The sequence below is a fragment of the Tenrec ecaudatus genome, chromosome 7, assembly GCF_050624435.1.
Source record: "Tenrec ecaudatus isolate mTenEca1 chromosome 7, mTenEca1.hap1, whole genome shotgun sequence".
Classification (NCBI taxonomy): domain Eukaryota; kingdom Metazoa; phylum Chordata; class Mammalia; order Afrosoricida; family Tenrecidae; genus Tenrec; species Tenrec ecaudatus.
In genome coordinates, this window is record NC_134536.1 from 32,073,034 (window position 1) to 32,144,703 (window position 71,670).

The 71,670-nt window shown below is 47.1% G+C and overlaps 1 protein-coding gene and 3 pseudogenes across 1 annotated transcript; 3 read left to right on the top strand and 1 right to left on the bottom strand.

Moving 5' to 3' along the window:
* The first annotated feature begins 2,652 nt into the window (after positions 1-2,652).
* Positions 2,653-28,977, top strand: IL20RA (interleukin 20 receptor subunit alpha). The gene is made up of 6 exons (XM_075553902.1): positions 2,653-2,810; positions 16,844-17,022; positions 17,700-17,875; positions 19,320-19,464; positions 23,888-24,027; positions 26,763-28,977. Exons 1-6 carry the CDS (start codon positions 2,734-2,736, stop codon positions 27,564-27,566), a joined length of 1,521 nt encoding a protein of 506 aa, XP_075410017.1. The 5' UTR covers positions 2,653-2,733; the 3' UTR covers positions 27,567-28,977.
* On the top strand, positions 12,564-13,341 carry LOC142453076 (outer kinetochore KNL1 complex subunit ZWINT pseudogene; annotated as a pseudogene).
* Positions 28,978-45,176: 16,199 nt separating the features above from the next.
* On the top strand, positions 45,177-45,885 carry LOC142452685 (NADH dehydrogenase [ubiquinone] flavoprotein 2, mitochondrial pseudogene; annotated as a pseudogene).
* Positions 45,886-51,272: 5,387 nt separating this feature from the next.
* Positions 51,273-51,642, bottom strand: LOC142453177 (gamma-aminobutyric acid receptor-associated protein pseudogene; annotated as a pseudogene).
* Between the last annotated feature and the right edge of the window lie 20,028 nt (positions 51,643-71,670).

Genomic DNA, 71,670 nt, shown 5'->3' on the forward strand with positions numbered 1-71,670 from the left:
CTTTACTGTTGGATAGAGACCTCATTGACTTGCCTTTCTTCATACAGCTGCTTCCCACAAGGCTTCCCACAGAGCAAATACATCAAGAAAGAGGCAGCAAGATGACAGCCACAGGACTGTAATACCATCACCTTTGTCGCATGCTGTTGGTCACAGACCAACAAGGTACAGTGCGGGAGGAGACTATATAAGACTGAATACCAGGAGAGTGGGGATTGTTGGGGGCCATCTTGTAGACTGGCTACGATAATTGTGGCGATCCACATGATTTGCCTTCAGTATAGACTTCAGAGAGTTGTATACACATGTCACATAATTTACAATGAAATATTTGGCAGGGAAATAGAATGGCACCATGAGAAAATATTTTGTTTTCATATGATAAATGTTGCATTATTAATTATCTTTATATTGCCAGAGTTTGGTAAAGTTTTCAGAATTTGCACAGCATTTCGGAAGGACCATTTAAGTCGTTACAATGCATTCACCAGTGTGTCTGTGGGCTCCCTGAACACTAACGATTGGCAACACATTGTGGAGAAGAGTTGAGTTAAGAAGACCAAGGTTGCTCTTATTTCCGCGTGACAGTCACAACAACAAAGTGGAATCAGCTGTCAGTTTCCTTTAGTCATAGTCACTTCTTAAAACCTCGGGGGTCTGTTATAGACATCTTGAGAGTTGTTTTTAGTGTTTCCTTCCACTGAAAGTCAAGTGGAGACAGAGGTAGAAGAAAAAGGTCTCTAGAGTAATCCTGCCAGGATATGCCTGGGAACTATTACATAAGGTAACCCGCATTTCATGTTGCTACAGATCAGATTGTTCCAGTTCCTTGGCGCTCGTTCTGTGGAGTCACGTGTTGGTAATGCCCTTTCTTCAGAGTGTCACGAGCCATCTATTCAAGTTAGTTCCTAACAAGGTGCCAACTACTCACTCCTCACAGGTTGGTGTGTCATCTACAAGTGTAGAAACACATTTTAGATCTGTAAAGATCCTTGGAATTTTTTTCCCCTTTATGTTAAGGTGGTCCTCAACTCGGGAAGGGTTGGAAACGTACCTGGTGGCTCTTTTTTCTTCCCCGTGGTCTCTGTTTTGCTTCTAAAGATGTGATTAAGATATAGATGGTAGTAAGGCCGCAGAACAGTCTTGAATTACTGTTCATTCTTCACGGAATAGAGCCTCCAGAAAAAAGCCAATAGCATAAGCACTACAAACAGTAAGACTAGAAATCAGAGAAAGACATTGGTCCCACTGGGTTCTCCTGAGAGCCTCCCTGCCCCCACCACGCACGTACCCATGCCATGATAGGTGAGTAGGGCTTCTCTTTGGGTATGCAGTATCTTCTTCAAAATAACACGGAGGTCTTAAAAGGAAAAGAGTCATGGACAATAGGAGGAGTCACTACAAATCCATCACACACCTGGAGGCACGCTCACTCCACTGCTTGGGTTTGTGTTACTCGGTCACACATTAAAAGTTGCCTTGGGTCTAGAGTCAGGGTTTTATTTACAGAGTTTCATTCGGAATCATTCTGGCTGTCTTTCATTTGAGTTGTGCAATTAGAACACATTGCAAAGCCAGTCTTAGCCAAGGACGACTCCAAGCATAAAGCTAATTTCTTTCTCTGACATTCATCCCCGATAATTCACCCAAGAATCCCTGGACTTCAGCCAAGATGATTTAGCTAACCTTTGTTTCCTAAGCTTGATTTGCAGGAATTTCCAAGTAGATTATGCATATTTAGGATAGGATAAAACCCTCATAAAATCTAATTGCTTATGACTCAGTACTTTTAAAAAATCTTCTTTATATGTCAAGCGAATATTGTGGTTCTCACATGTTACCACTGAATGCCTTCATTCTTGGTGTCTTCTTGCAGACCAAATCCTCCTTTTTTTTTTTTTTTTTTGGTCTTTTCTAAATTTTTTATAGTTTTCTCCAATTCTTTATTGTGTCCTTACAGAAAATTTCTGTAATTAATCCACTGGGGCACAGTTTTTCTTACTGTGCAATAATGTGAATGTTTGCTTCTTCCATCTTATTTTAAGTATTTTCCCACGTGTTCCTTTATAATCACTGCTGCATGTACTTTAAGGTAACCTATATCAACCTCCACAACAGTTCTTTCAGAATGATTTTTTTTTAAATCTTGTTTTTATGTCTAACAAAGGGATAATGTCCATTATCTGTTGTTCTATAACAAACTGTCCTAAAACCTACTGGAGTGAACTTTGTTTTTATAATTCTGGGGTTGCTGAGGGTGCTACAGAATGGTTCCTTTGTTGGTCTTACTCAGACTCTCTCCTATAGCTGCAGTCAAAGGCATAGGAGCCGGCATGTCCACAATGACTTCATCCTGGTCCCTCGGTTGGAAGGCTGAGCCCATCCTGGGCACTGGGGCAGCTCAGTCTCTCCTCCACACAGTCTGATTCACATTGCCTTTCAAGCGCAATGGCTCAGCTTCTTACATGCAGCTCTGTATTTCCAAAAGTGGAAGTTACCAGTGCTTTTTCAGGCTAAGTCCCAGGATGAAGTGAGCCCTAGATAATATACAAGGTGTGGACACCAGGAAGGCTTGATTCACTGGGACCCACTGCTGGAGACTAGCGACCACAGGGACAACGGTTCCCTTTACCTCCTCCACTGACATGTCCCATCCTCTCTGCTCCCTTTTCAGTTACCTGTGTCTCGGGCGGTTTACCTAAACCTACAAATATCACCTTCTCATCCATAAACATGAAGAATGTCCTACATTGGGATCCACCAGAAGGCCTAACAGGAGTTGAAGTTCTTTACACCGTGCAGTACTTCATGTAAGTTGCTTCTTTTCCTGTTGGCCATTTGATACACATAAGACTCAGACATCTACAATTGACACAAAAATAAGCCATCCATGGTATGAAATCAGTGTTTGAGGTTTCCTAATGGAAAGTTTTAAATTTTAGACTAAATTAGGAAAGGCATTTCTTTGTGGCAAAAGAAGCCCTTGGCCCTCAGGCAAGGAGAACTTATTTAACGAACAGAAAGCACTAGACTCATTGTGCTGTGGATGAGCAAACAAGAGAATTCATCATCTAGGAAACTTCTAAGCTTAGTAGAACTGCAGTCATTCTTGGGCTTAGTGAAATGATGCAGAATTCTAAGAAGCTAGATGCTCCTTTTAAAAACAGCAGAGGACTCACTCACTGTCTCACTCACTCACTCTCTCACTCACTCACTCTGTCACTCACTCTCTCATTCACTCACTCTCTCACTTTCACTCACTCTGTCACTCACTCATTCTCTCATTCACTCACTCACTCACTCTCTCATTCACTCTCTCATTCATTCTCTCATTCTCTCATTCACTCACTCACTCATTCACTCACTCACTTACTTTCTCACTCTCTCACTGTCTCACTCACTCGCTCACTCACTCTGTCACTCACTCTCTCATTCACTCACTCACTCACTCTCTCACTGTCTCACTCACTCTCTCACTCTCACTCACTCTGTCACTCACTCATTCTCTCATTCACTCACTCACTCACTCTCTCATTCATTCTCTCATTCACTCACTCACTCATTCACTCACTCACTTACTTTCTCACTCTCTCACTGTCTCACTCACTCTCTCACTCACTCACTCACTCTCTCACTCACTCTCTCAAAAAAATAAAAAGTAAAAACAGCAGAGAACGGGCATTTCTTCTTGTCACCTTCTTCTCAAAACTCATTGCAAGCAAACAAGGATGCAAAGCATCTAGGCAATGTCCGTCTTCAAAGATGCAAAGGAAGTGGCCACAACCTTCGATCTCAACCTGTGAAGCATGCATGTCAAATGGTCTTAAGGAAAATGACAACGGGAATAACACAAATGTACACCTGCTCAAACTTTGACAGTAGAAAGAAAACAACAGTGAGAATAGGGAAACTGAGGAAGAATTGATGCCTTTGAATTGTGATGCTGGAGAAGGACATGGAAAGTACCGCGGAGCATCAGAATACTAAACAGATCTGCCTTGGAGAAGTACAGTTCTTTAAAATGGAGGGTAGAAAGATTTCATCCCACCTCCTGGAGACAGCTTATCAAGAGAGATCAGTTCCTGGAGAAGGACATCATGTAAAGCAGAGGGTCGATGGGAAAGAGGAAGACTCTGGAAGAGAGGAAGGCTCTGGAGGAGATGGCTTGACAAAGTGGCTGCAACCATGGACTCCAACATAGCATCTCTTGTGAAGATGACACAGGGCTGGGCGCTGTTTCCTCCTCTTGTCCATGAGGCTCCTGTAAGTCAGGCGATTCAACAGCCCCTCGCGAGAACAGGAGCAAGTACCCATTTCACAAACCAGGGAAGATGCACCCAGTAATACGAGGATCTGGTAATGTAAGGATTATACGCCACTAGGAATTGAAGGACTCTTCCCCTGGAGCACCACAGTGTCAGACAAGGAGGAGCTGAAAGAAAAATCAGGATGAAGTGACGACTTGATTGTAGATGCCTACAGAGATGCCAGAGAGAAGCCTAGCGTGAGATGTACGCAGGGGGGAAGGAGGTAGTCCCGGCTAGACAGCTCATGGGTGCCCTGGTGGATGTGTTATGAGCCATACCAGCCTCCTGCACTCCAAGAAAACCCAAAGGCAGGCAAACTTCCAGGCCAACTGAATGAGACTTTCGATAGGAGGGTATTTACAAAAACACAAACAACAACTGTCGAGAGCAAAAGCTCATTACCTGATCCCTACCCTATAGCCTTTCCAGGGGTAATATATTAACAAGAACCAATGGTACCAAAGGAGCAAGTTCAAGCTGCACTGAAACATTAGCCAAAAACATGGCTCCAGAGATTGACAGACTATCAATGGAATGTTTCAACCGGCCAAGAGAGTACAGGAAGCCGTCACTCAACTCTGTCAGGAAACTTGTAAGACAGCTACTTGGAAACTGACTGGAAGAGGTTCACATTTCTACTCATTCCAAAGATCGTGAGTCAACAGAACGCTCAATCATGAAACAACATCACTGGTACCACATGCAAGTACAATTTTGCTAAAGATCATCCAACACCACTTGCAGCAGTACATTGAGCAGGAGCTGCCAGAGATTCAGGTCAGATTCAGAAGAGGACGTGGAACAAGGCATACTGTTGCTGATGTCAGATGGATCTTGGCTGACAACAGTGAATACTAGAAACATGTTTACTCGTGCTATATTGACATGTGACATTCCACTGTGTGGATCATAATAAACTACAGGCAGCCTTGGGAAGTATGAGAATCCCAGAACACTACATTGTGTTCATTTGGAACTTGTACGTGGATCGTGAGGCAGTTTTGTGAACAGAACAAGGCCATCCTGCACAGTTCAGGGTCAGGAAAGGTATGTGCCAGGGTTATATCCTCTAACCATACTTAGTCAATCTTTATGCTGAGCGAATCATCCGAGAAGCTGGATTATATGATGAAAAAGAAAAGATTCGATTGGAGGAAGGCTTATTAACAACCTGTGACGTGCAGATGACACAACCTTGCTTGCTGAGAGTGAGGAGGACTTGAAGCCCTTGCTGAGGATCAAGGAGTTCAGCCTTCAATAAGGATTACAGGCAATTAAAAAAAATAATAATCTTCACAAGTGGGACCAGTAGGTAACATCACAAAATGGAGATAAGGTAGAAGTGATCAAGGATTATGGCTTGCTGAGATCCACATCAGTGTTCATTAAAGCAGCAGTCAAGAGACCAAAGGATGTATTGATTGCGGAGAGTAAATCTGCCCCATCAGACCTCTTTAAAGGAAGGTGGGTGGAAAGGGGGAACCAGTTACAAGGATCTACATATAACCCCCTCCCTGGATGACAGACAACAGAAAAGTGTGTGAAGGGAAACGTCGGACAGTGTAAGACATGACAAAATAATGATAATTTATAAATTATCAAGGGTTCATGAGAGGGGAGTGGGGAGGGAGGAAAAAAAATGAGCTGATACCAAGGGCTCAAGTAGCAAACAAATATTTTGAGAATGATGACGGCAACAAATGTACAAATGTGCTTGACACAATGGATGGATGGATGGATGGAATGTGACAAGAGTTGGATGAGCTCCCAATAAAATGATTTTTAAAAAGTATTGAAAAGCAAAGAGGTTACTTTGAGACGAAGGTATTTCTGACCCAAACTGTTGTATATGTAATTTCAAATGCTTCATACGCGTGTGGAAGGTGAACATTGAATAAACAGGACTGAAGAAGGATCAATGCATTTCAATCACGGTGCTGGCGAAGAGGACTGAAAGTGCCATGGGCTGCCAACAGAGCAAACACGTCAGTCTTGGGAGAAGTACAGCCAGAATGCTCTGTAGTTTATTATTATTTTAAGTAACATATTTTAAACACTTTTATTGAATTCAATCAATTTGAAAGAAAGAATTGTTACTCTCCAAAATCCATAAGGTTATTCTCAAGGAAAATATAACTTTTTTATTAGTTGGGTTTTTAAAAAAATTATTAAAAGATCACGTTACTGGGGGCTCTTATAACAATACATACATCAATTGTTTCAAGCTTATTCGTACATATGTTGCCATCATTATTTTCTAAACATTTATTTTCTATTGAGCCCTTGGTATCAGCTCTTCTTTTTTCCCTCCCTAAACCCCAACCCTCATGATCCCTTGATAAATTGTACATTATTATTGTTTTTATATCTTACAGCAACCGCTGTCTCCCTTCCCCCGTGGCTTCTGTTGTTCATTCCCCTGAGGGCAGGAGGGGATGTGGTTATGTGTCGATCATTGCAAATGGTTTCCCCTTCTTCCCCTCCTCCCCACACCTTCCCCCTAGCCTCATGGTATCACTACTCCCATTCCCATTCCTGGATTCTGTATGTCGTGAGCTATTATCTCTTATTTGTACCTGTGCACATGCTCCTGTCTAGCCTGCAGTGAAAGGCGGGACTGTGGTCATGATAGTGAGGGGTCAGGAAACCTCAAGGAACCAGAGGCATATTGTGTGTTTCATCAGAGTTATGCTGTGCCCTGGTTGACTCATCCCTTCCTTGTGATCCTTCTGTGAGGGCACTGCCCATTGTCCACAGATGGGTTTTGCGTCTCTGCTCTGACCCCTCCCCCCACATTCTCAACAATATGCTTTTGTTTGTTTGTTTGTTTGGAGTCTTCTGATGCATGTTACCTAATCATGTCGACACCTCATGATTGCACAGGCTCTTGTGTTTCTTAAATGTGGGCTTGTTACTTCTCTGCTAGATGGCTGCTTGTTTAACCTCAAGCCTTTAAGACCCCAGACACTAAGTCTTTTGATAGCCAGCCACCATCAGCTTTCTTCACCACATTTGCTTGTGCACCCATTTTGATTGTGCCAGGAGAGTGAGCATCACAGACTGCCAGTTTGTTAGAATAAAGGGTTCTTGTATTGAGAGAGGGTATGGGCAAAGGCACAACGTCTGTCCACTCCCTCAGTCTATTGCTATATAAATACATGTACATAAGTCAATACCTCTATTTTTATGAATTAATATATTTACATATATACACACCCATGCTTATACCTCAAACTTTAGCTGTGCTTCCTGGGTCTTTCCTCTGTTTTCTTTTACCTTTCTCCTGCCTCACCAGCATGCTCACCCTTCTTCTGCTTCTTAGTAATTCCTCTCAAAATTTGTTGGAGCAAATTGCTATTGTGCCAACACCCCCAGGATCTCTATGTCTTCCTCATTGTTGATTTGAATTCCCTAGTTGTTCCCCTGTCCATGGTGTTGTTTGCTCACCACTCCCTTCCCCTGCCCCCTCCTCTCAACTCCCTCCAGAACCGTCAGTCCCGCTGCTTTACATATCACTCCATATTTCAATCACGTCAAGTAGAATGGTACAATTCATTGCTACCACAGTCAGTTTCCCTTTAGAAGCAAGTGGACTAGAGAAATAGATCCAATGACACCCAGATATGTAGAAGAAAGAGCTTCACAAAGACATTTTGTTCATTTTCATTTATGCTTTTCTGTGATGCTCACCCGCTCTCTCGGCACGATCACTGAAGACAAAATGGGTGCATAGAAAATGTGGTGAAGAAAGCTGATGGTGCCCGGCTATCAGAAGATACAACATCGGGGTCTTAAGGGCTTGAGGTTAAACAAATGGCCATCTAGCTGAGAAGCAACAAGCCCACATGGAAGAAGCACACTGGCCTGTGCAATCATGAGGTGTCGACAGGATTAGGTAACATGCATCAGAAGACCCAAAGCAAGCAAAAAAAACAAAAGCATATTGTTGAGAACGTGGAGGGAGGGGGGTCAGAGCAAGGAAGGGGCAAGTCAACCAGGGCCAGGATAACTCTGATGAAACACACAATATTCCTCTGATTCCTTGAGGTGTCCTCACCCCTCACTATCATGACCCCAGCCCTGCCTTTCACTGTGGGCTAGAACAGAGCACGTGCACTGGTACAGATAAGAGCTCCCAACACACGGAATCCAGGTTAAGTAAACCCCTCAGCAACAGAAATGGGAGTACTGATACCAGAAGGCTAGAGGGAAAGTGGGAAGAGGAAGGGGGAACCAATCACATTCTCACGTACCACACACCCCCGGGAGAGGAACAACAGAAACTGGGGGGGAAGGCGGGTAGCAGTCAGTGTAAGCTATGAAAATAATAATAATTTATCATTTATCAAGGGGTCATGAGGGTGGCATGGGGTGAAGGAGGGGGAAAAAGAGGAGGTGATACCAAGGGCTCAAATAGAAAGTAAATGTTTAGAAAATAATGATGGCAACATATGAACAAATATGCTCAATACAGTTAATGTATGGATTGATTGTTGTAAGAGCCCCCAATAAAATGGTCTTTAAATAAAAAAAGAAAGAGTTTTATATGAAGAAGTAATTATATATCAAGAAAACATCCCAACCTGACTCAAGTCCATAAGTCTGATGCTAGTCCATAAGTCCCTCTTCTGAGGCTCATGCAGCCACATGCAAAGATGCAGGATACACAAAGCCCACAGGCCGGTGGGTGCAGAACTGTGTGGATCCAAGGCCGGTGGAAACATGACCGGTCTCCGGCTGTTCTCAGGGTGGCCATCAAGCAGGAAGACGAGGAAGGAGAGAGAGACACAGTGGGCTTTAGGGTCCTAGCTTAGAAAAAGGACGCATGCCCAAGAACACAGCACCCAACTGTGACCTCATCATCTGACCGTCACAGCAAGGATGTTGAGACTTCCTCTCATGTGCACTTTGGACATGTTGTCAGGAGAGACTCTTCCCCGGAAAAAGACATCATGTTTCGTAAAGGAGCAGAGCAGTGAAAACGGAATGCCTTCAACGAGACAACTTGACATAGTGGCTGCATCCATGGGCTGAACATAAGCCCCGTTGTGAGGCTGGCACAGCGACGGGCAGTGCTGCATTCTTTGTACACAGGGTCACGTTGAGTCACAACAATGCCTGTGGCCATTTGCCTAATAATCAACAGACAACCGGCCCTATTCGAAGAGGAACCACCCAAAAGCTAACACAGGCGCTACCCATAGTGACTGAAAAGGGAAGGTTAAAGTGAGCACCAGTAAAAGTGGATCACAACCAACTCTGGTTAACTTTGCGAAGGCTGGGAATTCCAGAACACTTTATTATGCCCGTGTGGAATTTGTCCATGGGTAAAGAGGCGGTTGTGAGAACGGCTCGAGGGAATGCTGCCTGGTTGAAAATCAGGAAAGGCGTGCATCACGGTGGCATACTCTCACCATCCCTACTTATCCAATTCAATTCAGGAGACGTGATTCTCAAGTAGGTAGGGTATCGATGACAAACAAGAGCCAGCTGACAAAGAGATGGAGCTGACCATTAATTAGCGATTTCCAAGTTGTAGCAAGATGATAAAATACATTGTTGTTATTAGGTCTGATACTGGTCCAAATTAATTCCTTTCCTAACAACTCTATTAGCAACAGAACAAAACACAGCCTAGACCTGTATCTGCATCTGCATCACAGTCTTGCCTAGGTTTATGCTTGTTGTGTCAACACTGCCACGATCCCTTTTCCACAGTCCCTCTGCTTTATCAAGCATGACGGCCCTGTCCAGAGATTGGTCTTTCCTGTGAAGAACATTGTAATTCAAGGGTCAAATTCCATCTTCATTTCTTTCATTTAAAAGCCAAACGCGTAGGTTTCCTAATTCCAAATCCTTTCCCATTGCGTCATTTATGCTTTGTCTTCCCAGCCTGCCTTTTCAGATCTTCTGTTGAGCTCTTTTATGCATCATTTCTTCCTTCGGTTTAGCTACTTTAGGTTCAAGGCCAAGGATGCTTTTTTTGACATCCATTTTGCTCTTTTCTTTCTTTCTTGTCTTTTAAATAATGTTTTGGTTTATTTCCGTGTGGTATCCTGTCATGTCCCAGCTCATCTGGTCTTTTGTCCTTAGTGTTCTCTGTGTCACATCTGTTTTTGACATAGTTTCTAAATTCAGGTGGGAGATACTCAAGGTCCAATTTTGGCTCTCACAGACTTGCTTTAATTCTCTTCAGCTTCAACCTGAACTCACATGTAGGTAGCTGATCACCTATTCTGCTGTTGTCCCTGGCCTGATTCTAAGTCATGATGTTGAGCTGCTTAATTGTCTATTTCCACAGATGTAGTCAGTTTTATTCCTGTGGATTAGATCATGCAAGGTCTGTGTGTGTAGTCTCCATGTATGTTGTTGAAAAATGGTGTTTGAATGAATAAGTCATTGACCTTAACAAAAATCCAAGCAGTATCCAGCTTTATATCAGTGAGGCCATGCTTTTCCTGCTTTCCAGTTATTATCCTTTTTTTAAAAATTTCCATCGTTGGCATTCCAGTCACTAATACAGTGGTTTTCAATCTTCCTAACACCGCGACCCTTTAATACAGTTCCTCGTGTTGTGATGACCCACAAGCATAACATTATTTTCATTGCTACTTCATCACTGTAATTTTGCTACTGTTGTGAATCAGGTGACCCCTGTGAAAGAGTCGTTCAACTCCCACAGGGGTCTCAACCCACAGGTCTCGAACCACTGTACTAGCAGTTATCTAGGTATCTCGATTGATTATTTGGTTAATGTCAGATTGCAGAAGTTGTTAGAAATCTTCAATTTCTTTACCTTTGGCCTTAGTGATGTGTACAAACATTTTAATAGTAATCGTGTTTACCACTCTGTTTTGTTGGATATTATCCTATTACTGACAGAGTTGTTCTTCAGGGTAGATCTTGAAATATTCCTGATAAGGAATTCAATGCCATTCCTCTTCAATTTTGTCATCCTGATAGAGTAGACCATAAGATTGTCGGGTTCAAAATGGCCACTATGAGTCCATTGAAGCTCATTTATGCTTAGGATATCAATCTTTATATGTTGCATTTCATTGTTGATGACTTCCAGTATTCCTAGAATTATACATCGATGTTCTAATTATTAATTGTCACTTGTAGCTTTTTCTTCTCATTTTGAGTCATGCACCATCAACAAATGAAGGTCCCTACAGCTTTTTCCATCCACATCATTAAGGTTGTGTTAGACTGGTTGACTAGAGAAACAAAATCCCGGGATATATATATATATAATATCAATGAGCAATTACCTATGAAACAAACACCCCAGCCCAGACCAGATCAAGTCCATAAGTCTGATCTCGTCCATAAGTCCAATGCTAGTCTATAAATCCCTCCTCAGACTCACAGAGCCACATGCAATGAAGCAGAGCACATCATCAGCCAGTGGGTGCAAAGTTTTGTAGATCCAGTGGCAGTGGATGCATCATCTCCAGGGCTCCCTCAGGTCTCAGCGTGGCTCCTCAACAGGAAGTTGAAAGCAGAGAGTGTGGCCACCTCCAGGAAGAAAAAGGAAGAAGCCCCATTCGGAAAGCCATTTGTCTCCTTTGCCCTCCAATCAAGTGCGACCTGATTGACAGGCCAAACTCCACCCACATGTTCCTATGGGAGCCATGTTGGCACAGAGAACCTGTCACAAAGGTCGTCTAGACTTTGAGGGGAAGTTCTTTCCCAGTTGTAGTTTAAGCACTTTTCAACCAAAGGGACTCCTCTTCCAGCATTCTCCCTGACAGTGTGGTGCTGCTACTCGTAAGCCTCCCACCGGCCAAACTTTTCAAATGGAAGTTGCCAGGCCTTTCTTCTGGGTTGTCTTGGTTTGGAAACTCAGTTGACCCAACTGGTATTTGAAATACTGGTGGCGCAGCTTCCGGCTTCACAGCAACATGCAGGCCATCACGATACAAGAAACGGACAGGAGTGATGGGTTGCGCTGACCATCTAACGGCAGAACAAAGGCACAGAGTCATCAGTGATAAAACCTGTTGTTCTAGAGCTCTATGTGTACATTGTTTAACTTAAATAATTGTCTAAAAAAATTAGAAAGGCAAGTGTGTTCATTTTCATATGGGAGGCCTTTCCATAGGATCCAAAATAGGAAATGTATCGTTGTTTGTATCACTGAACTCTCAATAGTTTGCAGAAACCATTTTCCTAATTGAAAAGATCAGTTAAGAATCAGTACCTCTCAGGTTGCCTTAAAGGGACGTGTGTGTGAGCCAGAACCCGGGAAGAATGGAGGCGGCAGCGGCTGAAATGGAGACAGAGGTCTTAAAGGCCTTGGCCAAATTGAGTATCGTCCTGGAGCCTGCAGGCTTGCAGGAAGAGGCAGAGCTGCCGGCTCAGAAGTTGGCTGAGTTTGTGATGGACTCTCAGAAGAAGGACAAGCATCTGTGTAGCCAGCTGCAGGTAGTGGACTTCCTGCAGTTTCATGGTGAATGAGGACACTGCGCAGGGTCTAGCTTCAGAAGATAAGAGCCCCAAAATGGCAACAGAAGCCAGGGAGCAGTGGAAAGAGCTGAGGGCCACCTGTCCCAAGTGGTCTGAGGCAGGCCCTGCCTCTGATGGAGGAGGCCCGGCTGAAGCAGGTCCAGCTGCAGGAGGCCCTTGAGCGGCTCCAGGCCAAGAAGCAAGTGACCACAGAGAAGCAAAGGGCAGCCCAGCAGCAGTGGCCACGCGGCAGGAGCAGCATGCGCAGCATGTGGCAGAAATAAGAGATGGGCAGAAAGAAACTCAGCAGGAGGTTGGACGGCTGTATCAGGACCTCGGAAGCTTGATGGGTCCGGCTGAGCAGGACCGGGTCAAGCTGCACAGACTCCAGGTCTTCCTCCAGCTACTGTACAGCCTACAGAATAAGATGCTGCTCCCCGAGGCAGAGGCAGACCGGCAGCCACCTCAGAAGTTGTCTGTCCACCATATTTCTGAAGACAAACCTCAGGAACGGACTTGGCCCAAGGATCAAAACCACGGGGTCAGCCTGGGAGGGAATGGGGTGACCCTCTCAGGGGAATGACAGATAAGACAGGTGGCTAGGAGGCAAATTGGAAGCTAAACCGCACAATCTTTGAACTTGATGACAGCATTAACTTCTGAGTGTGACCCGGATAGGTCTTTACTATATCGATTAAAAATGCTGGATCTCTCTCAAAAAAAAAAACAAACAAAAAAACAGTACCTCTTGTGGTGACAAAACATCTGAACTTCAGAATCTTCTTTCATTTCAGTTTTAAAATTTAAACTTTTTTCCACTTCAACTTTTTTAAGATGAACGTTCAAACCAAGTTGAACATGTGTATTAAAGCCACGTATGTTTGCTCTGTCTACTCAGCACCTCATGCCCCTCCTGCTTGCGAAGCGGGATAGCCCGCTACCAGACTCCCGTTGGCCAGATGTTTGGGAGAGGTAATTCTTTTCCTCTCGTGACTGCACTTCAATGAACATTTTGATTATTTAAGTGGGAAACAAAGCCTCTGTTTATAAAAAGGTTAAAGTCCTTTAAAAATTTTTTTAACCCCCCCCCCCCACACACACACAGAAAGAATTCTAACTACTAAACCCCATGAACGCCTTCAGCTGCCATTCACAATGGCCTTTACCTAGAGCCACGGTGTCAGTGTCGTGTTCCTGGAGTTTCTCAGGAGAGATGTCACTGCGAGGGACATGGCTCAGCCGCAGTCCTCCCCGCCTCTTCCATGCCAGAGAGCAAAACATTTGCTCTGCCCTTCAGTGGCTCAGAGACGTAAAGTGATTAGGCCTAGCCTGCATTGCATAATGTAGATTGTGCAACTCCTTTTTTAAAGCCTACTTTAAAAGACGCTTACCTGGTAGGCACTCGTGCATGTCTGTGCATGTGAACATTGTGTGGGCACCCAGGGCAGTGGATTTCACTGCTGAGAGCACCCAGTTCAAGTGTGTGCTCGACAGCCCTGAGTTCAGAGCCAGACTCAACCAAGCTGCACAACCCGGAGAAGGTTACAGATTATATTTCCAAACCTTTGAGTGAAGTGCACTTTCAAGTAGAAGATAATCACGTTTACAATTGTGTAAATTATAACTGCAAATACACTGAGTGCTCAAAATGACAGTACAGTACTGAGACCACACGCTTTGGCATCAGGGAAACTTGGTTCAAATCCCAGATAAGCTCTTTAATAAGCATGTGAACCTGAACCTCTTTATCCCTTAGTTTCCACATCTGGAAAATGGACTGAAAATCCATTTCAAAAGGCACCTACCTTTTAGAGTTGTTGCGATCATTGAGTAAGATCAAGCTAATCGGTCCTAAGACCTATCCCAGCACACCCTAAGCGCCTGGTAAATGTTTCCTGTTCCTAGAAAACATCCAGCTCCTCTGATCTCAAGGTTGCACACACGGTTCCTCACCTAGCACACTGGTCCATTGATCCAATGGTTTCCACGTGTTGCTGTGTTTTTATCACTCTTCTTTCTGGTGGATGGGAAGCCACCAACAGTTGTGCCCCAGATGGCTGCTCATGAGCTATCGAGACCCTGCTCACCATGCCCCAGCATAGGATGTCGAACTGTGATGCCAGTTGACCTTGGGATCTCCCAAGACTACAGTCCTGATTCGGCCCCGCAACTTGTTCCTTCAAGGTGTTTGGTCATGCCTAAAAACCATTCAGAACTTTGCCCCCTGCGTGCGCAACCGCCTTCATGGACATGTTAGCAGCAAAAGTGAATTCACATAGACAGACAGCCTCTGTCGATTCTCTGTATCTGTGTACTCGGCATGCTCCCACTCTCACGCCTATGCCTGTTCAGCCTGCTTGTCCATCCAGGCATCGACTGGATTGAGGGCTGTGTATATAACAGCAATCACGGTCACGGTCCTTAACATCTTCATTTTCTTGAGCTCTGAACCAGTTCCATTGCCATCAAGTTGATTCCAACTCATGGCCACCCCAGGTGGGTCACAGTAGAACTGTGTTTCATTGGATTTTCAATGGCTGATTCTTCAGAAATAGATCACCAGATTACCCAGACCCTTCTGAGGTCCCTCTGTTGGTAGCCGAGTGCATTAATCATTTTTGTTCCATCCAGGGGTTCCCCAGTCTCTCACATACACTCAAGTTCTAGTCTTTCTTACGTTTGTCCCGACCTTAGGAGTTCTACAGCTACTACGCTCATAGTATATCTTCCATCTGGACCTCCACAATATCCTCCCCAAGACTCACTCCTCAGCCTGCCACTCCTCACATGTCTCGCGAACATTCTCCACACCGTCACCAGAGTTAGCTTTCTAAAACATGCCTCTGATCTTGTCCCCTCGACACCCTTGCATTTGCTTCCAACTTCCTAACACGGTTCTCCTTTGGCCTCCACAGACCCTTTCAGACTCCTCTACTGCCAGTGGGCAGTGGGGGTTGGTGATGGTGATAAGATGGACAGTGACTGTAAGAGCACCCACCTCCTTGAGCTCCTTGTGAGGACAATGACTGAATATAAAGCATCTGACAATAGCCCCTACAGCACAGGACTTAACTCAATTCCCTTCTTGCAGTTTGGACTTAACTCAATTCCCTTCTTGCTCTAATTATTTGTAAACGCCGCTGGAGATTTTTTTTTACATAACTCTTTGGCCTAGGAGGAGCCTAGGCTAAAAACCATGGAGAAGATCCTCTAACTCATTACACTTTATAACAAACTGCAATGAACAGAAAGATTTGCTCTAGTCTAGAAGAGTAGACCAGTACTCATCAGTTAAGTATCCATTAAAATAAATGCATCTGATAACCACATTCAAATAAAGTTCTCAAATTCTCAGCTGCATAAACTCTATACTGTAACTTGGCACTGCCCCTACTTCACTGCCTGCCATTTAGCCCCTCTCTGCTGCAAAGTTAACCCTCTCTCCTTCGGACTTACCTCTCCCTGTGTGGCATGGGTGTTGTGTCTTGAACACAGGGAAGGGATAATAGATATAACCACCCTAGTCAGTAACACCATCACCATCACTCTTGAAAATGTAGACTTGGGTGCATGCATCAACCTAGTGAACTTTCCCCCGGAACTTGTGACGCCTAGGAGAGCTTACAATTTATGTGATTGCCAAAGCAATCGCTCCCCCCAAGACGAAAAAAAAAAATCAAGATGAGCTTTTCTTAAAAGTACCCATCAAAGTGACCTTTAACATTCATGATGGACTAAAAACGTATATAACTGCCAGAAGAATTAATCACCTAAAATGCAATATCTTTACTCTGAGACAATAAAGTAGATGTTTCCAATGTGCTGCCGCATAATAACTCACAGAAGAGGAAGGTGCTTACAGAAACTGACTCATGTTCCTGACAGCTAATGAACAAAATTGCCAGCGGCAAAAAGAGACATTTCTTTGTTTCCCTTTAATCTCAATGACAGGCACTTTTGTTTTGCAAAACAGAAGTTCTTAAGCTCCATTCAGTTTTACATAATGACTGGCTTTTCTTACATTTCTTTAATGGGTAAGGTATAAGGGGCACCTGTTTGTTAATTCATAATTTCTGCCTTCACAGATACGGCCAGAAGAAATGGCTAGATCAACCCGAGTGCAGGACGACCAACAGGACGCACTGTGACCTCTCGGCTGAAACCTCCGACCAGGACCACCAATATTATGCCAGGGTTAAGGCCAGTAGCAAAGCAAATTGTTCCAAATGGACGGAAACTGGACGCTTCTACCCATACTTGGAAAGTAAGTCAAACAATTGAGGGTTTTCCATGGGCCGCCCGCCCCTTTGTGGTCAAAGCTGGCTGGTTCCTCTTCTCGATCATTTCATCACATCCCCAAGGCCTTTACCACCAAAAGACCAAACCACTGCCATCCAGTCCATCCTACTCAGCAATTCTATAGGACAGGAGAGCACTGCCCCTTTGGGTTTCCAAACCTTTGAATCTCTAGGGGAGCAGACAGTCTCTTCTTTCTCCCACAGAGCGACTGCTGGGTTTGAACCTCTGACCTGCTGGTTAGCAGTTTCATGTATAACCCATTATGCCACCAGGGCTCGTTAGCGGCTCTTGATTTGTGGATGCTTGGCTTTTATACCTGTAAAGTCCTAGCCCTGTTTGTGACCGCCAGCTTTTCAAGCCCACGGAGTGTTATCACGGCCATCGCTGGGTATCCGTGTGATGAGACACTAAGCAATCTAAGGCTTGGCTTTGTATCCTAATGCTCCGCATGTCAGAGTGGGTGCAGTGATGGTTTCAAGATCTGGCATAGCCTGTGTCCACCTCCGGCATCTCACCTGAAGGGGAGGGTCCGGGGACTTGGACCTCGGTGGGATGACATCATCATTGACTCACAAGATTACCTAAGGCTGATTTTCACACTTGAACATGAAATGACTGCGTGTGTCCTCCCTGCCCCATCAGCGCAGATTGGCCCACCGGCTGTTGCCCTGACTGCTGGTGAGAAGTCCATTTCCGTGGTTCTGACAGCTTCCGAGAAGTGGAGGAGAACTCCGGAGGAAGGTGCCGTGTCCATGCAGCAGGTGTACCCGGCGCTGGTGTACAACGTGTCCGTGTACAGCCCCCAATCCCACAGAATGGTAAGCCTGGAGCCGGCCGGGGCAGCCCGTCTTCGTCATATGTGTCACCCTCTGTAACCCACACTGGGCAAGCAGCTCCTGGGCTGTGATGCTTAGCATGTGAACCTGGGAAGATGTGTCACTCAAAAGGGGCGTCCGACGAGCTCCAGGTGACACTCCTGTGCAGAGGATGAGAAAGACTACCTCGGAAGTTCTCTACGGAAGCTCTGGGAGCGCAGTGCAGTGCGGCTGCTGGAGCGGAGCCGACTGCCCGCTTCCTTTCACGAGGCTCCACCTTGCCAATGACCTGGCAGTTCGAAAAAGGGAGGACCGAGTTCAAGCAGCAGGGTCACCGATATGCTGCTGCCTAGCACTGCCCAAGCAGAATCCCGTCAGAGAAGGAAGACTCAAATATCGCTCACCAACACAAGTGACAGGAGCTGCGGAGGTGTAGTGCTCACGAGTTGGTCTCCGACCCTCGTGGTTGGCAGTTAGAAACCTCCAGCAGCTCGGAGGGCAAGACACCAGGCTTTCTACTCCTGTGAATGGTTATAGTCTGGACCCCCCACAGGGAAGTCGCTGTGAGTCAGCACTGACTCCGTGGCAGTGAGTTTGGGGTTTTTCGCTTTGTTTTGTTTTTACAGACTGGGGATAGGAGCCCTAGTGATGTAGTGGGGACTCATCGGGCTGCTAGCCGCAAGGTCAGCAGTTCAAAACCACCAGCAGCTTCACGGGAAAAAGGAGGCTTTCTACTCCCATAGAGAGTTACACTCTTGGAAACCCACAGAGGCAGTTCTGCCCTGTCCTATAGGGTTGCTATGAGTCAGCATCGACTCAGTGGCAGTGAGAAACAAGTGGTAAGGAGTCTTAGTAGTATAGCAGGTGAAGCATTGGGGTACTCACCTCCAAGGCGGCTATTTAAACCCGTTAGCCATTCTGAGGGAGAGAGATGGGTCTGTCTGTTCCTGTACAGGTGTACAGTCTCAGAAACCCAGAGGGCTGGTTCTACTCTGTCCTACAGAGTGGCTACGAGTCAGCATGGACCCAGTGGCAAGAAAGCAAGTGAGTGACAGAGAGCAAGAGGGAGGGAGAGAGAGAGAAAAAGAGAGAGAGAGAGAGAGAGAGAGAGAGAGAGAGAGAGAGAGAGAGAGAGAGAGAGAGAGAGAGAGAGAGACTGAGAGAAAACAAGTGCTATCGTGGTGGTAAGAGATTTTGTAAGACCCAGAAAAGCTAGTCAGTCCTCTCACATTCCAGCTCTCCCTGGTTCATGTGTTTAGAATCGCTCCCATTCCATTCCCAGGCACACAACGGAGCTAAAGAAAAAGTGTATTTTAAAGCTGTTCCTGAAAAGAGACTTGCGGGTTTCATAAGTGACCTAACCATGCTAGACACTTTGGCTTCTTGGGGATGATCCCTAAAGTCTGAGGTGCTAACGGCTGTTTGTCATCCCCCCCCTCTCCCCTAGTGGTGGCAGTGTGTGGCCAATCGCTCACTGGTGGTCCCCTGGCTGGAGCCGGACACCCTGTACTGCGTGCAGGTGGAGGCCCTGGTCCCGGGCCCCCCGCGTCTCCCTCTGCCCTCTGAGAAGCAGTGTGTCAGTACTTTGAAAGGTGAGTCTTCACAACCTCCGCTGGTCTGAGCAGGAAAGTCTGCCGAAAGGAAGTAGGAGAGTCTAGACCGGGTCTTGGCAGATCCATATCTGACAGAAGCAGGTCTGCACAAAGGCCCAAGCAGCCGCCACCAGGAATGGTTTGTGCATCTGGGACTCTGCCAGCGAGCCTGGGGAATGTTAGACCCAAACAAAACACAGTTGCCAAGTCGTCGAGCCCGACTCCAGTCGACCACATAAGCTGCAGTTTTCCTGGCTGTGACCTTTGGAAGCAGATTTGCCAAGCCTTTCTTGGAAGGCACCTCCAGACACAAAACCCGAGACTGGAAAGACAGAGATGGATGTCCATGAATGGCTTTTCACCCCATCCTTCCCTGTGATCCATCGACAGTCAGGTGCTCCACCCATTGCATCACCCAGGGACACCTTAGGAAATGTTAGGGTGTGTCCTCACCTCCTCTCTCCATCTCTGTTGCTGCCTCTCTCTCTCTCTCTCTCTCTCTCTCTCTCTCTCTCTCTCTCTCTCTCTCTCTCTCACACACACACACACACACACACACACACAGAAAGAGAGAGGAAACCCTCAGACCATGGGAAATCATAGTTAAGAACTTCTAAACATTATCTTTTTTCCCCCTTTTGTAAAATGATCATCACTCCAGTCAGCAGAAATCCATGGGTCTTTAAGAACATCGGACGATTAGATTGCTAAAATCCAAGAGTATCCTAAAAGCACGTAAGAGCAGACTCTCCCACCTGCTCTGGAATGCAAACTGCAGCTGCTGCGCTGGACTCCGATCACACGGACTGGATATGCGAGGCCTGGGACCCGCTGGGCCTGAACTGTTCCCCTGTACTCACAGTTGCTTCTCTCCCTTTTCATCTGTCTCCTCGCCTAGCCTGGCCTTGGCTGCAGGGGGCAAAGTGGCTGGAGATGCTCCTGTACCTGTTAGGACGCTGAGGGGGCTGGGCATGGCCTGGGCTTACTTACGTCTTTCCTGGCCTAGGTGACAGGAACTCAGACACAAAACTTGAGACTGGAAAGACAGAGATGGATTTCAATGAATGGCTTTTCACCCCTTGTCCTTCCATTCTTGCTTCCGAACATGCTGGTTTAGAGGTGAATGGTCACACCCATTATCCCCAGTCTCCAGTTTACATCAAAGGATGGTGGAATAGGTATGGGCTTGCCTACCTCCCCCCTCCTCCGCCCCGCACCACTCCCACATTGTAAGATGAAGCTGAGAGGAGCCCCAGTGGCATGGTGCTTACACACTGGGCTGTGGTCTGCAAGGTCTGATGTTTGAAACCACCAGCATCCTCCAAGGGAGGGAGGCAGAGCTTTCTACTCCTATAAACAGTTTCAGTCGTGGAAACTCACAAAGGCAGTTCTGCCTTGACTGCATTGAGTCAGTACTAACTCAATGGCAGTGAGGTTTTTGGTTTGTTTGTTTTTGTCTTATCCTGAAGAATAGCAAGGGAATATTGTGATCACGTATGTAAAGTGAAGTCTTTCTACCTCTGCGGAGGGTTTTGTTGTTTGTTATACTTTGCCATGGCCATTTTATTCTTACTGAGGACTCAGGAATGCCTGGGTTCCAAGGAAACTGAACATTTCAGTGTCAAATAAATACACATTGAATTAAAGTAGCAGGTAACAGAATTAGATTCACAAAGATTTGGGGTATTATGCTTATCAGTCATGAAAATAAATAATATATTTAAAGAAAACAGGGTTTTGCAAAAAAAAGTAGCAAATAAATGAACAAAGACAGAATGGGAAAGAGACTGTATAATCTATAAAATCATATGGCTTCAGGTAGATATGAAATAGACCCTTGAGATAAAATACTTAAAGTGAAAAGTCCATAAAATAAAAAGTTTAGACGATGCTAAAGGAAAAATTAGAAACATGAAATACAGTACTGAAATAAAAACAAATTTCTCTTTTCCGTACTAAATGTCGGTTAGATTGCAAGTGTAAGAGTCAGCTCGACTAGAGTAAGGCAGACGAGACATAAATCCATCGGAGTTCTAAGGAAAAGGAAAGAGAAAGAGAATGAAGCCGTGTGGAAGCAAAGGATGTCTGAAAATCACACGTTTTCTAGAAAAACAGAACTCCTTAGGTCAGGGAAGCCCAATGAATCTTAACACTACTTTTAGAATGTAGACTGGCCTATTTTTCAATTCAAATGGCTCTCTTCCAAATTTCCTGACAAGTGACTGCTTCTCGTGCTTCATCAGCTTGTCGAATCATTTCAATCGCTATCTGAACAATTCCTGCAGCCTTGGTTTTGGCCAAAGCTTTCAATGCAGCTTGAACTTCTTCCTTCAGCACCATTGGTCTTGCTCATATGCGGTCTCCTGAAGCGGTGGATTGTTGACGAGTTCTTGGGGTACAGTGACTGTGCTCTGCAGAGGTTTCTGACGTGGTTACAAAATAAATACCACAAATGATGTGTTCAAACAGATGTATTCGCTCACCATGTAGGAGGCTGGAAGTCTGGACTGCAGGCCCCAGTTCTTAGAGAAGCCTTTCTGTCTTGGTTGGCTCTGCAATCAGACCTGGTCCTTCAGCTTCTGCTCCTTGGTGCTCTTCCTGTGGCATGGTGCCTGGCCTCCCCTGTGCATCGCTGTCTACGTCTGTTTTGTTCAGATCTCAACGGGAATCCATCTAAAAGTCTCCCTACACTGATATGGCGATCAAAGAAAGCCCATTCTCAAGTGGGATTAAAACCACAGCTACACCCACTGCCATCGAGTTGATTCCAACTCACAGTGATCCTAGAGGAGAGAGAGAACTGCTCCATGGGGCTCCCAAGACTGTCAGCCTTCGTGGGAGCAGGCAGACTCCTCCTCCTCCAGTGAAGAAGCTGGTGGGTTTGAACAATCAACCTTGTGGTTAGCAGCCCAATGCTTAACCCACTGTTCTACCGGGCTCCTTCACCAGAGGGGTTAGGATTTATAATACAGCTTTACAGGGAGGTACAGTATAGCCCATGACAGTCATGATTCTGTCGTCTCCTTAAATAACAAGCAAGCAAAAGGCAGAGCAAAGCACAGTGAAAACGCCACTTCTGTTCCTGGGAAAGGGCTCAGGATAATGTCCACTTGGCCCGGGGCCAAACGATAGGCAGGGATTTCCCCCGGACATCATTTCCACATTCGGCAAAACGAAAAACCAAGCCCATCCAAACGCCCTGCCCCAAAGAGCCTATTTTAACGAAGGTTTCCGAAGCAGGGATCGGGCAGAAGCAAACTGCCCATCTTTTTCCCACGGAGCAGCTGGTGGGTTCAGACAGCTCACCCTGTGGTTCACAGCCAAACCCTATGCCAGTGGGCCACCAGGGGGCCTGGGCAGAACGAAAGCACCGTTTAAATTCAATACTTCCCGGGAAGCAGGTGCAGCTGGCTCTCTCATACAAGACACTGAGAGGAGGGCCTGCATTTGTATATAATCAGTACTGCTCCTTTTCGGACTATTCTTTAAAAGATACCTCTGCTTTCCATAGTCCCCCATGTCTTAAAATAGAAGTAGCGTGCATTAGCTTACTGCAGCACACACGTGCTCGTGTGCATTAGATGCCCTCAGCCACTGCTGTCGCAGCTCTTTGTTAACTGCAACAAGCTCAGTCTTGGGCCCAGGAAATGCATTCAGAGGACTGGATGGAGTTGCAGCCCCTGTAGGGACAGGGGGTGTCTGGGCACCATACCATGGCATCCTGGGACTGATTCTTTAGGAATTCTTTAAGGTAAAAGAGCCTGAAGTTGGAGTGTAGCCCTAGACCTTGTCCCTCGGCTATTGCTGAATGTCCTCACCTTCCAGGACACTTCTCTCTCCAGTCTTTAAGTTCTCTGCCTATTCACAGGGCTACTCACAGACCTTGCCTAGGATCGCAGGGGAGAGGCGGTTTCATCCTGCTTGGAGTCTGGGAGGCAGTTACTGGGAGGCGCTCAGCCGCTTGCCTGGCAACCTCCGGCTCCACCAACAAACCAGTGTGGGAATGGCTTTTACTCACACTGGACATCCTCTAAAAATGCTCCCCAGCAGTCATGTCATCCAGTGTCTTAGGAGGATCGAACCCCATGAGTGGCATGGAGTCGTGGGGCACCTTCCTGCAGACTCCACAAGAGGGCTTGTCTTGTCCGCCAGTCTGTAAGTTCGATGACTCTCATGTTGGGGTAGCTGCTGGCTTGGACTATGACTGTACCCTTTGCTGTAGATGTTGGAGGGGAGTCCAGATGATTCCTGAAAGTGATCTACTTTCAGAAAAGACTCCTGAGACCCCTTAGAACGTGTCACCCAGCTCTTGGGCTCACAGCCGAGAACCCTGAGTTGCCGGGTATCTCTTGTCTTCGGCAGTGTTTTCCCTCCACTCCAAATCACAGCCTCTCCTCACTTCTTGTGTTTCATTTCTTCGCAGATCAGACACAGCAGTTGAAGACTAAAATCATCTTCTGCTATGTTTTGCCCATATCTGTCACCGTGTTTCTTTTTTCTGTGATGTTCTATGCCATGTACAGATATGTCCACGTTGGCAACGAGAAACGACCAGAAAATCTGGTGAGTGCTGGGTGGGAGAGCAGTCACGGTTGAAACAGGGTATCTTCAGCAGGACCTAGGAAACGAGTCTAAGACAGAAGCCGTTCCGTCTGCAGGCAAAGCTGATGAATTACAAAGAAAAACAGCAGCAATGGATTAGCTCGCTGACAGAAACAAAGATCATGATGCCTTAGCTCTGATCGAGATTTTATATGAAATGTGCCTGCATGTTTCTAGGTCCTGAGGCCACTGAGATAATGCCAGGCCCCTGCCCTTCTGTAGGCGTCAGTTCATATGTAACTGCGCACTATGTGAAGGGCTAAGACAGAGGCGTGAACTGGGAAATCTGGGGGTGCACAGGAGAACCCCGAGACCCCACAGGAGGCATAGGAGAAGTTCCCATGCCAAGGCTTCGTGACAAAAGGTGAGTGAGATAGAGCACTCAGCTGCTGGCGGAAGAAACGGGGACAGAGGTGGGTGGGTGAAATAGCATGGCTTCCAGGAGAAACCACACAATTGACTCAACTGTGAGGTCCCTGAGTCGGAGCGGAGATATGAGACGGGAGCAGAGCAGGGCTGGGCCGGGACCTTATTTTAAAGAACTTGGGCTTTATTCGGTTGGCTTGGTAGCAATTGCTGCAGGATTTTTAAGTTGGGAGTCTCATAGCCAGTACTGTGTGTTAAATCTAAGTCAATAGCCGGGCTGGGATAGTCTTAGGGGGTATCAGCCCAGACACCAGGGGAGAGAAATGGGGCATTCTGCTCCTGTACAGAGGGACACTGTCAGACACTCAGGGGGCAGTTCTGCCCCATCTGTTAGGGTCACTGGGAGGCAGCATCGACTCAATGGCCGAAGGATCTTTTCGGTCTAGATGCAATAACAGTAGTCAGGAGACTCTGGCACCTGGCTTGGGGGGAGATGAGAGTCTGAAAGCAGACAGTCGCGGATTCGGCTGGAGAAAAAGACAAGGAAAGAAACCACATCATTCACAAAGCTGCAAGAAAGAAGCAAGGATTAAACCAGGGCTTCCTGCGCATCTCCTGCAGGGTTTGGAAGGACTGAGCATACTTTAAGGAGCCCTAGTGGTGGGGTGGGTTGTAAGCTGGGCTGCTAACCATAGAGTTAGCAGTTCAAAACAACCAGCCGCTCCACAAGAGAAAGATGAGGCTTTCTACTAGGGCAGGTCTACTCTGTCCCTTCAGGTCACCATGAGTCAGTACTTACTTGATGACAGTGCGTTTGAAGTTTGGTTCAGGCATACTGTAATAATACAAATTAGAGTTTGCCTCACAGAAGGTCACAGGGAGAGACAGGCCAGTCAGGGTGCAGTACAGCACCGATGAAATACACAACTTCCCTCTAGTTCTTCAATGCTTCCCCCGATCCCCACTATCATGATCCCAATTCTACCTTACAGATCTGGCTAGACCAGAGGATGTACACTGGTACAGATAGGAGCTGGAAACACAGGGAATCCAGGACAGATAAACCGCTCAGGACCAATAATGAGAGTAGCGATACCAGGAAGGGAAAGAGAAGGAGAGGGGAGAAAGGGAGAACTGATCACAATGATTGACATACAACCCCCTCCAAGGGTGACAGACAACTTAAAAGTGGGTGAAGGGAGACAGCAGTCAGTGTAAGACATGAAAAAAATAACAATTTATAAATTATCAAGGGTTCATGAGGGAAGGAGGAGGTGGGGCCGGGTGGAATGAGCTGATACCAAGGGCTCAAGTAGAAAGAAAATGATGATGGCAACATATGTACAAATGTGCTTAACACAATGGATGGATGGATGGATTGTGATAAGAGCTGTAAGAGCCCCCAATAAAATGGGTTTAAAAAAAAACAGGGTTTGGGGAATGATTGAAGTATATGTTGACACCGAAACAACATATACCTCTGTACCTCCCAGTTCAGTTGGGGGCTGCATCTCAGCCCCGGTGTTAGCTTCCTCAGGGCACAGAGAGCAGGTTCACGGGAGAATTTCCCAAGGGAGTCTTTCTGCAACTCAAAATTTTGTAGATGAATGAGGCGATGCGGAAGGTCATATTTTGTAATGCTTAATGGAACAACATTTCAGAGTAGGCTGGGAGGACTGAACATAACTCCTAATGGACACGCTCTAGCTTAATAGGCACCTTCTACACGTCCCCCCAAGATTTTAGTCTCAAACCAGCTCCCCAACAGGCTCTAGAGTTCCCTGTCTAAGCAGGCAGATGAATTTCCCTTTTTAGCCTAATTACAGAGCATTTAGAGTGATGCTGTTGGGGGGGGGGGGCGGGTAATGCCGTCCCTGCTGCTGCACTTACCGCCCATTTGCATCACACTTTCATAGGCATCGCTTCCACGTCCTCAGGAAACACTGCTCAGAGAGGGCTGGGTGCCCAGGTAACCCAGCTTACGGGCAGGTACAGGGCAAACCAGAAATAACTAAGTGATTTCACAAACCATCTCATTCCGTCTTGGCCACGTCTCCCGTGGCACGGAGCCTGCTTTCTTCAGACTAAAAGCAAAGTTTAACTCCCCCCAAACTTCCGATCCCATCTTCAGTGTTTCGGTCAGTTTGATCCCATATCATGGATCTCGAAAGAGTAGCTGTAGCCACTGCCTTCAATGTCTCTCTATTTTTTGTGTGTGGAATATTTTTTCATAGTTTCTTTTTTTATCATTTTATTAGGGGCTCATACAACTCTTATCACCAATGTCTCTAAAGTCAAAAGGTGAACACCCTTCTCTGCTCTCTTGACAGATTGTCATCTATGGAAATGAGTTCGAGAAGAGATTCTTCGCACCTGCCGAAAAAATAGTGATGAACTTGATCAGTGTCAGTGTGCTGGACGGGGCTCCGGGAAACCAGAAGGATCTCCATTTAACGGAAACAAGCAGAGGCTTGTCCGACCTTCTGGACACTGAGGCCAGAGCAGCCCAGGAGGAGCAGGAGCAGGAGCAGGAGGAGGTGAAACATCTAGGGTATGCTTCACACTTGATGGAAACGCTCTATGGCTCGGAGGAGAACACGGATGCTTCTTCCCTCTCCCAGCCAGCGGCGCTCCGCAGAGCCAGAGCCACGGCCGTAGGAACAGTTGTGGAATATGAATATAATGTGCGAATGGCTGACGTTTCTCTGGCGCCCGAAGACCAAGAGCTTAAGATGCAGGAGGACATGCGCATGGAAGGCATCTTCTTGGAACAGCAGGCCCATTTGGCAGACATGGACCCGCAGCCATGGTTCTGTTCATGTGCTCCCCAGCTCGGAGACGTGGATCCTCGGACAAGCGAGCTCACGGAGGCCCAGGAGGGGGCAGAGGAGGAGCCTGCAAGGACAGTGGTCGACTGGGACCCTCAGACTGGCAGGTTGTGTCTATCTTCCTTCTGTGACTTGGAACCTGACTCTGAGGGAGATGAGAGTCCGGGGGGCGGGGAGCTCCGTGCTGAGGGCCTTTTGTCCAGGTTCTGTAAGGAGCAGGCTGCGGACAAGCTACTGGAAGATCACGAAACGTACCTCGCGCAGTTTTTGGAGGATTGGGAATTATTTGTACAAATGGGAGACTGACGCCAACGTGTCGCTTTGCCAGAGCCTGAGTGGACTCAGATGAGTGCTGGAATAAGAAAGACCATGGTGGGAAGGCCCCTCACTCACATCTCCAGGCCTCGGAGAGGATTACTCAGTTCTGCCTCCTACGTGAGGTTGGTTCAGGCATGCGTCCCTCTCACCGTGATGGGAGCCGACTCATTGCTTTAGACAGAGTAAGCAGTCGATGCAATAAATGCTGGTCCCACTGGATGCAGAATTTGCCTAGGATGGGTTTTCTGTCACCCCCTTGTTCTTTCCTAACAAGCCCCTTTCGACGGCTATTTTCTGGGTGATTACCATGTTTATAGAGGAAAGATCTGGCGATCTCTTTCTGAAAAAATCAGCCATGGAAAACCCTGTGAAGCTGGCTGATACACGCAAACACAGGCAGTCACCATGAGCCGGAACGGACACCGGCATTGGTTTGGTTGATTGTTTTTTGACCGTGAATCTGCCACTGATGCCCCGTGGGCCAACTTGGGTTAGCAGACGCGATGTGCTCACATACACTCCAGCTCCTTGAGTGCCTTCCTATAGCCATTCCATCTTTGATTCGCCATTGGCTTAAAAATTAAATTTTGCCGTCACCATGCCTCTACATCTCTGAGATGGAGCTCTATCGAATCGCTGGTACTCGGCCACTTTTGAGCTTCAAGCACAGCAGCTTCGTGTTTCCCGTGCACACTTGTTTGAACTCTGAGTCCACTGACGGTCCTGCAGGAGGACAGGGGGCCGTTGTGGTCTCTCGTGGATATTTTTGGTGGAGGCAGACAACTCTGACAGGTGAGCTGGACTGCGGCTGGAGTCGTGGGCTTTTGAGATTGTCCATGAAGCCTACCAGCTTCTGTTCTAATGGTTTGATGTCAGGAATAATCATATTAATCCATGTTCTGTCCGCAGTCTTTGGAGTAATTAGTCTGCCTGGTTTCAAGGAGCAAATTTATAACCCAAATCCAACCTCACTGTCATCAAATGGAAGCCCACTCCTATTGCTAACACGAAGGGTAAAAGAGGCTCAGAGGTAGAAAGGAATGAGTTATTAAGGGCAAAAAGAAAATTAAATGATTGACGATAGTTCGTTCATGTATTTCAATCACCAGCTCTTTATTGTACATCTACTATACCTTCAGTGTCCTTATCTGAGAACTAAGCATAGCAACCCTACATACTTTGCTGCCTGTGAGTGATACTGTTATCATCATTGTGAGCTGTTTTATCTGACATCATGATGATCTCCTGAGGGCTCTTTGAGCATGGAAAAAACATATAAAAATAAAACCCTTACAGCGATACCTAGCACCTGGCGTGCGCCAAGTCAGTGCTTATCATCTCCATTAACTGTCCGGTCATGTGCTTGGAAATCAAAAGCCAAACTCGCTGCCATTGAGTTGATTCTAGCCTGATGGGGCAGAGTCAGAGTGCGGCTGTGGGGTGTTGAGGCTGGGAGCCTGTTTTGTTTTTAAATAGCTTGATGAGCACCTGCTTCGCTTAGCATACAATTTAACCGTTCCGTCACATTAGGATCTGTGTAGTCGTCACCACAATCAATTGCAGAGCGTTTTTTTTCTTGTGCTTGTCGTTGTGAGCTCCCCGTTTCCCCCCAACTCCCCTACCATGCTGCTAGGCAATAAGCAATCTGGTTACTGTCTTTTTGATCTACCTGTCCTGAATTTCATATACAGAAAACCATACAAAACACAAACAGAAATAAAACAACAACGACTGGCCAAAACGTAGAAAAACCTCAAAAAGAAAGAATAAACTATTTCAAACAGAAACAACTTTTAAATGAGTCAAAATCCTTGTGAGAGTAGGAAGCCTCATCTCTCTGCCATAGAAAGAGACCTCTGACCTGTGGTTAAGCAGACCCAAGAGAAACCACGAGAGCACCGAGCCTCCTGAGTCATCTGCTCAGCACGGGAGGTGTTCAGATCCATGACTCTTCACTGGCAGACATGGCCAACTGTTTTTCTAACCAGAAATTACAATAGTACTTTGCTTCCTCCCCGATGCCTTCAGATCAAAATCCTTCGTTCGGATCACGTCTCCTGGTTTTATGAAAAGGGATCAAATCCGCGTCTCTCGTCATGCCTGGGATACTTGTCTGATTTGGTAGCTTCAGGACTTTGACATGTCTGTCAACAGAAACACACATGCATTCTGACGTGAGTGCGCTCAGACCGCAGGTGCATTCTGGGGGAGGAAAGTTACATCTTCGAGGAGGAATTCATCTGTGCGGTGGGGGCCCTCGTGCATTTCAGCAATCTTTGGCCAAAGCCTCACCAACCAAAGGATTCCATCCCTCCGCCCCTCGGGCTCCTGAGAAGCTGGCGAGCTAGGGGGCTGGAGTCTTTGACACGTACTGTATCTCCCGCCACTGGCTAGTCCTCAACTCCGAGCTCTCCCGGTGAGAACAAAGGCGGTGGATAAAGTGACCTGCCAGCTTGGCGAGGCTGGGCCTCTCAGTGGTTTGCGAGCTGCTGGTCCATGATGCAATCAGCTTCAGGTGGTCGGTGAATCAGCTGGTAGAGGAGTGTCCTTGAGCATGTGCTAGGCCTCCAGTATACGCGGGGTGCTCTGGCAGACTGGCTCTCCTGAGGCTGCACCCCTCTTATCACCTGGCCTGGTTCCTGGGGCGCTAGCCTATGGGGGGGGTCTCTTGCTTAACACCTGACTTACAGGCTTAGGACATGCCAGCGTCCACAATTTTGTGAGTCATTCTCTGAAAGTAAACCTGTCTCCAGATATAGATACACAGCTCACTGATTTTGATCCTCTCGTCCAGAGAGCTCCGCCTAAGACACATCTGCGAGGGGCTCGATCTCCCCATAAGCCCTAAGCAACCGTGTGAATGAAAACGTCACCCCTATAAAGGGAGTGAGCCTACTGCTGCATCTTGTTTATGAGGAGGGAGTCAGTGAAGTGGGGCATCTGGCTGCTAAGCCTGCAGTGCTGAAAAGCGCTGCTGCCCCCAGGTTGAGCTCCGCTCCAAAGAAGTCAGTGTCCAGAAAAGCCCTCTGTAAACCCAGGGGGCGGCCTGGTAAATCTAATGAGGAACTAAACAGAAGGCCGGGTTACTGTGGCTGGGCACACATGGGTTATCATTCAGATCTGTTCTGGCCCACCTGTCCCCGTGCCCCGTCCTGCTAGATAGGTTTTTGCTGAGTTCTCTGGGTAGAACTGTTTGTTCCCCTTTCCTATCTTGATTCCGCACATTATATAAATTTTCTCTCTATTGTTTCTTCAAAAGCACGTGTCTTTAATATTCTTAAAAAATAGTGTTATGACTAGTCCATGAGACGAAGTCTCACCATCCCGTCCTTGCGTCCAAGGAGCAGTTTGGTTGTACCTTTTCCAAGACAGGTTTGTCGGTTCTTTTGGTACTCCGTGGTACCTGGAGAAGGACATCACGCTTGGTAAAGCAGAGGGGCCACTAAAAAGAGGAAGGCCCTCGGCGAGATGGATTGGACCGGCATAGTGGCTGCAACTGACCGTTCAAACATGAAAACAATGGTGAGGTTGGTGCTGAGCCAGGCAGCGAGCGTTCCGCCCTGCTGTGCCGTGGGACGCTGTGAGTGTTCCGTCCTGCTACTCAGTGGCACCTACCAACAGCAAACATGTGGCTGGTGGCTTCTTTATTTCTCTATTACAGAAGCTCTGTGTAAGGTAGATGCTTGCTAGATGGGAAAACTTTAATCATAGACTAAGCGTAAGTGAAAAAAAATTGAATTGCTTACCATCACCCCACAGAAGTCTCTTAAGAGGTCAGTGTTTGGCTACTAATCAAAAAGGTCAGCAGTTCAAATCCAGCCAGAGGCACCTCGGAAGAAAGGCCTGGCAAGCTGCTAGAAAGTCAGTCATCAGTGACGCTACAAAGCACAGTTCTACTCTGGCACATGGGGCGTCTCCATGGCAACTGATTTAGTGTACATACATGCTTAATTAAGAAAATGGAACCACAAGTCCTTCCGTTTTTCTGTGACTCTCATAGGTCACAATGCATGCAGGACAGGTGTACAGGGTTTACCTGTGCGTGTTGTTCTCAAAGCTGTTCTTTATGCACACTGTTGACCCAGGCCAGACAGCCAGACAGCAAAGAGCAGATGCACATTGATTCTTTGGATCTCTATGGGAAGGACATGAGCTTATCATGTTGGCTTGGAGGATGATTCCGTTCGGGACTGCCTGAGCTCTGATAGGAAATAACACCTGGTCACAACTTCTGAAGTGGAAGCACTTTCCTCCTGCTCACAGGTGACAGAGAGTTAATAAGCAAGAAGACCACCTTCAACACAGGCCGTCCCACTGACAAAAATCAAATCATGTTAAATGAATCCCTTCTCTCTCAGCTGGGAGCCCTGGTGGTGGTGTGATTCCGTGTTGAGCCGCATTCTACACGGTCAGCAGTTTGAAACCACCAGCAGCTACTCAAAAGAAAGACTGGGCTTTCTACTCCAGTAAGCAGTTACAGTCTCAGAAACCCACAGGTTGGTGAGGGGTCGTTAAAAGTCAGTATTGACTCAATGGCAGTGAATTGGGTTTGCTTTTTCTCTCTGAGTCCGCTAAGAGCTGATTTCTGGTGGTGTCGTGGGTTAAGAGTTGGACTGCTCACCCCAAGGTCAGCGGTTCAAAACCACCGGCTGCTCCACGGGAGAAAGATGAGGCTTTCTACTCCCATAAAGAGTTCCAGTCTCAAAACCCACAGGGGCGGTTCTACCCTGTTCTACAGGGTCACTGTGAGTCAGCTTCGGCGCACTGACGTGTGTGGAGGAAGGCTTTTGAATGCTCTGCCTTTACAGGCCCGCTAACGGCTCCTTTCTGCGGTGAGCTAGCTGGGTTACGGAGGCCTCGTGACTGACCATGAGCAAACAGAAGGTGTTTGCTTTTCCTCAGTCCCGTGCTTCCTGCCGGCAGGTTGCCACCAGCTTGGAAAAGGGGAGGTTTGTGAAATGACCTGTTTAGGCTGATCATTCTTGTTAGCAGCCCAGGTGAACTAAATAAAACAAGCTCTCCAACCTGTGGTGCGGGTTCTGAGCGTTGTAGCAAGGTCTTGAACCAGCCAGGCTCGCGGAGCATGCAGGGACTCACGGTGTTTATCCAGTGTTTGAATTCCTAGGAGCTGCCCTATGCAAAGGGCGTTCGTGTGAAAGAGGACACTAGACTTGGGCCTATTGCTTCAGAGATTAGAATTGGGACACGTCCTTGGGAGTTGCTAAAAGGCAGAGGCCCATTCCAAGAAGGGAGGGCTTTCTGAAATCAGGTGGCAACTCTGAGTCCTAACCATGGGACGTATGGATTCCCTGGCCCCAGAAGAAGTCAAGCAGTGCCTGGTTTCTGTCAAAAGGAGTTCTCCCTGAGCATACAGATGCCCCTTCTTTCCCTCTTCCACACCAAAACGCCTAAGAGGAAGACATATGTGGAGTCCTCTTTACTTCCTCTTTGATTTTTTTCCCCCCTTTTTCTTTCTGACCAGTTACTAGCTTACTGTTCATCCTGTTTCCACACATGGCTGTCAACTTGTCCTTTCTGTACAGGCAAGAGAGTCTTTCTTTGCATGTGACGCATAAGATCTTTGAAGTTTGCCCCTGGCGGCTGGGCGTGAGAATGGTGCTCAGAGCTCTCGCTGTACAGCAAAGCACAGTTTGAGGTTAGAAACCTCATTTGCTTTGGGTTTGGGTTTTTTGCTGCCATAATAATTAAACAATCCCCCACCCCTCTTTATTTCCTAAAAGGAATGCCAGGCTTTATAGGAAACTGCCTACTTCACAGTTAGGATCAGAAACAACCTTGTTTCTAAAGATTTCTTTCAGACTCCCTAGACCAGGACTAGACAGGTGTCAGAGCCATGCAGTAAATGACAGGCTCAGAGCAGCTTGTGTTTTGGCAACAGCGCTTATATCACCTGCAATCCAAATGAATACTATCGATTCTCATCACAGTTTCCCAGAATACCCCCGAAGCAGTCGCACTGAAATGAAGCTTTCTTTGCCGGAAGCATCAGCATCTGTAGCTAAATTTAACTTCCACAATATCACATTGCTTATTGCATTTAAGGCCTTGGGTTTGCTTAAAGTTGGAGATCATATAATTGTGCTTCCCCCGGGGGTTGAGAGGGCAGGGGGTGATCTTCCAGTTCCTAGCATCTTGCAGAGTACAACCCAACTCCAATTTATGAAGAAGGAATGCTTGCAGATACACAGGCAAAGGGACGGGCACTTTAACCGCACACAGTGCTTAACTGGGGGAGGCATAAGAAAGACCTTAATATTATTTGCCTATCACTTGACCTCTAGAATGGAAATTTCATGAAAGCCGGGGTCCCTGACCCCCTGCCCCCACCACACTGATGCACTGATATATTCCCAGCACCTTTAGTCTGTGAGATTGACAGGCTCCAAGACCCACAGGAGCAGTGCCACTCTGTCTGCAGGGATGCTCTGAGTCCGAATCAGCTCAGTAACAGTTTGGCTTGATTTTCATCCGAATCAATGAATCAATGAATTAGTACCCAGAAACCAACCCACACAAATATAGGCAAGTGATCTTTAGCAAATGCATAAAGGCATTTCCGTGGTGGAAAGGATAGTTCACTCAACAAGTGGGGTTGGGATAATCGGATGTCCCCCTGTATGTTATCAGATGTCATGTTATCAGGAGAGACCAGTCCCTGGAAAAGGACATCATACTTGGCAAAGTAGAGGGGCAGGGGCGAAGAAGTCCCTGGACAAGAGCGATTGACTCCATGGCTACGAGAATGGGCTCAAAGGGTGCAGGCCTGGGCTGTGTTTCATTCTGTTGTGCAAAGGTCGTTATGGGTCGGAACCAACCTGATGGCACCTAACAAAAAAAAACACCCGTGCAAAATAACGAATCTGCACAGGGTTCAGTCCACCAATCACACACACACACACACACACACACACACACACACACACACACACAGGGTTCAGTCCACCAATCTCACACACACACAGGGTTCAGTCCACCAATCTCACACACACACACACACACACACACACAGACTCCAAATGGATTATGGACCCAAAGGTAAAATACACAACGATGCCACTTAGAGAAGAAAATGTAGGTAACCTTAGATTTGCTAATGCAGTGTTAGTCACAGCACCAAAAGCACAAGCCAGAAAGGAGTTATTGGCCAAGAGAAAGACAAATGCTAAGTCAGGTGTGCACTCGTGAGCTGTAGGGACCGTCCAAAAGAAGACAGCTGGTCATCGGCATCCAGCAAGGCCTGGAAGAAAGACGCGGGCAGGAGCAGACAGAGGCCAGATCATGAGAGCCTGGAGGTCATGTACATACATTGAGTTACACTCAAGTGGCCAAGGGACTCTACTAGGGAGTTTTTCAGCAGGAGCTTGATATGATCTGATACTCCTGTCAATCTCTGCCCATCAAACCTGAACTGTGTAATGATGCACCATGGAGTGGACCCTTTCAACTTGAAAAGAGAATGCAGAGAGAGAAAATGTATTGCCTCGGTGTAGATTGCATTTGTTTTTGTTTTGCTGGGACTCCGGAGTACAGCATGTCATCACGTGGAGATGCCAAGGAAGTAGCTGAGAATGTGTGTCCAGGGGTCAGGGGTGGGGAGAAATCAATACCAGCTCAAGAAAGAATGTTCCTCCTATCTTGGAATCGGAGGGAGACTCACTCTGGAGAGGATAGACTACACGCAAGGAAAGAGGGCATGTCAGCAGAGGCCAGGGGGAGGAGCAGGAGAGGATGAAGGTGCTCTGGGCCAGGCCTCAGAGAGCTGCAGGAAGGGGTTCCAGGTGCCAGAGCGAGAACTTAGAGCATCAGGGGAACTAGTAGGATGACTCCAGTAGAGGCAAGAGAGTGCTGTATTCTCTGCTTACTTATGGAAGTCTGGTGGCATCGAGGGTTACAAATTAGGCTGCAACCCCAAGGTCAGCAGTTTGAAACCACTACTCCCTCCGCTGGAGAAAGATGAGGCTTTCTACTGTCAAAAGTGACAGTCTTGGGAACCCACAGGGGCAGTTCTACCCTGTCCTCGAGGGACACTATGAATGGGAATTGAGTCAATGGCAGTGCATAATACAAAAATACAAATATACACAATCGTATAAGCAACCGCCCTAACCTTCAAAACGTCTACTTCGAAATATCATTTGAGATAGCCGAAAAAACTTTTAAAAGTTCACAAGAATTTTGTGTAATGATCCCCCATAATTGAAGGGGGTAACTGGAAACAAAAATGCCAGGGGTCTTCCAAAAGTTAATAGAAACAAAGTCCAGTATGGTATCCTTCCATTTTCTGACAAACTGCATGAGGCCTCCTCGTTTGGCTGTGTGCACTCCATTTTCAGGGAAAATATAGAGGGTAGAGCCTCGTAATTCGAACTAGGGCTGGCGAGCAAAATGCTGGCGCCCTGGGGGCCCCGGTGGTTACTCATTGAACTGCACGCTGAATGGTCAGCAGTTCAAATCCACCAACCGTGCGTTCCTCAGGAGAAAGGGGGCTTTCCCTCCCATCCAAAGGTACAGTCTGGGACACTCACAGGGGCAGTTCTACCCTGTCCGATAGGGTTGCTATGAATTGGCATCAACTGGCCAGCAGTTGGGTTTTGGGGGCGGAGCAAAGTGTCAAATGTGTTGGATTTCATCTCAACATGTGTCAGCTCGGTCTGTGTTTGGTAAAGAGCACTCCTGGGTTTAGTGTGTTGGTTTGGTTCCTTCTGGAGTTTCCCAGGAGCCTTGGCCTCCTTGGCAAAGAGCCTCCCTCTCTGCCTGCCTGTAGGAGCCCTGCGAGTGCCAAAGGTGGGCTGCCAGCCAAGGAAAGGTTGGTGGTTGGGATCCCAGGACTTGGAAATCTGCTTCCTCAAGAAAAGAGTGAAACAGTACCAAGAGAAACAAGCCAGCCCTGTGGGGCAGTCCTCCTGCATCCCACGGGTCCCCGTGAGTGGGATTTGATTCCGAGGCACGCAAGGACATTGGGAACAATAGCAACATCTGCTCTGGCTCAGGCTCAGAATGCAAGGGCGAGTGACAGGAGTCAGAGCCGCCTGCTCCTGCAGTCACCCCAGTCACCCCGCCTGAGCCCTGGATGGGGAGGTGGGCGGTGAAGTGCAGGGGGAAGGAGGGGAGGGAGGGAGCGCACAGCAAGCACGCCTTCCCTGGAACTGTCGCAGGCAAAGCCACGAGCATTTATTTCCAAAAATGGCTCGTTCTGATTCCCACGGCCTCCCAGAGGAAAGTTTCTTCATCACGCTTCATGAAAGGCACGGATTCGTTCTCGTTCCTTCAGCAGAGACGGGAACAGTATGTTGTCGTGTGTGTGTGTGTGTGTGTGTGTGTGTGTGTGTGTGTGTGTGTGTGTCTTCTGAAGGAGGACCAGGGTTAGCCCCTGTGCCCAGTGCCTCCACACCTCTCCTTTGTCTCCCTATCTTCAGGCCACCCCTACCACCGAGATCATCCTTGGGCTGACCAAATCTCGCCACGGCTGGTCTTCCGGAAAGCCCTCGGGCCCGTCCCACGCTGCCCCTAGGGCCGTCAGGTGTCAGAATTGACTTGATGGCGTGCAACAAGCTGGCTTTCCTTGCGCACGTTGATTCCTTCTTATTTTCCCTTTGTTCCTCCTGCAAAGCCAGCTCAGAATGAACAGCTGATCCCCCCCCCCCATCCCACCAGACATATCAAACATGACTCACAACTATTTAATAAAGGATAAAATGCTTCTACTTTTTAGGCTTAGCTTTCCAAAATAAATCTTCAAATAGGAAAAAAATAGCGCCGACTCCAGTTGATGTCAGGGATCAAAAGCACGGACAGTATTCTTTTTGGAAAAGCTTCCAACACAGCCAGACTCTCCCCTTCACGCAGCCCTTCTCCTAAGGCATCTTGACCCTCACATTGTCCCAAGCTGCTCAGAGATGAGCTGCTTTTTCAAGCTTAGAAACTCCTGAGCAGGACTGCACATCTGTTCTTGGTTCAGTCAAGGCCGACGAGAGGAAACCCTTACCAACCACAATTTTCAAGAGGTAGGGGAACCGGAAGGCTAGCCAGGAAAAAATTACAGGTAGAGCGACTGCTAGAAAGGCCATCTCCCTCTTAGAAGACAAGGGCAGCAGGCGTGTTCCATGGCCACCGAATCTCCTTAGTGGCAGGTACGAGGAAACAGCAAGGCCCAGCTCCATGACGGCAGCCACCCACCCACTTTGAATATGTGTCACTGTCCGCGGTCCTGGGCGAAATCCGCACTCCCTTAGCAGGCTCGTGAAAGGCTTATTACCGCATCGCTTCCAAGGCTCCCACTCCAGTGCTTCAACCCATCATGTTCCCTGTTCTGGTGACGTATCATTCTCGTATGCCCACAATTTACACGTTCACATCCGTTCCCAGTTCACTGTGTTGGCCGATCTGGTTCAAAGCCCTGTTCCTGAAGAAACTTCTGAGGGTCAGGAGGGTTTAGGGAGCATTTTTCCCTTTGAGGTCCAGCCGCATGAGGGTTTGTTTAATTCAGGGCATGCAAGACCTCTACTGCTCACCCTTCTCTCACCCTCTAAGCACGTAGACTGGCAGTGACCACAAGAGCCTGGTTCCCTGAGATACTGCTGCCTACCCCCTGCCCTCTGCCCCCCCTCCACCACACACACACATATGCCACCTCACCATACACCAGGGAGCTGATTGGCACCAGTGACTGCAAAGTGCTAGAAATCTGAGGAAACGGAAGGACTACTTGTCAAGAGTCTTAAGAAGATCTGAGCCAATACGACAACATAGACTTCAATCCCCTTAAGAAATAAAACCTATTTGCGAAAGAAATAGATCTGGAGCCAGCCACTTTCTGCTCAAGGACAGAAGACATCTATAAATTTCCTCTGTCTTATCTTACTCCCTCAAGAAAGATGACTGGAAAAGGCCAAGTTAAGTTTAATTCATTTCTATAAATCAGATAAACTAATTATTATTAAGCAGACACCCTATTGGGCCACAAGAGACACAGGATAAATGGCACTTTCCCTGCCCTCAAGGAACTTGCAAAGCTTTCTCTGTGTGCCCTTCATTTGGAATGAGGTTCTAGTCCCCCGCAGGGACGATCACTGCACCATGGATTTCACCCTCCTCTGACCTTTGGTCCATAGTTCTGGGTGGTCATTTGGAATGTCAGGGAGACTGGTTCCTGAAACTCTTTCTTCACACACAAAAAAAGAACGAAAGAAAAGAAAAGCAATCTCATTGTAGTCAAATTGATTCTCTCTTGTAGAAACCCTATAGCAAAGGGCAATAGCTCCATAGAGTTTCCAAGGCTGTAATCTTTATGGAGCTTTAGAGGCCAGGATGGCAAGATTTCATCTTACCTACTTGAGACCTGTCAGCAGAGGTCAGTCCCTGGAGAAGGACATCGTGTTTGGTAAAGTAGAGGGCAGTGAAAACAGAAAGGCCCTCAGGAGATGGCTTACCACAGTGACTACAAGATAGGCTCTGGCTTAGGAACAGTTGTGAGGACAGCAGGACCGTGCAGTGTGTCGTTCTGTTGTACATTGGGTTGCTGTGTTGGTGGACTAGAGAAACAAATTCAGAGACACTCATGTGTATCAGAAAGAGCTTTATATAAAAGAGCAGTCGAATATTGAGATAACATCCCAGCCCAGTCCAGACCAAGTCCATCAGTCTGACATTAGCCTATATGTCTATACCAATCTATAAATTCCTCTTCAGACTCATGAAACACATTCAATGACACCAAATGCAGGAAGATCACAGGCCAGTGGGTGGAGTGTCTTGTGGATCCAGTGGCATTGTAAGCATCTCAGCACTGGCAGGGGTCTCCACGTGGCTCCTCCAGCTCCAGTGCTCTAAACATAGCTCCATGTGTCTGGTCAGCAGGAAAGATGAAGTAGAGAGAATCTGAACTGGACATTCCATTTCCTTGGTCTTTCAAATCCTACACATTTCTCCTCGGCTGTCATCTCAGTTCTTGGAGCCTTCATGCTGTTGTGGTTTACGGATTGGGCTGCTAACAGCCAGGCTGACCTACCTCCAAAAACTAGCCACTGAAAATGCTCTGAATCAATCCAGAGTATTGCCCAGTATAGTGCCAGCAGAGGATTCCCCCTAGGTTAGAAGGCACTTAAAATACAGAGTGATCACAGCAAAGAACTGGAGCATACCGCAGCTCACAAGGAATGGCATGTTTGTTCTGTTGCTCACGGGATTGCCTTGAGTCAGAGCTGGCTCAATGACACAACAACTAGACCAGAGAGTTCCGAAAATACCTGCACAGATTCCATTGTCTTTTCATCCATTTCCCCATAAACTTACTGGAGCCTCCTTGTATAGGTAACACTTTGTTGGTTCGCAAGAAAGGGCATGCCCCCTCCATTCTCCATCCTTCTTTGCCTTCTCTGACACCAGCCATTCCTCCCACAACACGGCTTCTAGTCTGAGTCCCACAGTTCATTGCCATGGCCACACAGAATTCAGACAAGACTTACAATTATGGGGGCGTATAGGGAAGTTAGTTAGGTTACCACAAGCAATAAGGATCCAGTCATTGGTCCACAGCAATGCCTTTCCTCAGCCAGCAGCCATGTCTCTCTCTGGTCATCACCCTTTGCTTCCATGGGCCAGGAAGCCAACCCGTGCCAGCTGACAGTCCCCTAGTTTCAGTGCTGCTCCTCCTACTCTGTCCCAGAGTTGCTGTGCCACTGAGTCTGCTGCTTTTTGTCAGACAGAGATCAGGAATGTGATTTTCTGATAGTCCTGGACTCTCTCTTTTCTTCTTCTTCTTCTTCTTCTTCTTCTTCTTCTTCTTCTTCTTCTCCTTCTTCTTCTTCTTCTTCTTTCTCTCTCTCTCTCTCTCTCTCTCTCTCTCTCTCTCTCTCTCTCTCTCTCTCTCTCTCTCTCTCTCTCTCTCTCTCTCTCTCTCTCTCCTCCAAAGATGACTTGTCCTTACAGCTGTGGGAGTGGGAGGGGTTGGAGTTAGGAGGGTGGGGGTGGAAACACGTTAGTTTGAAGAGTCCCACCCAATCATTGTTTTATGATAACATTGAATAAAGAAGAATACATTCATTTGAATTGTGATGCTGGTGAAGAATATCCAAAATGCCACGAACTGCAAAAAGGATTGGCAAATCTGTCTTGGGAGAAGAATTCCCAGTGCTTCTTAGAGACAAGGAGGTAGAGACTTTGTCCTACATACTTCAGACGTCTTGTCAGGGGACACCGGTGTCTGGAAAAGGTTACCATGCTTGGTAAAGTGGAGGGGCCTTTAACAAGATGGACTGATGGACACAGTGGCTGCCCAAATGGGCTCAAGCATGGGAACGATTGTGAGGATGGCGCAGGACCAGGCGGTGTGTCCTTCTAGTGTTCAGAGTCACTCTGGGTCGGAACGGACTCCAGGGCACCTCACAACAACAACCACCACCCCATCATTTGATGGAAGGTCACAGAAACTTGGGGAGAAGAGCCCTATTAAGTAAGTTCACTCTGCCACGTGGTTTCTAGGCCCCTGTGGGCTGGGAAACTGAGAGCATTCAAGGTTTGTGCACCATTGTTGAGTCAGATTGGAAGCGTTCTCGGGAAATCTGCTTTCTAGGGACTTGGCGTGTTCCTCACAGAGCGATGGTGGAGCAGATGGTAGGCACTTGGCTGCTTCCCAGGAGCTTTACTTGAACCCACAAGCTGTTGGGGGAGGGGGGAGACCTCTGTTCCTCTAAATAGTAGACCTGGTTAAAGCCTGTGTCTGCTGTCACCTGTAGGGTCACAGTAATGTCACCTGACAGGGTAGCACACAACAAGGGGTAACTATTTTATATTTGCTCCTAGTCAATGCTTTTAATTCATACTGTTTTTAACGAGAATCTTTAAAGTTGGCATCTGGAAATGCATAGCGTCCGAATTGTGCTGCATGTTTTATGATAAATCTGCACCGTACCAAAAGAATATTCTTAAAATTCATCTCCCTAGAAAATATGATGCTGGCTTTATTTCTATTTTTCTGCTGAATGTTTCCAGGCACCATTTCATGTTGAATGAGATGAGGGCTCAAAAGCCTTGAGATGACCTTCAGAGGATCCTTGACTAAGAATCCTGTAGCTGCTGCATTCGTCTGTTGAGAATCTCCTAATCTCCTTCTCCGTGGGGCCTTCCTCAGTTGGAGCAGTGAGCAAGGCGCCCTGAAATGCGTCTCAGCTCAGAGAGTTTGTCTTCTTCTCTTCCTGGTAAAGCGGTGATGGATTGCATCCCCCTCTCTGAATGAAGATGTTGCGCATCCTCCCTGAGAGGAGCGGCCCGGAGCCGAAACCAAGTGACACTCCATCCGGAGCATTGTAATTGCCTTGGTGGAGAACCACCTTAATTGATCAGCTCCTAAAGTGAGACAATATGGGCTGTACTTCCTGCAACTTCTTCCTGGGGCTCCGCCCACATCCCATGGGATTTTTGTGTGTGCATCAGGGTCCTCAGTGTGCTTCCTTCTACCAGCAGTGCTTGTGGCTCTGTCCTCAGAGCTTTGGTTCTAGAGGCCTGCGTGCCTGAGGATTGATACCCGCGCATCCAGTGATTGTGTGGGAGAAAAGACCTGGAGATCTCTTCCAGAGAGATCTCAGTATAGAGAACCCTATGGAGCAGTTCTACTCTGTCACTAAGGGGTCTTTAGGAGTCCAAAAACAGTAGCAAGCTGACTCTTCGCCCAAAGGTTGGTAGCTCGAACCCACCCAGAGGCACTTCAGAAGGCAGGCCTGGCCATCTGCTTTCGGAAGACCGCACACAGCCTTGGCCTCCCCGGGGGCCGTTCTCCCCTATACCACATAGGAGCTCCACAAGTCACAGTCGACTCGTCCCCAACAGGTTAGTACCTGGGTGACACAATCAGCTAATTGCTCAGCTACTAACCAAGCAGTTTGCAGAGGAAATCTGCTTCCCAAAGGCGACAGGCTAGAGAACTCTAGGGGACCCAGTTCGACCCTGCAGCACGTGGCGTCACCACCGGCCAGACTCAACTCCACGGCAGCCGGGTTGACTTTGGTTATAGGAGCTGTTCGTGACCAACATCAGTTGTGGGGCGCTTGCCCCTGTTACAGCAGTCTCCAGCGCGACCCTGCAGGGTGAAGCCCAGCATCTGTGGGTGTTGGCTATCACACCCTTCCTTGGCCTTCTCCCTGCTTCTCCTACGTCCTCACATTCCGGCCAGTTTCCACGTTCATGAGAATCCTCAGCTCACTGACCATTTTTGGGAAGCGAAAGCTCAGATGTAAGCTCTCTCGCTCAAGGAGCCCTGGTGACAGTGGTGCAGAGCTCGGTGACTAACTGAAAGGTGAGAGGTTCGGACCCACCGGCTGCCTCGCAGGAGCAAGGTGACGCAGCCTGCTTTCACGACTATCACAGTCGCGGAGAAGCTATGGGGCAGTCCGACCCGTCCTGTAGAGCTGCTCTGAGTTGGAATCAACCTGATGACAAAGGGTCTTGGTTTCACATATTGGAAATGATCACCAGCCAGGGATTTGGGGCGATTCAAATGTAATTTGATAGTTCAGATAAATATAAAGGCTTGTTAGTTTAAATGGAATTCCTGGGTGATGCAAACAATTAAGTTATTGGTGACTCACTAAAAGGCTGGAGGTTCAAGCCCACACAGAAACACCTAGGAATAAAGACACTGTAATCTACTGCTTAAGAAAAGTCAGCCCTGTAAAGAATAACTTACTTTCTAAAAATGACCAAGTAAACTTTGAAATGTTAGGTCTACATATCAGACAAGGACTGGTAGTATTTTTATCCCCTTCAACACAGCAGAGGTCATCAATAAAGCAAACTTCTTTCTAATGGAAATTAAAGAAGAAAGAAAACACCAATGAACACGAACCAGAATTTCTATTTTTTGGCGGGAAAAACTATGTAGGCTGTTAGTTGTGTCTATATTAATGATTCCAGTGGAATTGAACCATAAATCTGTTTTGATTAGGATTTTTTCCATTTCTCATAATCATAAATACATGCTTTAAAAAATCATTGCCTGTGTGTAAATGCCTATGAAAGTGATCAATTTAGAGGAAATAAGAAAATTTGTATCCTTATGTAGAATTACTGGGCTTATAAATTACATGGAAGAAAGCTTTCATTTTATTTTTGGCTTTTAGCTGCTAAATGCGTGCTGGGAACATTATATTTTGAAAATAATAAAACTTTTTTCTTGCCAAAAAAAATTCAGCCCCTAAAAACCCTGTGGAACATCGTTCCCTGAGACACAGGGAGTCCTCATAAAGCAAGTATGACTCAAAGCAGTTGGTTATTATTGAACCAGACAGACATAACCACTGTAAGAAGAGAATGTGCCAGCGATTTCCCACCGTACTGATACCAAGATGCACGAACTCTTGGAACAAGCTACTTGTCCTAAAACCACAACTACAAACCATCCGTCACCCCATGTTGATCCCGAGCTCTGCTCACCATGCCTCCAGCATGGGCTGGCTCAGGGGCAGCTGGTCTCTGCTCACCCGTCGCCTCTTCATTCCCTCCCACACCTGTGTCCCAGAATGGAAAGGTTTAGATCCCAAGGTTGTTAACTGATTCGCCCTTCTTTTCTGTTTATCATTTAAGAAATGGAGAGCTAAGAACAAGCAGTACAAGAAAGAAGGGAATGTTCTAAAATGGATTGTGGTGATGATTGTACAACTCTTTCATATGATTGAACTATTAAATTGTATGGTTTGTGAATTGTATGCCAATAGACCTTTTTTTAAAGTTACAGTGAAGATTTTTGACAAAAGAAAACGTTTTTTAAAAGAGATAGGTAAGTCCAGTCTGGTTCAATTCAGGCTTCTCTTGACTCATGGAAGTTGATGAGCAGGAAGTAGGTCAAAGAAGCAGAGACAGCAGGGTGCACAGGCTGATGGATGCACAGGTAAGATGAATCTGCATTTGGCCCAATGAATCCACCGTCAGGAGTCAGCAGATGGCTCCTAGGATCAGCAAGCAAGGCAACAGTTGGAGGAACCAGGAGTAAGATTCAGCTCCCACAGAAGGTGAAGAGCCTGCTCAGTCTCTCTCTCATTTTTCCAAAGGCCACACCTGAGGGTGTGTCATCAGTCTTCGACACAATTAAAATCGGTTGGGCTCCGTCCCTACCCTTAGCCAGGAGTTTCTAGTTGACATAACCCCGAACCATCACAAATGCCAATTGTACTACAGTCGCAAGGAGGCCTGCTGATGCAAGCTTCACAAAGCTCTCAGCTACTCAACTTTTGGTAGTTCAAAGTCCCTCCGTGGCTCTGAGGGAGCAAGGCCTGGCAATCTGCCACGCTGAAGATTACATTCCAGGAAACCCTATGGCGCAGCTCTGTTCGATAACGTGGTCATCATGAGTCAAGATGGGCGGGAGAGCATCTAACAATAACAGTAACAGTGCAGTCATAAAAGGGTCCTGGAGGACTTGATGTTGGCGCTGACCTCGGAAGGAGATCGTCTCATCCAGTCAACACATTCCAATGTGCAGATAGCAATAAGTGCAAAGGTCCTGTGGTGAGAATGATTTTAAGAAAATCAGTGGAGATTCTCGGGGACACTATTTGGGAAAGATGAACGGTTTGGCCCGCCCTGTTCTCTGTGGTTGTCCGGGCTGGGACAGCTGGCCTCAGCGCCCTGTGGGAAAGACCTATAAGGAATGTGCATAAGACAACTTGGCAAATTGGAGCTGAAGGCGCCGTATGTGTGCAGAGACGCTCCCACGGATAACCCAGATCCTCCATTCGATTTCACACCAGAAAACTATAAGCCAATAGAGGCAATTGTACAAAGCCCTCCAGAAGGCTGTAAGGCAGCAGCTGCACTTCCAGTCCTGGACTGAGACAGCATGGATGTGTACTCTGCTGTGAACAAGCTTGCAGAAGTTGCACAAGGACCTCGCATGAGAGGACATGAAGGAGCAACTTTCTAGTCAATGTGTAAAAAGGACCAGGTTCCAGTCTGCACTGATCCATCTTGAGTGCTTCTAGATCCTGACAGCATGCGGGAGGCCATTCAAAGGAAGCGTGGAATAAAAGTTGGGGAGACTACACCTGACCAAGACTGTTCACTCTTAGTGAGGCGGGCTGTCTAGGTGCCTCTGTAAGTGCACCGGTGGTTCAAATAAATGCCCACTACGCTGAGGATTCAACACCTAAGGCGACTGAAGAAATTATTGATGAGCTCAAGGTTGGGAAAATTCCAAAACTTGAGCCAAGGGGTGGACACTTCTCTTGTGAGTCAGCTGGTCATCTTACCTCTTCGACCACCCAAAGGACCTGGCTTTGGTGTACAAACAGGCCTCTAATTTATACTCACCTGTGCATATGCCATGCGTCGCTAGAGAAATGAAACATATCTCCTCAGTCCAAAACAAGAAAGAAGGAAATCGGGTAGCGTAATCGTGGAGGGAGGTGGGGCCGGGATGGGACGGGAGAAGCCAGCTAGAAAGCTTGGGTTCCGCCCATCCCACAAATATAAAATGATGAATAAGCATTAATGAGAGAGATGGAGGGAGGAGGTTATTATGAACAAATTTGGAGCCCTTATAAATTGCTTGAATTGCTGACTGCAGAGATGATGATCTGAGCGGTAAACTCCCACCTAATTAAAAAAAAAAAGATTGAAAGAGACATGTCAGAGACGTTGTGTTACCTGGGAAGGGAAGCACCCAGCTGCATCCACTGTGTGATTCGTTCCTTATGATGCTGCCTGTTAGCCAAGCTGGGAATTGTGTCTAAAATCCCAAATCAATCCTTCCACTAAGAACATGGCCCCGCTGGATGGCAGGCCCAAGATGTAAAGCTGGCCCTTCGCACCTGCCAACCTCTGAGGTGGAGCTCAGGGGCAAATGACTCAGCCCTGAATGTGATGTCACTGCCAGGAGCCCTGGCTGGGTGCGTGTGGAGAGGCAGGGCAGACAGCGGCGCTCACTCTGTTTGGGAAACGGGGATGCATGCCCTTCCACTCCACTGGCAGGAAAGCAAGGGGTTCCTGCAGATGGCAAGGAAACCAAGTTCGTTGACGATGGAGAATGGCTTCCTGGCTAAGGGATCTGTCTTCTGACTCGAAGCTTTCACTGAAGACCTGTCGTTCAAGGGTTCCTCTGAGCTGGGGCTCAAAAGTGCCTCAATAAAAAGCTCTGTGAATTTCCTAGGGGGTTTAGTGGTTACCTGTTGGGCTGCTAACTATAAAGTCAGCAGTTCAAAGCCACCAAACACTCTGCTGCATAAAGATGAGGTGTCTGCTCCTGTCAAGATATACAGTCTCTGAATCCCTATAGTCCCCACACAGGGTCACTCTGAGTCTTCAAATTGACTCTAAAAATTATTATTCATAGTTATTTACTCTGTCTATCCAAGAAATGAAAGGGAATATGTCACTGATATTTACCCATGGAAACCCATTTACAAAAACTCACCAGATAATGCTGACGGCAGCATATGTACAAGTTCCCTTGATAGAATTGATTTATCGATTGTTACAATATCTGTAGGAGCCCATACTAAAATGATTTAATATAAAAGAATCACCAGAAACAGAAAGTAGCCTCCCTGAATGTAGATAGCCAGTAAGAGAGAGAATGGAAGAGAGCAGTAGTAAAAACGCATCTCCTGGTGATGAAAAGAGATAACCACATCTAGCCTGGCTTCATAAGAGTTTTATAAGAATTCGGTAAAATGAAACATTTGAAAGGCCTTTCAGATTTCCATGCGTCTGGGTAATGATAATTCCCTGGGTGGGGTGTGTTACTGTTAGGGAATGTCGAGTCACTTCCAGCTCAGCGACCGTATGGACAGTGCCCAACAGACTAAAACCCTGCCCGGTCTCGCATTGTCCTTATGTTTGAACCCATTGATGTAGCCACTGTGTCAATCCACCTTGCTCTTTATCGCTGCCTCTCTACTTTACCAGGCATGAGGTCCTTCTTCAGGGCCTCGTCTCTCCTGACAACACGTCCAAAGTATGTAAGACCGCATCGCTCCATCTTGACCGCCCAGGAGCGCTCTGCTGTACTTCTTCCCAGGCAGATTGTTTATCCTTTTCTCAGTCCATGGTACCTTCAAGACCCTTTGCCAGCACCATAATTAAGATACACTGATTCTCCTTCGGACTTCCTTGTTCAACTCCTTGTTTCATGGGTAGTGATAATAACTACATTAATGATGTTGTTCAAAAGAAAAGTATGTAAAAATGCCTGACCCCTTCCAAGCAGTACTCATGTGTTTCCTTCCAAGAACAACGCATTCCACAATACAGTACATTTTCCTCTAGCACCGGGCCCATGCTCAGTGTAACCTGAGCTTAATCAATTGAGAAATCAAACTGCACAAAGCAACATCTCATGCATTGCAGCTCGCAAGTGGACCACACGCACGCAACTCCTCGTGTTAACTGTACCTTAAACTCTGTGACATTGGATAAAATAATTGGCATCATCAAGGCAATAAATAGCCTTAAAACCTAGGGGATGATGGACAAGATTTGTCTTTTTTGTTTGTTTTTCTCCCCTCCCGCCCCCCCCCCCCCACTTTTCGCTTCTGTCCTTGTTTTTGTTTTCTCTGGTTGTTGCCCTTGTTTTGTCAATGAGAATTACTGGAAATTTGTCCTATCCATAGAAAGTGTTCTCCCTGCCCTACCAACACCCAACACACACACACACACACACACACACACACACACACACACACACACACACACACACCCCAAACAGCGTCATACATCCAGAAATTCCTTTAAGCATTTATTTAAGAAACCATCAGTGATACAGCTTAGTAATTAGATGACTAATTGCTTGACTTCTGTTCTTCAACCAGATGCATGAGGGAGGCAAGAATTGGACTGTATTTGAAGAGAGGCAAAGAGGAGCTGTGGTGAAGTTCAATTTCTTAGCAAGGCTCTTCTGTCCCTGTCCCTGTAACTCCTACCGAATGATGAGGTGGGAATATGCCAATCGGGTGGATGCAACCCTTCATTGAAGGCATTGGTCAGTTTTCATCACCATTCCCTTGTGTATAAGGGAGCGGCTCAGAAGCAGGAACAGGGAGAAATCCCAGGATCGCCAAGGAAGCAGCACCACCAGCGGAGAATGTTCAAAATCCTGCTCTGGAGTGCCAGAGGCAGCAGAAGGTCTTTGCCACACCAAGACCAGAGGCTGAGGCAAGACGTCCATGAGCCCGAGCAGAAAAGCAGCAGTGAGATTCGGAGACGAGGAAGCCGAGCAGTGGGCTGGCATCTTGGCCCACAGAGGCAGAGGCCAAGGAACCGTGCGGCTGAGAAGTTGAGGAACAGAGAGACTTGGCTGAAGACTGAGGAGAAACATTGCTGGGGACCAATAACTGCATCCTTAGTGTTTTCTAATTTTGCTTCAGGTGACCTGTTAACTTCCCTAATAAATGCCTATAACTGTGAGTCATCTGTGAGCTCTGTGTGGCCATCGCAATGAGTTGTGGCACGCAGACGATGAGAGGAGGGGGTGGTGGCACAAGAGGATACAGAACGATGGAGGGGGCTGTGTGGCAATGGCTCCTCGTTCTCCCTTGTGCAGCCAGAGTAGGCTTAGCTATGGCTCCCATGCCATTTCCTCAGCAGCACACTGGGGAAGAAAACGGCACTCCTAGGTAGGGAAGTGGACAGACGTGTGTGAAGTCTAGCGCACAGTTTTTGCCGGTGCCCGCGTATTCCTGATTCTCGCTCCTCACTGCCATTCTCAAGGTGAATCACTCTTGGGAATCTGAGCCTTTTCAAATGCCCACATTGGAGACATTGAACCTAATTCTGAGTAGGCATTCTATGCAATAAAGCTAAACTTATTATAATACATACGTATCTCCAACATATAGACAACCTTTTAAGACACCTTTATGCATTCTTTTACTTAGAGTGCATCAAATGGATTAATTTCGCATACTGTGATTAGGTGCCACAAGTTAGTTCTGACTCACAGAGGCCCAATGTACCACAGAATACGACACTGGCCGGGCCTGCTTCCTTCTCCCGTTGGCTCCTGTGTTTGAGTCCTTATCTCGTTAAGGATCTTCCTCTTTTTTTGATGCCCCTCGATTTTACCAAACATGATGTTCTTCTCCAGGGACTGTTCTGTGCTAAACGCGTCCAAAGTCCATGAGACAAAGTCTCATCGTCTTTGCCTCTAAGGAGCACTCTGACTGTACTTCTTACAAGACAGATCTGTTTGTTCTTTTGGAAACCCATGGTTGTATCCTTTCACCATACTTATTCAATCTGCATGCTGAGCAAATCATCAGAAAAGCTGGGTTATTGAAGAAGAATGTGGCGTTAGGATTGGAGGAAGGCTTATTAACAACCTGTGGTATGCAGATGACACAACCTTGCTTGCTGAAAGTGAGGAGGACTTGAAGCACTTGCTGGATTGCTACCTTCAGTATGAATTAAGACTCATGTCAAGAAGACCAAGAGCCTCAAAACTAGACCCATAAGTAGCATCATGATAAACAAAGAAAATGTTGAAGTCGTCAAGGATTTTGTCTTGCATGGATCCACAGTCAATGTGCATGCAAGCAGCAGTCAAGCGACCAAAAGACGCATTGAAGTAAGTAAATTTGCTGCCCAAGACCTCTTTAGCGTATTGAACAGTATTGAGGACTAAAGTGTGCCTGACTCAAGCAATAATATGGTCAATGGCCTCATGGGCATGTGAAAGTTGGACATTGAAACCGGAAGACGGGAGAATGGATGCATTTGAACTGTGCATTAGAGAAGAACATTGAAAGTGTCACGGACTGCTAATAGGACAAATTGATCTGTGTTGGAAGTAGTGCTTCTTTGAGGCAAAGATAACAAGACTACATCTTGCACACTGGAAACATTGTCAGGGAGACCCGTCCTGGAGAAAGACACGTGCTTCGTGAAGTAGAGGGCCATCTCCAGAGAGCACTGGCCTCGAAGGGCTGGACTGACACAATGGCTGCAACAATGGGCTCAGGCATAGGAACAAGTGTGGCAATGGCTCAGCACCAGGCTCAGCACAGGGTCACTCACTCTGGGTCTAAAAAGACTCACAAGCACCTGACAACAACAAGCACCTTTCTGGGACCCTCCAATTTTAGGGAGATCCATCTGGCATCATCAATGATACCCCTCATCCCATGTCCTCTCCTGAATCGGACTGGAGTTTCGGACAGTTTCTTTTCTATGCACTGCTACGACAGCTTTTGAAATATCTTCAGCAAATTTTTACTTGCATGATATATTAATGATATGATTCAATCATTTGCATATTCTACTGGATCACCTTTCTTTAGAATGGGTACAAATATGTATCTCTTCCAACCAGTAGGCCATATTTCCAAATTTCTTTTTTTTTTTCAGTTCAGCTTGGTGGTTTCCTCTCTATGGATGTGCCTATCTCCTCCACATATTTTAGTCCCTCCCATCTACCCCCACATATAAGGCAGCGGAAGGCATTGTTGGGGTTCTGAGGAAAAGGGAACCGACACAATCGTTGGATTTGAGGCTTACAACCAAGAAGTCTGAAATGGAGTGGGAGAGGTGGCAGAGAAAGTTGGACGGGAAAAGAGAAAGGAGAGGTACCTGGGGACATTTCCTTCCCCCATTACTGCTCCCACTAGGAAGGGCTGGAGAGAAAGCTATAGACATGCAGTAGTGCGGGCCCTGAGGAAGGGAGGTGATACTTGAGTCTGAAGGAGGCACGGGTCAAGAAAGGGGACAGACACCTTTCTCTTTGAGAATGGGACCCTCCCAGCAGACGCGTTCATCAAAGGAGGCAACGTACAGAAAGAAGTCTTCGTGGTGTTCCTGGTACAGCGGGGCACGGTGGGGAATGACATTGTTGACCAAGGAAAAGGAGGCATCTTCAGCTCGGAGATGCGCTCGCTTCCGGATCAAGTAGAACTGACCAACTGTGAGATCAGAAGGCACCGGGTGTGTCTTTTTGTCTGATCATCTGTCCAAGCTTTGGGTGCCTTTACTGTCACCGGGAGCAGTCTAGATTTTTTAAATATATATTCTCGCCCTCAGAGTGGCACTTCTGGAATGGATGTTCTTCTTTATACATGAACTTCATCCTCCCAGGAGCTGAGATGAACTGGGGGAACCCAGAGTGAGGGGGGGGGGGTAGATTGGGTGGCCTGTCTTCCAGATCTCTTGGCATAGCCAAATGAGTACATCCAAGGCTGTGCCAATTTGTTGAAACATGTCTATTGGTGTCCTGTCAATCCCTGGAGCCTTGTTTGTCACCTGCGTCTTCAGTGTAGCCTGACCGCTTCCTTAAATGGTCAGATCCTCATCATGTGCTGCCGTTTGAAACCACTGGCCAATGCCGTCTTGACTCTGCTCTTTCCTCCTTTGGTTGCGTTGGTATTGCTCAATATTTTACCCATTAAATCCTTCAATATGACAACTTAAGGCTTGAATTTTTCTTCAATTCTTTCAGTTTGATATTCCTAAGCATGTTCTTTCTTTGGGGCTTTCTAACTCTGGGTCAATGCACACTTTGTTTTACTACGTTGTCTCCTCAAACTACTCTTTGAGCTGTTCTGTTCATTTCTTTTACTCCATCATTTCTCCCGATTGCTTTAGCTTCTCTGCATTAAGAGCAAATTACTGGGTCTCTCTGACATCCTGCGACATCCTTTTAACCCGAAGCTGAAACTACTCCTCCGAGAGGAGGAGGAAGCTCCTTTCAGTTAAGCGACAAATTTCCATACAAAATAAACCCAAAACTATAACATTTATCCTAAAGCAAAGATGGGGCAGGGAAGGGAGATCAGTAGAAACTGCACAATCAGAATAAAAGCAATGAGAATGTTGACACGTTGTGCAAAGTGTAATCAATGTCACTGATCCATAAATAGCCTAATTTTCTGTATAAACATGCACCAAAAGCACAGTAAAATGTGATTTTATAAAACAACAGTCCCCACAGCAAGGGAAAAGCTTTGCTAACATTTTGAGATATGTACCCTCAATTTTTAGACGTGCTTTCCATGGGTACGCACTCCTCATGGTGCAGTGGTTTGTGCTTGGCTGCTCACCAGAAGGTAGGTGGTTCAAACCCACCAGCAGCTCTGCAGCGTCCTATCAGGTCACTTGACTTGACAGCTCTGGCGTTTTCAGTGCTATCTAGCATCGAGACAGAAATCTCTGGGTGGTGCAAACAGTGCAGCACTCCACCACTGGCCGAAAGGTTGGCCACTGGAACCCATCCCAAGGTACAGAGGAAGCAGACCTGGTGATCGCCTTCCAAAAGGTCAAGACCTTGGAAACCCTGTGAATCTATTTTACATTGCACACTTGGGTCACCAGGAGTCAGACTCTGCTCGGTGGCAACTCACAGGAACGCTGTATGTGGAAACCTGAAAACCAGGAAGAGGGTATATGTGGGCAAACTCTCAATGCTATACTTTAAGGAGTCTATGAATCCAGGGCTCCGTGGAGGGGGACCTTCATGTTCCTAAATTGGAGATGCGTTCCAGTCACAGTCGCCTAAGTAACAGTTACTCCCCTCAATGCCCATCCCCCAATAGTGCCAATTTTAAGGTGCTGTTGGCAAGCACAGCTTAGCTCACTATACTCTTGAAGGTCAACTGCTTGAAGGCTATCTGCCCAAAGGCAATCTGCCATCAAAGGCAGTATGGCCCACTCCCTTCTGAAAAGGATCATAGATGATTCCCCTGGAGAAGTATTCAAAGACACCAAAGGGCAAGCCAGCCCTGAGATGACCAAGGTTAGGCTGCCATCTTTGTTTTTCTTTTTAAATTTTGAGGTTTTTTTCCTTTTTGTCTTTTATTCTTTTTTTTTTTGCTTTTTTTACTTTCTTGACAAACCCTTGTGTCGAGGGCTGACTTTCAATAGATCACAGCGAGGGAGATGCTCTGCTACATACGAAACCCCGAGGTTAGGCTGCCATCTTGACTTTAAATCCCACCCATCTTGTTATGAATGTAAGTTCCTGTCACATGTATGCCTCTAGTACTTCCTCCTGCTTATTGTGTGTATACCCCTAGGTTGGCCCCTTCATGTTACATGTATCCCTCTAATACAACACCTTCCTGTTAGGTATGTGCTTACCATGGCTTACATGCCCAAGATGTTATAAGCTCACAAAAGAGTACATTACACCCTCTCTCTGTTCAGGCTTAGTTCCTGAAGCCATGATGGAGGTGAGCACCCCAAAACTTTGTCTGTCTCTTTAAATTTTTCCCTTCAGTGACTCCCTCACTCTGGTTCCAGTCATCATGGAAGAGGTGAGCCCTTGCATGCCTTGTCTCATGTCTCTTCAATTTACCCCTCAATTACCAACCCCCCCCTGGGCCCATTCGGTGGTAGAGGCTGCCCCCACAATTATATGTACAACTTTTATTTGAATTACTTGAATGAAATCCAAGAGCCCATTCAATTAACATAAGATGCCAGCCACTCGTGGCCAGGACAAGCCCAGAATCCATGGGAAAGGGGGAAAAACCCCTGGCTGGAATGGGTTCACTGTCTACAATCATGTCCCATTGTTTCTGGTGAAATTTTAGTGTCTCTCTTTATAGCATTGAAAGGTTCTGCCTATGTGTGTACAGAAAAAAATCTGCATGTTTGCCATGCAGGTTGCATCTGTCTTGCCTGATTCTTGGTGTTTCACTTTTTTGTTCTGTTGCTTTTTTACTTTTTCATATTTTATATTTAACTTTAGGAAGCACTTATGACGCTGTGGCTAAAGCATTGGAATGCTAACCCCAAAAGGTTTGCAGATCAAACCTTCCAGCTTCTACCGCGTGGCCTCCCTCTCCCCAGTGCCCCCAACACACACACCACACACACACACACAAAGTAAGATGTGGCAGTCCACAAGGTTTACAGCTTTGAAAACCTTACTCAAAACCAAAACTAAAACCAAACTCAATGTCATTGAGTTGATTCCAAACCAGAGACCCTACGGGACAGAGAAGAACTGGCCCTGTGGGTTTCTGAAACTGAACCTCTTTACAGGAGTAAGTAGAATGTCTCATATTTCTCCCTCAGAGAGACCGGTAGTTTCGAACTGCTGAATTTGCAGCTCACAGTCCAATGTGTAGCACACTTCTCCACCAGAGCTCCTACTCTCTGCACTCCAAAAAGATCGCTAGGCATCTGAAGTGACTTGACAGAAGGGATATTTTTTTTAATAAATCATTTTATTGGGGACTCATATAGCTCAAAGCATAGGTATTTTTATTTAATCCATTTGAAATTCTTTTTACTAAGATGCAAGGTATCCATTTAATTTTCTTTTCCCCTGAAAATAATTAACTAATTGACTCAAAAAAATTAAGCTCACTGCCATCGACTCAATTCTGAGTCATAGAGACCTGCCCCTGTGAGTTTGCAACTCTGTAATCCCTACTGGAGCAGAAAGTTTCATCTTTCCCCCAAAGGACAACTTGTGGTTTGGAACTACAGACCTTTGGGTTAGCAGCCTAACTTGTAACTCTCTTTGCTTCCAGGAGTCCTTAACAGTAGGTGCAGAAAAAACAAACTCACTGCCATTGGTCGATTCTGACTCAGCAATCCTGTAGGACAGACCATTACTGCTCTGTGAAGTTGAGGCTGTAACCAGTTGCCTAGTTCTCACTTTTGAGCAATCACTGGTTTGCCTTACTGTTTTATGATACCATCCTTATCACATATTAAATATCCCGTAGACTTGGATCTGTTTCTTGGAGCCAGTGGTTTATGTCTATGATTATACAGCATAAGGCTATTTTACTAGGGTTCCGGGAGTTATTTTCATATTTAGTAGGCCCCCCACAATGCTCATGTTTTCTAAATTTTCTTAGCCAATTTCATGAATTATCTTTCAACTAAAGCTTTCCAGAGAACCTTTTTATTAAATGCTCTTATTGGGGGCTCTTAAATCTCTTATCACAATCCATAGATTCATCCATTGTGTCAACTACATTTGCACATATGCTGCCATCATCATTTTCAAAGCATTTTCTTTCTACTTGAGCCCTTGCTATCAGCTCCTCATTTTCCCCTTCGCTCCCTCATGAACCCTTAATAAGTTATAGAGTATTATTTTAATATCTTACATCGTCCTCTGTCACCCTTCACCCACTTTTCCATTGTTTGTCCCCCTGGGAAGGGATTATATGTTGATCCTTGTGATCGATTCCCCCTTTGTTCCCCCAACTTCTCCTAATCCTCCTGGTATTTCTATTCACATTGCTGACCCTGAGGGATTTATCTATCCTGGATTCCCTGTGTTGTGGGCTCTTATCTGTAGCAGTGTGAATGTTCTGGTCTAATCTGATTTGTAAGGTAGAATTAAGGTCATGATATTGCAGGGAAGGAAGCTAGAGGAACTAGAGGAAAGTTGTCTGTCTCATCGGTGCTATGCTGCACCCTGACTGGTTCCGTCTCTTCCTTGTGACTCTTCTGTAAGGGGATGTCCAACTGTCTACAGATGGGCTTTGGGTCTCCACTCCATGCCCACCCCATACCCCCATTCACATTGGGTATGATTTTGTTCTGGGCCTTAGATGCCTGATACCTGATCCCATCGACACCTCGTGATCACAAAGGCTGGTGTGCTTCTCTCATGCGGGCTTTTTTGCTTCTCAGCCGCTTATTTAAAGCCTCTAAAACCCCACACACTATATCTTTTGATAGCCAGGCACCACCAGCTTTCTTCACCACATTTGCTATGCACCAGCTTTGTCTTCGCAAATTGTGTCATGAAGGTGAGCATCACAGAATTCCAGATTATTAGAAATAAGTTTTCTTGTGTTGAGGGAGCACTTGAGTCAAGTTCCAATGTCCATCTGCAACCTTAATTCTTTTTTTCCTTTTTTTTATTGGGGGCTTGTACACCTCTTATCACAATACATACAAAAACATCCATTGTATCAAGCACATTTGTACATTTGTTGCCATCGTCATTCTCACAACATTTGCCCTCTGCTTGAGCCCCTGGTATCAGCTTCTCAGGTTTTTCCCCTCCCTCCCTGCTCCCCCCTCCCTCATGAACACTTGATAATTCATAAATTAGTATTATTTGTAATATCTTGCACTGTCTGATATTTCCCTTCACCCACTTTTATGTTGTCCATCCCCCAGGGAGGAGGTTATACATAGATCCTTGTAATTGGTTCCCCCTTTCCACCCATCCTCCTTCCACCCTCCCAGTATCGCCACTTTCAGCATTTGTCCTGAAGGGATCATCTGTCCTGGATTCCCTGTGTTTCCAGTCCCTATCAGTACCAGTGTACATCCTCTGGTCTAGCCAGATTTGTAAGGTAGAATTGGGATCATGATAGTGGGGGGAGGAAACATTTAGGAACTAGAGGAAAGTTGTAGGTTTCATCATTGCTACACTGCACCCTGACTGGCTCATCTCCTGCCCACCACCCTTCTGTAAGGGGGTGTCCAGTGCAACCTTAATTCCTAACATATAGATATAAGTATCTAGATCTATTCCCCTCTCATTATATATTTATATGTCTGTATTTAGACCTCTATAAATGTCCTTTGCCTCCTGGTTCTTTCCTCTATTTCCTTTTACTTCCTCTTGTCCCAGTATCATGTTTCACCTTCATTGGGGTTTAGTAATTTCTTGATGTTACATTGCCCTTGATTAAGCCCCACTAGACATCCTACACCCTTCTCTCCATTGAGTTTAGTTCACTTGTTCTTCCCTGGTTCATGGGTTGGTTTCCCCCTACCCCCTACCCCCTACCCCCTCCCCCCTACCCCCTACCCCCTGGGACCACTGGTCCCATTCTTTTCACCTCTGAATTGTTTATCCCCCTATCTTATTTAGATAGATATGCAGAGACATTAATAAGCGCAAAAACCAGGCAAAGCCAAACAAAACAACAAAGGAAGTCAAAACCGAGAAAACAATAACAACTAAAAAAAAAACCCAAACCAGAATAACAACAACAAAACGAAAGCCACAGACAAAAATGGAAAAGCCCATCAATCATTCAAAGGTCTGTTTGTTGGCCTTCACGAGTGTATTCCAGTCGAGTCTGATGGGGTGCCACATGCTGTCTCCAAAGTCTATTTTTGGTATTCCCCGGGGGATTTCATTGCTTTGCTTCCCTTGCTACTCTATTGCATGCCCTTAATGTTTTGCCCCAGTGTGGTGGGGTCAGATTGGGCACAATTCCTGCACTGTAGCCCTATGGTTCATTGAGGGACATAGTGTTTCGTGGGGGGCCAGCCCTATGGCCCTCTCTGTGCATTGTCTGACCTGAGCAGACCTCAGTGTGTGGTGGGTCAGGATGTGTTCCACTCCCTCTCCATCCCTCTTCGTTTCTCCTGTGTGTTCTAATCAGACATGCCCCTGTTCCCAAGCTGTAGCCCCAGTGCTATCCTCTGAGGTTTATTCTTCTGGGTGGGGCGGGGGCCCACATAGTTTGGATTGAGGCCAGCCTTCAGACACAAACCTAATCATTTCTATCTACACAATAACTCATTATCTAGCAAGAACAACAAGCATCTACAACCAGGTCATAAAGTAATGAAACCTCCAGTTCATGTTGATATTTCAAATTGATTTGCACTTAAAAGTTTACTGTAATTTCAGAAAATGGGACAAATGAGTGTTATGTCGGGCAATGGCCAGGCGCTGCTTCTGGCCACCAGACAGAGTGGCGGCCGCTCACCCACAATGGTGTCATAGCCCTCAGGGAAGCTGGTGATGAAGTTATGTGGGCATTGGCCTCCCGGAGGCGTCCAGCTTCCCAGAGCAGATATTCTCCACGATGGTGGTTCCAAACAGCACTGGCTCTTGGCTGATGAAGCCGATGACCTGGCCCGGGAGCCAGGAGGGGTCGAGGGTATGGAGGTCGCGCCCGTCCAGCAACATCGCCCCGGCAGTGGGGTCGTTGAAGCGCTCCAGCAGGGAGCCCACGGTGGTCTCTCCTCCTTTGTTTTTTTTAATGTATGTTTTAAAGTCCAAATGGAATTGAGCACCTGGGGTTTTTTTAAGTAAATTTTTGTTGTTGTTGAAAACATACACAACAGTCGACAATTTCCAGATGTTCAGTGATACGATTACATCCTTTACGTTCTTCAGCCAGTGTCCCCTTCATCTCCAAAGCATTCCTTCCCTGTCAACAACCAAGTCTTGGCCAATGGGATGCAGGCAGAGAGTTATGTCCATAGTCGGAAGGGGTACCTTCCTTTGCCCCAACGATTCTTTCTACATATCCATCTGAGCCGCTGTAGTCCATTTGACCCCATATTGTCCTTAAAAAGCGCCAAAGCCCATCTGTAGGCAATGGGGCATCCCCTTACAAAAGGGTTGCGGGGAGACCAGCCAGTCAGGGTACAGTGTAGCAATGATGAAACATACAACTTTCCTCTAGTTCCTAAATGCTTTCTCCCACCCCACCCCCCACCCCACTATCCTAATCCCAATTCTACCTCACATTACTTTTAAAACAACTTTTTAAAATTCTCTCTCATGATTTATTTCAAGTGAATGGAATAACTTGAAATGGATCTGGACTCAGAATATTTCCACAAGGATTCTTCTAAAATCTTCACTTCCCTAATAGTGGTAGTTCAAAATCTATTGGCTTGAACAGACAACGGCCCAATTATCAGCTGGTGAGCACTGGGAAGGGGATTTTAGCAACTGTACTCCCGCCGGAAATGTGACGTCTTGTGGTATCATCTCCCTTCGGACCCCAAGTGAATGCGCTCTAAACTTTCATACGCGCTGCTCTCTATTAGATTGAACTCTCTTTTGGCTTTGTGTGGCCATTGTTGCTGGATCCCTGCTTGCCGTGTGCCCTCGCTGTGTGTAGTTATCTGTTCAGGGCAACTGGGATTCAAGGAAATGCAAACATTGCAACGGGATTGATGATTACCTGGGGACAACACTGCAGGAGAGGGAGTGGGGGATGGAGAATCAACACCCATGTGCGAAAGAAGAGGGAGGGAGGCTCCAGTGTTGATGGTGGTGCTGATGACACAGCCCTTCTTGATATGACCGAACCATTGAATTGTGTGATAGGTCAGTCGTCGCTCCCTAGATACGTAAACCAACCTCCCCTTCCTCTGAGTCTTAAATGCTGGGCTCCACCAATCCTTCCAGATCCGCCCGGAGCTGCTTCCACCTCCAAGCCATTCCACACCACCTTAGTTAGAACCAGCTGTTTGTCTATCTTCTGTCTTGGCCTTATCTTGTCTAATGTGTAATGGCAATTCTCTTGTGCCGAAATTATGCTTAGGGTTTGAGCTCTGATTTACTGTCATGTTAGTTTGAGTAATACACACATTTTTAACAATACCATCGCTGAAAAGATTTTTCTTTCCCCCCAATCAGAGGAGCTGATTCCACCTGTTGCATTGTGTTTTGCTTAAGGTGCTGCCAAGCTGGTTCCAACTCGCAGTGACCCGATGTCCAGTCAGAACAACGTCCAGTCAGAACAGTCCTGCAAGGCACTGGTACATACTCTGTGTCAATCCCACTCTGCGGGGTCTTCCTTTTGGCACTGACCTTCAGCTTTACCAGGGAGCCCCAGTGGCATAGTGGTTACAGCTGGGCTGCTGACTGCAAAGGTCAGCAGTTTGTAACCACCAGCTGCTCTGAGGGAGAGAGATGGAGCTTTCTAGTCCCGAGAAGAATTAGTCTCAAAACTCACAGGGGCAGCTCTACCCTGTCCGATAGGGCTGCTTTGAGCCAGCACCGACTCGACGGCAAGTAAGTTTGGTGTTTGGGTTTCTACTGGTCCCTTGAGGACATGCTGTTCCCTAGGGACTGGTCCCTTGAGGACATGCCCAGAGTACGTGAGACCACAACTCACCATCTTCCCTTCTAAAGCACATCCTGGCTCTCCTGCTTTCAAGGCAGATTTGCTCCTTCTTCTGCCTCCTCCTCAGTCTATGCTCCCAAATCACCAGTTCCTCACGTAGAGGAAACGATGAGAGCAGGCCTCACCTAAGACGGTCTTGGAAAGGGGAACACCCGCTGTGTACAATGCCTCTTTATGTAGGTCAGGGTGGGTGGCGATCCCTATTACCTCAAGTACTAGATAAATCCAGCAGCACGGTGATGGTTTACTATGAGCTTTAAGCAGCTTTCTCGGGGAGAAAGAACAAGCGCCGGGCACAGGCTCGGGAAGACTGAAGTCTGGTTCTGACCATGTGGGAGCCTTTCCCTTCTTCAGAACCCAGTTTCTCCATCCAGATTGTAATGGGGCTGCGCCTTCGCTGGGATTGTGCGTCTGTGTGTTCAGTTGGATGTTAGGCCTGTCTCACTGCAGCAGCAGCGGCAGAGCCCTCTATGAGATGTCCTTGGAGGCAGAGGGCTGAGATAGAGAGGAGTTGCTTTGATGGAAGCTGGAAAAACCGGACTGGAAGCTTGCACCCTTGGCCTTCCTTTCCCACTCAGCCCAGCTAGGATCTGTGGTGTGAGAGCCTCAGAGTAGGTCCTGTGCGCACAGTTTGAAACCTGGGTTGGGTCTCCTAAGCTTCAGGCATTTACAAACCGCCCTCCTGGTGGCGCATTTCGCTGCTAATCAAAAAGTCAGCAGTACTAACCTACCAGTTGTTCCACAGGAGAAAGATGAACTGTCTGCTTCCTTAAAGATTTACAGTCTCAGAAACCCTATAGAGCAGTTCTACTCCATCCTATAGGGTTAGTGGTGTCAGAATCAGTTGAATGGTAGTGCTTTTTTTGGGGGGTGGGTGGGAGGATTGTACATCATTCATTCATTCATTCATTCATTCATTCAGCAAAGCAGACTTAGTCTGTGGTAGCCATCCCTCAGGAAGGGCAAAAGTTCTAGCATTCTAAGCTGTTAACCAAATGGTGAGTCCTTCCAAAAGCATCGTTGGAAGAAAAGTCCAGCAATCTCTTCCCAAATCCGCCCACAATTCGATTTTACCACACATTGGGTTGCCACGAATCAGAGACAACTTGATGCCAGCGTGTTTCTCTGGTCCCTCCAGGTCGCAAATCCAGGGGGAAACGCATCCCTGCGTACCAGTAGGGGCACAGCTTGAGATGGTTCCAAGTCCAGGCTGTGAATTCCCACAGATCTGCCCCCCACATCCCTGGGTGAATCTGATCCAGTTATGAAACTTCATCCTGAGTCCATTCTGTTTCCTGCAAAATAGGGTACAACTAGGAGGATTACTATTCAGGGAATGACAGGATGGCCACACACGGCCTCTGCTTGGAGACTGGGCAGATAGCAATACCAGCTCTCATTTATCTCATCTACTTTCCTTTTAAAACTTTCTTTCTTTTGCCTCATTTTGAGCAACTAAATTTAAGCCAACAGCCAGGTGTTTCTTACATGCCTAAAGATACACCCACAAAGATTCCGTTTTAAAATGGCCTTCTGCACGCCTCGTGAAGTCATCCCAGTGTGCCTGTGACATGTGTGACACATTTGGGAAGTGTCGCTGCCATCATTCGTCCTAGCATGACTGGTCCTTGCTGTGGGTGAAGGGAGTGGAAGGGCCTCGTTTTCCTTTGTGAGTGGCTTCCACTCCTGGGCACATCCGGAAAGGCAGGCATTAGGTACTTAATTGTGGCAGGACTTCGTATCCAGGGGATGGTCTACTCCTAGCTCTTCACCCTCCAGGTGAGGACCAAAGCCATACAAGGTGGGATGGGACCACAGCACCATGGCACACAGCCACACAGAAAACAGGCCAACACATGAAAATGTGGCAAAACACCTTCTTTTAAATACTGCTTACAAGGCCATTGTTGGGCTAGAGACAAGAAGGTAGTCCTAGGAGTTTGGGAATGGTAGCTCTGTGTTCAGACCACAGATTCACCCATTACATAGCCTCATCCTATATTCCCTAAGGATCCAGCTGCTGCCTGCAGGAAGCCTGCCACACCCCCTTCTTGGGAGCCCTGCCCGCCTTCAGTCTCCACTTCTTCACCCAAGTCAGAAGCTGGGAAGTCACTGGGGAATCAGAAGGCACAGGCCCTGCCGCCCTCCTGTGGTCTGAGCACATCAGCCAGTCTTTCCCAGGGCCGGTCCTTCCAAGCCCACCCCACCCAAGGACGTGACAGGAATGGCCATCAAGCTGATTCCTCCCATGGCAGCCCCACAAATGTCCAAAGAGAACTGCGGTCCAGGGGGTCTGCCATGGCCACTTTTTCCAAATGGCTGGGCTTTTCTTCTGAGGCACCTCTGGGAAGTGGGAGAACTCAAACCTCCAACATTTTAGTTCGCAGTTGAACACCATGAACCAACTACTGCAAGGCTTATAAGCAGCCACTCAGAGATGATCTTACAAGTAGCCAGCAGTGGGAACTCTGCCAGGACACTAAACAGAGACCACCATCCTCACTCCGCCAGTACAGCTGACCACCGGACTTGGTGACTATATTTTGGGATAGTCAGAAGATCCCAGTTCTAGTCTCAGCTCCACCGTGAGCTAATTGAACTGGGTAACCCTTTGTGAACGCCACCTCCCACCTTCTTTTCCCCATTTGTAATATGGGTTTTGTTGGATGGGGCTTCTAAGGTCACTTCCAGAACTTCCTGTCATTCAGTCCACCAAACAATCTGTTTCTCCTCCTGACAGCCTTCACGTCATCTCCTCTTCAGCACACGCTCCTGTCCCCTTCCACACGTCCCTGTCGCGCCTGGTTTTCCAGGTCCTCTGCTCTGGCCACCCTCCTCTGGAAGAGGGCCAGCTCATCAGCTTGGTTCAGTTAAGGGTCACAGCAGAGCACCTGCCCATTGCCAGAACCAAGCCTGTCTGACTCAATTAGAGCATCTGGTCACCTTCCCTTGTCCCCTAAGCCCATTGGAAAACCACAGGCCTCACAGACAGGAGATGCTGGACATGAAACACTGGCTATGAAGGAAAGACAGACAAAGGTGCCCACAGATGCATCAGCTCCTAGGGTCCCTGACACCACAGGGATGCAGCCAGGGTTCAAGCACAGCAGCGACGGCGCAGGACCAGATGGCCATTCTTTCTATTGGACAAGGAGTGGTGCGAAGAGTCAGAACTGGCTCGATGGCACCTAACAGTCACAGTAGAAGGAGGAATTAACACATTAAAGACTGGATTTTTTTCTACAAACTTACCTAAGTGGCCGGGTATTTTTTTTTTTTGGCTGTTAGGTTTTTTTTTCATTAAACTATAAATGGTTTTCCGTTTCATCAACTTTTTATCATTTTTTATAACTTTCAGTTTTTTAATCTAAGACATCTCACATTATGAAACAATATTTTGCAATGTATGTGGAACATTATTACTTTTATGAACTATAATCTTGGTGAAATTATAAACTTCTTATAAAAATAATCAACATAATCCATATTACTTTGAAAAACAGTAAAAATAATTACAGTATATCAAACAAAAATACATTCTTTGTTCCCCGGTGTTCATTTGTTGATATGCTCCTTTGTTATACAATGTACTATTGCTACTGTACTCTACAGCTACATTGAGAAACAGAGACAGTGTCAAGTACTGTCCCTGAAACCCTGTGCAGAAATGATCTCCTAGCCCTTTGGTCTGGTTAGCTGTGGAGACCTTATCCTAAGCAGTTACGATTATTTCATATATTGCAGTTAGCATAGGACCTATATATAAACAAAGGTTCCTAGTACTTTTTTCATGTATGGTACTTTGTATAACATTTTTCTCTGTGACACAGTACCTTTCTAAATTTGCACATATACCTGATTTCACTTCTTTTTCCATGGGCAGCACAAACTCTACAGGTTCTGGTAGGAAATTTCTCTTTTCCATTGCTTAAAATGAACACAGGTTCATGCTGTTTCACGAGTTATCTCGGGATCCGTCCGTAACAGATGGCATGAGAAACACGAGTAAACACGGGATCCGTCCGCAATGTGTTAAAATGAAGAAAACCCCTTGCTGTCAAGACTGGAGTTGCACAGGGGCCCAGAGGCTAAGCGGTTGGCTGCTGGCTGAAAGGTTCCTGGTTTGAACCCACGAGCCGCTCCGTGAGAGGGAGATCTGCTCCCTCTAAGATGACAGCCCAGGAAGAGGCTGTTCTTCCCTGTCCGCGGGGGGGGGGCGGGGGGCGGGGGGGAGGGGGTGTCTATGGAACCGACGCCATCACACACAACAACCATAAGCGCGATGACGTACCTTGAAGGGTCACTGGAAAGTAAACGTGGGGAGAAAGCCATTTCTTCTGCCCTTCAATTAAAGACTCCACGCAGGAGAAAAGTGCAGGGATCTGCCTGCGGGAGACGTCATCCGTCACCCACAGGCACCCTGGGGGGCAGCTGGACCCGCCTGAGGACAATGAGCTTGGCTTTGCATCTTGGTGGAGGGGCACTGAGTCCGGATGGACTGCGAGGCACAACTGCAGGGCACATGGACGCGGCCAAGCAGCCTTGCTGCCACCTTGTGCCAGCGGTTATTATATTACATTTCAGTCCATCGGCAGGGGCGGGGGGGGGGCGGGGGGGCGGGGGGGAGGGACTTACCGTTCGTAGAATCTACGCCAGCTGGTTTTCATGTTCAGATCCTGAGGTAGGGGAAGTGAATGGAGACCGCACGACCGACAGTCAAGTCACCCGGACTCTCTCACCTCTCTGCTCCTCCTCTCAACGGCCACTCACCCTCCTCCCAGCACTCTGGATCATCAGGGACCCAAAGTGCCCCAGGTCAAACGGCACAGTATTAGGAAGTCCACGTAGGCAGGGCCAGGCGGCCAAGGATTTCGCTTTGCTGGAGTCCCAGTCAAGGCCCACGAAGCAACAGTAGGGAAATCTAAGGACTTCTCCAGTATGTCAGTCTGCTCCAAGAGCCCCCCTTTCAAGGGTGAAAAGCAGAGATAGCCCATGGATGACTAAGATGCACTTGACCCAAGCCATGGTCTTTTCAATCATCTCATATACAGGGGGAAGCTGGCCAATGAATAAGGAATACAGAAGGATTCATGTCTTCGAATCACGGTGTTTGTGGTGTCGAATATTGAACCTATGCCCACCTTCCAAATGAACGAGTCCGAATGCTTCTTAGAACCTAGGATGGCAAGACATCGTCTCATGTTCAAAGCAGTCCCTACAGAAAAACATCAGGTTTGAGACAACTGAGGGTCCACAACCCGTGGAGGGCCCTCGGTAAGATGGATTGAAGCAGTGTCTGCAACCAGGGCCTCAAACCCAGCAAGCACCGTGAGAACGCACAAGACAGGGGGCTGTTTCACTCCATTGTCTATAGCGTTCCCTGGTCTAACCCAGGGGCTGTTTCACTCCATTGTCTGTAGCGTTCCCTGGTCTAACCCAGGGGCTGTTTCACTCCATTGTCTATAGCGTTCCCTGGTCTCTAGGATCCAGGCCACCGAAACTACTAAACAGATCTGTCTTGGAAGCTCCTTAGAGGCCAAGATAGTGAGACTTCATCTCACCTTCTTTGGACATATGATCAAAAGACACCCGTCCCTGGAGAAGGACATCGTGCTCGGCAAGGTGGCGGGGCAGCAACAAAGAGAAAGGCTCTCGACAAGATGGATGGAGACAGTGGCTGCAGGACCTGGTGGTGTTTCGTTGTGTTGTCCATCGAGGTGCTCTGAGTAGGCGCAGACTCGATGGCACTTAATGACAGGCTTCAGAAGTGGCTGGAAGTCCCCAGACTGCACAGTACCAAGGATGGCAGCATGCGTGACTGCCACCCTCCAAACGGAACGCACCAACGCCTCCCTGCGGGCAGAGGATGTCATCGCCCGCACGTCAGAAACCTGCTGCTGACGAGGGGAAGAGGTTTCCAACCGGCCGTCACCGGCAGATCTGCTCGGCCCCTTGCAAGGTGCTGGCATTTGTCCCAGGGGATCAGCCAGCAGCAGTCACCCAGGCCTGTGGGTGGCCTCACCCTGGTCTGGACTGGTCTCCCAGTGTCGTGGGGCACAAGTAGATGTAGAAAATGCTTGGAGTTAGATCTACAAAGGCTCCCTCCAACTGAGGAGAAGAATAGGAAGTGTCATCCAAGGCGACGAGAATGAGTTTGGGGAAGGATGAAAAATAAAACTCATTTAATTCATGAAACACAGACGCACTTGTATATACAGTGCACAAGCTTCGGTCTATCTGTGATATTGACATGTCAAGGGGGGAGGGGAGTGGTAAGAAACGTTTCCATAAGTGGGAATGACACTAGAAACCCAGGTTGAGGAACACGCTCTTAGCTTACGCATCATGCCCAGTGGCACCACCACACAGGTAGGGCCATCCGTCACGTAAGACCGGTTCGCAGCAACGCATTGAAGGAAGGCAAGAAGCCACGGAGGGAGAAACAGGCCTAAGAATACCTGAGGCCGCTGATCTCCACTCTGGGAGCCGTTCAGTGGACTTCGTAACAGTGCTAGCTGGCTTCAGTGCTGGACCCTGGGTCCATGGAGGCTGCAGGGCTTGGTCCATGGTACCTCGTGTGGGGGCTGCAGTAGACGTCAACCATCACACGATAACCTCCTGCCGTGTTCACCTCCGTGTTCACCTCCATCACACTTTCTGTGAGCGCCCTCCTTTCCTTTCAGAAGTGGCCCCAAGCTGGTTTGTTCGATTGTTTGTTTGCCTCCATTACGAAGCACCTAAGATTTCTGCCCAGCATCAGGCCCCTGCGCGCACACCATGCCTTCATGAGCTCTAGTGGGAGCAAGACGGGCATCCCACTCTCGGGAACAGTTAGATTTGGACTCCCACAGCGGGGTCGCTATGAGTCAGTGTGTTTGGTTTGGACAGCTCGGCTCCATAAGGAGCCCCCGGTGCTGCGTGGGTTCTGAGTTGTGCCGTCAGTGCAAGGACAGCTGTTTAAACCCACCAGCCATTCCTTGTGAGAAAGATGAGGCTGTCACAGGGTCCTGTAAAGCTAACCCATCTTGGAACCCCTAAGGAGCTGTCTTCTATCCTGCAGGGTCACCAGGAGTCAGAATCAACTCGATAGCGTGGGTTATTTTACTCCAACAGCCATTGGCTCTTGCCTGACATGCCTTTCCTTAAGCCAATCACAAGCAAAGGGAATAGAGCATTCGTTCGGCATTGGGCTACTAACTGGAAGGTCAGCAGCTCAAAGCCACCAACCGCACCGAGAGAGAACGATGGGGCTTCCTACTCTGGAAAAGAGTTACAATCTCAGAAACTCACAGGGCCTCGACCCCATCCCAGAGGGTTGCCGAGTTGGCATTTACTCATTGGATGGCAGGGTGTGTGGTTTGGGAGTTTTAGGCAAATCAGCTACTTCCCCTGAGGCATGTCCCCTGCCTCACCTGGAGGGCACTGGAGTTGGGTGAGCGAGAGAGAGAGAATGGAGGGATGGTGCTCCGGCAAACAGTGGCGGCCCCCTAATTAACAGTTCAGATGATCCTGAGCAATGTGTGACACCACATGGTTTTTATCAGATGTAGACAAAGCCAAAAATAAATAAATAAACTAATTGATCATTTTGATGACATTTACTTAGCCTATTAAATTAGATACACGAACTATAGCATCTTTCATGCTGTCTGCATATTTCATAAAATACTATCTAAGTCTTTATTGATTCATCTCTGAAGAAGGAAATGTGACATCCGAAAAGGCACAAGAGGCCAGGCCCAGAGCCTTAGCGTTTGCGGGATAAGAGTGACGTGGGTGAATCCTTTCCTCTCCCTGACCTTTGGCTCATTCGTGAAATAAAGAAAATGTGATCACAGTCCTTGTCGTTGCTCATCTTCTGTTTCAGAGCATAATTCTACTGTACAATGGGCATGGATACAGCTTTGTGGGTTGTACAGTCTCTGGGTGGTGCAATAGCACGCTCTGCTGCTCATCAAGAGGGGCCCTGGTGGAGTAAGGGTTACCCAGTGGGCTGTGATCTGCAAGATTGGCAGTTTGAAACCACCAGTCTCTCTTCAGGAGAAAGATGAGGCTTTCTGCTCCCTTAAACAGCTCCAGTCTCAGAAACCCACCTGGGGCAGCTCTACCTGTCCTATGCGGTCACCACGAGTCAGTATTGCCTTGATGGCAGTGAGCTGAGCGGCTCACCAAAAGGATGGAAGTTCAAGTTCACCCAGGGGTGCCACAGAAGAAGGGCTGGAGATCTACTTCTGAAAAATCAGCTGTGGAAATAGTTCTGATGTGCCACACAGGGGGAGCCCAGAAGAGGAGTGGACTTGACAGCGTCTGACTTTGTCCTATTGTGTATAGTTTCTACTTAGATGTTTGCTTTTGTAGATATTCTGGGTTCTGTTTATCCTTTCAAACAGGGATAGACTCTCAATGATGCTGTTTTGGTAGGAAAGTGTGATCCATGAACCACTAACCATGTCACCCCAGGGTTTCCTAGAAGTACTATTTATACCAACAGAGGAAGCCTGTTGTATATCATTTTAAATGATTGATTGTCCTTAATATTTTCAAAGGGTGGGTGGGTGGAAAATTGGACAGATAGTGGAATGAATAAAAGTTCTAGGTGTCCAGCAGGAGGTTTGAATCACAGGTGACACTGAGGAAATGAGGTGGCAGGTGTATGCTTCTCAGCAATTAAGGATGTTGGACATTCTCCCTCGTCTAATAATAGACCCGTGCCTGGGCCGGCCAGCCTGCAGCCCCAGGACACGTGACACATGACACTCTCTGTGCCAACTCCACAAAGGGTTTCCCAGAATTTTCATTAGACTCTGCTTTCTGTCTATTAACTCATCTCAACAATAGTTTGTCCGCAAGTCTGTAACGTTGAGGAAGCCCACTGGTGGTGGTGACATCCCCCTGGCCTCTTCCCCTATAAGGATGAGGAAATGTAAAGGCTGCGACTAAGGAGCCAGAGTTTGCTTTGCTTTGTATGCCATAACCCGCATTTAAATACATACATACACATCAAAGTCAATAAAAAGATTAAATGATTATGAAGAGCCACAGCAAATGATAACTGTTTCTTGAAATAATTTTTAATCTGGGAGGTGGGGGGCGGGTTATTTTAAAGAACAGCTTTGTATTTTCTGGCCAGTAAATCAATATAATCAGATGGCTGTGTTTTAGTTTAGTATTTAGTGATTCCCAATTAATACAGAAAGCCCAACTGACAGAAGCGAGGTCTCATAGTTCAGGCCAGGGATCGTTCAGAAACCACATGCACTTGCTTCCTCCTGCCCCATTCATTGGAGCCGCCTCACTGTCAACACCGCATTGTGATCCCGGCTTCACTCACCACTTCCTGCAGCTGCCATCTGGCAGATTAGAGCGGGCAATGGCTCCAGTGATAAACCCTGCGGGCCTCGCTCTGACCCTTTTGGAAACAGAAGGAAATGTTGGGGACTCTAGTTAAACACCCAAACACCCCAAACCCACTGCCACCAAGTCGATTCCAACTTGTAGCAACCTTCCAAGACTGCTCATAGGTTCCTGGACTGATGGAGCCTACTGACCCCTTGCCAGAAAAATAATTGCTCAGAACCCCCCTTTTATTGCTGAGAATGCAACAATGAAATGCTTTTCTTCTATAACCCAGAGTCCAGGATAAAGTGTAGGTATCTGCTTTAGCAGTTCCCTGGATCGGTCCAGCAGCCCCAGGGGCTCTATCGCCCACTTTGGGGAACGAGATGGATTGAAGGGGAATGCACAACAGGCTCAGACCTGAGAATAGTGGCAAGGATGGAGCAAGAGGGCGGTGGCTCATTCTGCTGTCTATAGAGTCACTCTGAGCCGTACCGACTCTGTGGCATCTAACAACCACAACAACTGAGCTCACTCGAGATATCTGTGCCCCACATAAGGGCATCACAATCCACAGTAACTCAAAGCATACATCCACACACACACCCTTGACTTCAGCATGCCTTGCATTGCAGAAAACACATGGAACCAACCAAAACCTCAAAGCAGGAAATAAAGGGTTAAAGAGGGCACAGTGGCGAAAGATGACCGGCCCTCCAAATCCTGATCAGTGTCCACCTTCATTTGAGAAGACATTCCATGCTTATTGTTTATTACTGGTGTGAAGGTCCAGCAAAAGTCTCCCTTATGAAGAACCTGGAATGTCTGCTCTACATCAGGCCTACATGCCTACTCGTGCAAGAGGCCTGTGTAAGAAGAAGTGAGCCCCAGCAGTGCAATGATGAACTGAAAGGTCAGCAGTTCAAACCCACCAGCCGATCCCCTGGAGAAAGATGGGGCAGTTTGTGTCCATAAAGGCGACAGACCTGCAAACCCTATGGGGCCATTCTGCACAGTCCCATAGGGTCCCTCTGGGTCTGAATTGACTCAACAGCATGGGTTTGGTTAGCAGCCCAGTGTCTGAGGAATCAGGGTAGGCAACTAACTGAAAGGTTGGTGATTGGAACCTTCTTTGCAGAAAGGCCTGGCAATCTACTGCTACAAAGATTACAGCCCAAACTGGACATCCCTTTACAGAAGGATCATAGGGAGGCAATGAGCCAATCAGGGTGCAGTGTGGCAACGATGAAACATATAACTTTCCTCTAGTTCTTTAATGCTCCCCCCACCACACCCGCTATCATGATCCCAATTCTACCTCACAAATCAGACTAGACCAGAGGATGTACACTGGTACAGATCGGAATGGGAAACACAGGGAATCCAGGTCAGATGAACCCTCAGGACCAGTGGCAAGAGTGGCCACACCAGGAGGGTGGAAGGAAAGTGGGGTAGAAAGGGAGAACCGATTACAAGGATCTACATATAACCCCCTTCCCAGGGAGATGGACAACAGAAAAATGGGTTAAGGGAAATGTCAGGCAGTGTAAGACATGAAAAAATAATAACAATTTATAAATTATCAAGGGTTCATGAGGGAGGGATGTTGGGGAGGGAGGGGGAAAATGAGGAGCTGATACCAAGGGTTTAAGTAGAAAACAAATGTTTTGAGAATGAAGATGGCAATAAATGCACAAATGTGCTAGATACAATGGATGGATGGATTATTTTAAGAGTTGTACGAAGCCCCAATAAAGTGATATTTTTTAAAAAGATTACAGCCAAGAGAGAGTGAGAGATACTGTCCACTTCCATCCATCCTGCTGACCCTTCTGGACGTGTCACCACTGCTGTGGATGATCGGGAAGGGTTGGTGTCCCAGGTGAAGTTGGCAGAGCGGGCTCGGTGAGGTGAAGAAATGGTGGCATCAAGGAAGACAGCATGAGCGATGGGGG

What these genes read in the sequence shown, in the direction of transcription:
- IL20RA (XM_075553902.1), top strand. Translation starts at nt 2,734, where the DNA reads ATGAAGAATGTCCTACATTGGGATCCACCAGAAGGCCTAACAGGAGTT. An exon ending in CTTCTACCCATACTTGGAAA is followed by an intron (nt 17,023 to 17,699) that starts GTAAGTCAAACA and finishes CTGCCCCATCAG; the next exon opens with CGCAGATTGGCCCACCGGCT. An exon ending in GCCCCCAATCCCACAGAATG is followed by an intron (nt 17,876 to 19,319) that starts GTAAGCCTGGAG and finishes CCTCTCCCCTAG; the next exon opens with TGGTGGCAGTGTGTGGCCAA.